General features: G+C 47.5%; 7 protein-coding genes across 7 annotated transcripts; all 7 read right to left on the bottom strand.

The window, feature by feature from the left end:
- Positions 1-6343: 6343 nt before the first annotated feature.
- Positions 6344-7683, bottom strand: LOC139650568 (trace amine-associated receptor 13c-like). Its single transcript, XM_071527266.1, has 2 exons — positions 7511-7683; positions 6344-7145 (listed from the first exon to the last, which is right to left on the bottom strand). Exons 1-2 carry the CDS (start codon positions 7681-7683, stop codon positions 6344-6346), a joined length of 975 nt encoding a protein of 324 aa, XP_071383367.1.
- Positions 7684-16646: 8963 nt separating this feature from the next.
- Positions 16647-18179, bottom strand: LOC139650569 (trace amine-associated receptor 13c-like). The gene is made up of 2 exons (XM_071527267.1): positions 18007-18179; positions 16647-17448 (listed from the first exon to the last, which is right to left on the bottom strand). The coding sequence occupies exons 1-2, from the start codon at positions 18177-18179 to the stop codon at positions 16647-16649; spliced, it is 975 nt and encodes a 324-aa protein (XP_071383368.1).
- A 2031-nt stretch (positions 18180-20210) lies between these two features.
- On the bottom strand, positions 20211-20975 carry LOC139650564 (putative per-hexamer repeat protein 5). The gene is made up of 2 exons (XM_071527263.1): positions 20896-20975; positions 20211-20733 (listed from the first exon to the last, which is right to left on the bottom strand). The coding sequence occupies exons 1-2, from the start codon at positions 20973-20975 to the stop codon at positions 20211-20213; spliced, it is 603 nt and encodes a 200-aa protein (XP_071383364.1).
- Positions 20976-26401: 5426 nt separating this feature from the next.
- Positions 26402-27917, bottom strand: LOC139650571 (trace amine-associated receptor 13c-like). The gene is made up of 2 exons (XM_071527270.1): positions 27745-27917; positions 26402-27203 (listed from the first exon to the last, which is right to left on the bottom strand). The coding sequence occupies exons 1-2, from the start codon at positions 27915-27917 to the stop codon at positions 26402-26404; spliced, it is 975 nt and encodes a 324-aa protein (XP_071383371.1).
- Positions 27918-36126: 8209 nt separating this feature from the next.
- On the bottom strand, positions 36127-37466 carry LOC139650565 (trace amine-associated receptor 13c-like). The gene is made up of 2 exons (XM_071527264.1): positions 37294-37466; positions 36127-36928 (listed from the first exon to the last, which is right to left on the bottom strand). Exons 1-2 carry the CDS (start codon positions 37464-37466, stop codon positions 36127-36129), a joined length of 975 nt encoding a protein of 324 aa, XP_071383365.1.
- Positions 37467-46404: 8938 nt separating this feature from the next.
- Positions 46405-47937, bottom strand: LOC139650570 (trace amine-associated receptor 13c-like). Its single transcript, XM_071527268.1, has 2 exons — positions 47765-47937; positions 46405-47206 (listed from the first exon to the last, which is right to left on the bottom strand). Exons 1-2 carry the CDS (start codon positions 47935-47937, stop codon positions 46405-46407), a joined length of 975 nt encoding a protein of 324 aa, XP_071383369.1.
- Positions 47938-54709: 6772 nt separating this feature from the next.
- Positions 54710-60233, bottom strand: LOC139650566 (uncharacterized; the record flags this gene model as incomplete). Its single annotated transcript, XM_071527265.1, has 2 exons — positions 54710-57824; positions 60105-60233. Coding segments are annotated over 2 exons (2593 nt in total), but the record flags the coding sequence as incomplete, so codon positions are not given.
- Positions 60234-60980: the final 747 nt, after the last annotated feature.

Genomic DNA, 60980 nt, shown 5'->3' on the forward strand with positions numbered 1-60980 from the left:
ACCCTATGAAGGGACTCGCCTAGCCATTTCCACAGGGAAACGTGGAGTCTCCAAAAGGATGGGAGTCCCTTCCAGCAGTCACCCTATGAAGGGACTCGCCTAGCCATTTCCACGGGGAACCGTGGAGTCTCCAAAAGGAGGCGAGGTCCCCTTGGCTCCCTACGCCATTGGCTTTCTCAACAGTACAGTGCCGCAGAGTCTTCGTTCCCCAGCGCCTCAGAGTCTCCGTTCCCCAGCGCCTCAGAGTCTCCGTTCCCCAGCGCCTCAGAGTCTCCGTTCCCCAGCGCTTCAGAGTCGTAGCTCCACAGCGCCTCAGATTCTCCGCTGCCCAGCATCACATAGTCTCTATTGCCCAGGGCCACCACTGAGTTCCAGCCGGTTCCAGCTGGGCTGCAGCAATCCTCTGTTCTTCCTGAGCTGCGGCAGTCCCCTGTTCCAGCACCGCAAAAGCTCCCTGTCCCCGACCTTCGGTGGTCTCCTGTTCCTACGCCACGAAAGCTCCCTATCTCCGAGCTGCAGCGGTCTCCTGTTCCTGCGCCGCGAAAGCTTCCTGTCCACGCTGAGCTGCAGCAATCTCCTGTCCCTGCTGAGTGGCAGCAATCTCCTGTTCCCGCTGAGCTGCAGCAATCTCCTGTCCCTGCTGAGCTGCAGCAATCTCCTGTCCCTGCTGAGTGGCAGCAACCTCCTTTTCCCGCTGAGTGGCAGCAATCTCCTGTTCCCACTGAGCTGCAACAACATCCTGTCCCCGCTGAGCTGCAGCAATCTACTGTTCCCACTGAGCTGCAGCTATTCCCTTTTCCTGCTGAGCTGCAGCAATCTCCTGTTCCTGCTGAGCTGCAGCTATTCCCTGTTCCTGCTGAGCTGCAGCTATTCCCTTTTCCTGCTGAGCTGCAGCTATTCCCTGTTCTGCTGAGCTACAGCTATTCCTTGTTCCTGCTGAGCTGCAGCTATTCCCTTTTCCTGCTGAGCTGCAGCAATTTCCTGTTCCTGCTGAGCTGCAGAGGTATCCTGTCCCTGCAAAAGCCATTGTTTCCTGAGCTGGAATAGCCTTCTGTTCCTGAGCTGTTAAAACCTTCTCTTCCTGAGCTGCAGCCGTCTCCTGTCCCTGCGCTGCATTTAACTCCTGTTCCTGAGCAGCAAAATCCGTCTCTTCCTGAGCTGCAGCAGTTCCCTGTTCCTGAGCTGCGGCAGTTCTCTGTTCCTGTTCATTACTAGTTGTCCCTTGTTCCTGTGCTGCAGCGTTCCGCTGAGCCTGAGTTGCAGCAAACTCCAGTTCCTGTTCTGCTGCAGTCTCCTTTGGCTGTGTTTCAGCAACCCCCTGTTTCCCTGGCCTCACTGGCTTACCTGCTAGACTCCCAGCTGACACAGCCTTCTCTGCAGCCAGGTCCCGCATTCCAGTCGCCGGCCTCTGGTCCCGCACTCATGCCGCCAGTCTTCGGTTTTGAATTCCAGTCTACAGTCTACACCAGTGTCTCCAGTGTCTGTGGTGACTCCAGTAACACCAGTGCTGGTCCTGCTCTCCAGCTGCTGGCCTCCAGTCCCGCACACCCGCCGCCGGACTCCTGTTCAGACTCCAGACGCCGGTTGCTTATCCAGCAGCCTGCCCCGACCTGCAGCCAGATCTTCTGTTGTCGGCTGCATTCCCTGATCTCCAGCTGCGTCGCTGGCCTCCAGGGCGGTCCCACCTACATCGCCGGCCTCCAGAGCTGCTCTGCCACTCTGGTTGTCCTCCAGAGCTGCTCCGCCAGTCTGGTCATCCTCTTGCCCATCCTCCAGAGCTGCTCCGCCAGTCTGGTCAACCTCTTGCCCATCCTCCAGAGCTGCTCCGCCAGTCTGGTCATCCTCTTGCCCATCCTTCAGAGCTGCTCCGCCAGTGTGGTCATCCTCTTGCCCATCCTCCAGAGCTGCTCCGCCAGTCTGGTCATCCTCTTGCCCATCCTCCAGAGCTGCTCCGCCACTCTGGTCGTCCTCCTGCCCGTCCTCCAGAGCTGCTGCGCCTATGTTGCCAGTACCCAGGCCATCCGCCTGAGGCTTCCTGCTCAGCCTCTGTCCAGCCTCCAGGCCGTCCGCCTGAGGTTTCCTGCTCGGCCTCTGTCCTGCCTCCAGGCCGTCCGCCTGAGGTTTCCTGCTCGGCCTCTGTCCTGCCTCCAGGCCGTCCGCCTGAGGTTCCCCGCTCTGCCCCTGTCCAGCCCCTGGGCCACTTGCCTCTGAGTCCCTCCTCCGGGCCCCCTGCACCCACCCTGCTCGGTGTTCCTGATCAGCTTGATGGGACGTCAGGAGCCGTCCCTTGAGGGGGGGTACTGCCATGGTCCCAGCCTAGCCCTTGTGTTTTCCTTGTGTTTCCCTTTCCCTGTGTGCCCAGTGCTCCCCTGTCTGTCTCTCTCTCTGTCTTGTATGTGTGTGGGCGTGGTCTACCCTCGTTCTCCTGGCTCCCAGCTCGTCCTACACACCTGCCTTCCATTGTTGTTTTGGTTTGCGCCTCAGAGGATCTCCTTCACCCATGACAAATTGCTGGATAACAGGTCAGAAAATCGATGATTTGAGTGTAATCCAAAGTCCAAACGTATGCTGTGGTCAAATGTAATTAATGGTGATGTGCTTGGAAAAAACAGGTGTACATAGCACTATCAAAATCACAAAGTAAAAGCACAGTCTTGACGGAGCAGCCAGGACAGCGTCTAGACACAGCCACGCCATCTTACATTGTCGACTATGTCAGCAGCTTAATTCATGGTGGTAAAGTAGCTTAGGTGTGTGTCTGTTACCTATGACATTGATGTGCCAGGGACTGTCTTAAAGCTACATTATGTAACTTTTTTCAGGGTAAAATACTACCTTATTCTGTCACGGTTCTGTCATGTCTTGCCTTTGTGTTTTCCTTGTTTCTGTGTTTCCTGTCTGCCTTGTGTCTCCGCCTCCTGGTCTATCTCTCTTCACCTGTTCCCTCCTCCTGCTCCCACACACCTGTACCTCATCACTAATCACCCATCCCCACAGTATATCTACCCCGGTTCACTATCCACTCTTTGTCAGTTCGTCTGTTTTGCCTACCCGTTCTGTTTTGCTTCCTGTTTGTTACCTGCTCTGTTCCTGTTCCCGTGTCCCCTGCCTTGTCACCAGTTTTTGGACTTCTTGCTTTGTTGCCAGCCAGGTTGGGTTTTTGTCTTCCTTGTTTGCCAGCCTGTTGTGTTTTTTGGTTTTTGGTTTTCCTGTGTTTGTACTTTGCTTTAGTTATTTATTAAAGTCCCTGTTTTCGTTAATCCCTGCCTGCCTGTCTGCATTTGGGTCCTCACCACACCTAACCCTGACATATTCATTCTAAGGCCCGTTACTGACTCTACGTAAGCAACGCATGCAGCAACGCAAAGGGCAATGCAATGGTCATTTCTGAATGGCTGAAGCATGCTACTTTACAGCAAACATATGGTGGGTAATAATTAGAATATATTTATTGGCACAGAGCTGTCTGGTTTGTGGCTCATGTCAAATGTAGCGTTAACTGAACAAATGAAAGGTGTTGTTGGAGTGTTAGCTTGATAACCATTTGTTAGCTACTGAACGTTCACATCCTCGCTAACGCTGTGCGCCCAGCTGAAAGAGCAAAGCATTACCCTGCAGTTTTTACAAGATAACACTAATGATTGCTCTAATAGCATTTACATCACTATGTCATTATAGTATAACGCTTGTGGGTTTGTGTCTTACAGAAGCTGAAACATGTTCAGGTGATTGTATTCACATAGCAACCTACACTAAGCTAATCTGCTACTGTTGTGTCGTTACTGCACTGGCTAAACTTTCAACACATCCTCATTGCAACTTATACTAACTTGTGATTACTTTGCTGCAAATTAGCAACCTATCAACCATGACCTATGCTGCATTTAGGCTTTGTCAGTAAAATAAAATGAAAGACTCAGAATATAAATTACAGTCGAGAGACTGACACTAACAGTTTTTCTCTATAGGGTCAACATATGGCCAAGGTGCACCAGCTTCTTTCCCCTCATCTCAACCTCAACCCTGTCATCTTCATCAGAAGTGGAAAGGAAGATGAAAAAGAAGAACAAAATGAGGAAGCAATGCAAGAAAAACAAAGAAATAAAGAATTCAATGCTATTTGTTCCTTGAACGTTTATAATTTACCTTGAAATAAGAAGTATGTTAAATAAAGGTTTTAAGTTAAGGATGTAAGATTTGGTTTTTAATATGATACAAGGCGTACAATGAACACTTAAGATTACAGCCGGCGTATCCCGTAGTTACCCTGTAACTACATGTAAACCTCCCGAATTGTTACCCCCTTATTCCATAACTTCACATCTTGTTCCCCCTGTACCTACATATATGTATTGGTATGTACTGTACTGGTACACTATTACTACAAAAGATTACACCGTAACTCCGGCGTAATTACGCTGTACATTGCGGGTTGTAATCTAAAGCGTTACCATGAATTTTATGCGGTTTGCCTCCATCCCCCATAGCTCTCTACAGCTGAGTTTCTTCTTTTCTACACTCTCCCACTTCATCCACTGACCCTGCTTTGCCTGAGACACTGCCTTGGTACACCTTGCTGACTCCTCCTGTTGATGTATTTGATCTACAACCATCTTTCTCCTCTCTGATGAAGTTGCCTTACTCCATAACGGTTGCCCTATTCCCAGGCCTAAGCCCCCTCGCCTTTGTTGCACCTGCCCTACAATATCCCTATGTCTTAGAGCTGACCGTGCCTGTTGCACTGCCTCTCTTGGGTTCCATTTCCGCCCTGCTAACACAGGAGGTGCTGCTCTCCTGACTATTGGATCCTTAGATTCTGTTAGTGTCAATTCCAATCTTACCTTTGCACATTTAAACTCCTCTGCTAGGCTGGATATAGGTAGTTCCAGAATTCCTTTCCCATACAAACCTATACTACTAAGACAGCGTGGAACTCCAAGCCATTTCCTGACATATGAGCTGACCAGTCTCTCCAACTTCTCTACCCTTGACAGTGGTATCTCATATACTGTCAGGGGCCACATTAGCCGAGGCAATAGGCCAAACTGCAAACACCACAACTTTAGCTTGCCTGGTAACCTTGATCTCTCTATGTCCTGAATACCTCCAACTAGCTGCTGTCGCATCTCCTGAACCTGGTGCCTATGATTTGTATCATACCACCTTCCTTGGCTTTTGACAGGCTTCTCTAGAACTGTTGGTATTGCTTCCTCATCTATGTAAAACCGTTTACCTGTTAGCTTCCCCTTAACAATGGATATGCTCCTTGACTTACTCAGTTTAACTTTCAGCCTAGCCCAATTCAGGTTATCATTCAACATATTCAGCAACCTTTTTGTACAGAAAATTATCTTTGGCATGGGCTCATAAAAAACACAACATACAAATAAATAAATGAATAATGGTGCTTGAATTCCTTCATGGTGCTTATGACACTGAGTGGAGAAGGAGGGGAAACCATACAGAATAAACATTATATAGCAAAGAAAGCAACAAAACAAGACTGGAGTTATCCTTTCTTCCACACTGTAGTCAAGTTTGGTTAGCCAGAGCCAAAATGTTCGGAACATGAGATTGAAAGTTTATCTGTCTTATCTGAAACTGGGACAAAAATCACACGGGAGGTTTGTTTTGGGGGGGAAATCAATGTTTGGTCCTGCATAGGAAACCAGGCTACTGGTTTCAAATGAAAGTTTTCAGTCCTAAACACTGTAGACCTACATCCATTTTGGAAGTAAAACATTTGCTACCTGAAATTCATCAGGCAGTATTTGAAAACCACTCTATCTCCCCAAAAAATGAACTATTTTATAAGCAAATTTCTTCAGATGAGTCGGAACTTCGACACATAATATGCTTCACAGTGTTATGAGAAATGGTGTGAATCTCATTTTGGAACAAAACCCCTCAAATATTTCCCTTTAAACAGAAACAGGTATTCTGGGGTTGGGGCTGGGGGTTGATTGTTAATGTTTGCAGTTTGTTTGTAATGTAAAGCCATTGCACTTGATCTGAAACACACATACGGTGTTGAATTCACAGCTTGCATAAAAACCGGGTGCTTGCCTAAAAAAACATTTGACAGTGCTTGGTAACTGTGGGAGAATAGAAGCAACACAGAAGAAAATGTATATACAAAAATCAAATAGAGAGAGAAATTAGCCTCTCTGACCAACAGCTGAATAGGAGGTAGCCTATATAAATTGAAATTACATAAGCTGAAACTGAAAAAACACAGGTTTGATTATTCAAATCACATGCAGAGTTTACAAGGCGGCAGCATGGTTTCTTTTTACTTTTGTCCAGACTTTTGCTGTTTTGAATTAGTTGACTTCTCCTCTCTCTACAGTATGTTGGCCTTACAGGAGTCAGGCTGCAGTATCTGAAGTGTAACAATCAGTTTAATAGTTTTTCTAAACCAGGGGTAGAAAAAGGCGTAGATCACAGGATTTAGACAGGAGTTACAATACAATAGCCAGATGTCAAAGGCCGCGGACGAAGCGCTGGTCACTGTGTCCTGGCCTGTGAGGGAGGAAGTGAAATACGGAAAGAAACATATTAGAAACACAGCTACGACAATGCCGAGAGTCCTGGCCGCTTTCCTCTCCGATTTCTTAGCGGTTACAGTCTCTGAACGCCGGAGCGCAACCCGCATGGCCCGAGCCTGAGACACCGCTACCACAAACACTCTCACATACAGAACTACGATGACAGTAACGGGGCCGAAAAATGTCACGGCCAAGTCGACGGCTCCTGCAATGTGGTCAACAATGACCACGCACTCTCCGTGGCAGGAGTTGTACCTGTCCGGCCACCTCAGGTGGCCCTTCAGGAGGAGACAGTTGTAGAAAATGGAGCAGAGCCAGCACAGGCAAATGCAGATTTGGACTCTGGTGCGGGTGAGTCTGGCCAAGTAATGCAGCGGGTCGCAGATCGCCACATGGCGGTCGACCGATATGAGCAGCATGTTTCCCACCGAGGCAGAGTTGACAATGAAGATGGCGGCATAGTAGAGAGCGCACATGAGGTCACCCAGGAACCAGCAGCCGCCCATGAGCAGGATTTCAGCCGGCATCAGGAGGCCCATGAGGAAGTCGGACACGGCGAGGGAGAGGAGGAGGAGGTTGGTCGGGGTGTGGAGCTGCCTGTGGAGTAGAACAGTAGCAGAACAGTCATTCATATTTGTAGTATCAGTAGTAGGTTTTATCACCAGATGTAGCAGATATCAAGCATCTACAAGAATACAAAAGCATTATTTAGCAACTTGGTTCCAAGATGTGACAGTGTCTTCTGTTTTCGCCCAGGGAATCCAAAACTTTTTAAATTCAGGGAGCCCAAAAATAGATGCATAATAGACCGCAGACCCCATTTGACAGGATTTTGTCCTAAAGAATCCCCTCTGACCTCTGGTAGTCCCAGTTTGGGATCCGCTGTTTTAGTCCACGAGCCATTTCTTTAAGCAAGTCTGACAGTTTGATGAAGAATTGCATGTGAAGAAATCTTTGGCCACCTGTAGTGGGAGATGGAGATGATGACCAGCAGGTTGAGAGCCACGGTGAGCAGAGAGACAGAGGACAGCAGGATGTAGAGGAGCGTGGCCTCGAAGTGACGACGCACCAGCTTCCTGCAGGAGGAGTTGAGGAGCTGTGGAAAGCAGAGTTCACCTCCTTCCAGGGTCTCCATCAGCAGAGAGAGAGAGGAGAGGAGAAGCTGCTGAGGTCTGGCAGCTTTCTGACCAAAGCTCTCTATCATACAACTGATTTATTTGTCTCTTCCCTCCCCCTCTTGCTCTCTCTCTCTCTGCCTCTCTTCATCTCTTTTTCTCTCTACAGCAGACACCGATGTCCCTCGTTCCCTTGCCTCGCTTTTTGCATCATCCTCTTCATCTGCATCTTCATCATTCGCTCTCTTCTCTCTCTTCTTCCTCACCTCTCCCTCCCTCGTGTCCTCAGCAGTTTATGGTTATTTTCCGTTTTGAACTCTAAAGACAGGTCTCCAACAACTTCAGTTGTTTTGGAGAATGCTGCAATATACTTCTTCCAGGGATCTCCGGGACTGTTGTATGGCCTAACAAATGATTTTCTACTGGCATGGGAGTTCGTAGATAATGACTGAATTATAATTTTTGGGTGAACTATTCCTTTAAAGATCAGAATGTCATTACTAGGGAAATCCCTTGCAGAAGAAACGCAGACTCAAATATCTAACCTCTCTCTGGGGCCAGCAAACCTGACAGTCTGCCCTCCGGAAATGTCACCAGTGGGGCTATTTACCTGTACATTGAAATGTTGTAACCAATTTTGGACCAGGTTGGTACTGAACATGTGGGAATGTAAAACTGCAGAGACTTTAAATATGGACTTACCTGTGATTTGTGAGGGACTTGCCTCTTGAATGGACTTGAGTCGTGGGGGGGTGGGGCTTAATGTTTATTCCTCCTGATTGAATCGTCAGGATGAGTGGAGCGTGATTCCCAGTATGCTGCTGTCATTGACTGGCTGTACATTTAAAACTGCCGCTCTAGAGGTGGCATGGAGGCTGACAGAGGAGTAGGAATCCAGGCATCACAGGGCTACTGTCAGAACGACAGAGACGGGGAGCGGAACGCTGCGTGCTGACTGGTAAAAGCTGATGGAGAGGAGGGGCTGATGTCCAGCGATCCGCCAGAGAAAGTGGGGAGGAGCCACAAAAGGATTGCATACAGCAGTTGCTATTTCCTGAATTGAGGAATGTTGAAATAGCATACCTCAGTAGCTTATGTGTGAGGGAGTAGATCAGGGCCGTTGGTGATTCCGTTGTTGTTTGTGTGTCCTGCTACTCCAGGGCCTAGTGCATCGCGTGGGTGGGCATTCTATGGAGGAGGGAGTCATCAGCCACCATCCGCCGGCTGTGTCCGTTGAAAAGACCAACATTTACACCATTATTTAGCTGCTTCCCTGCCCGCTTGTCTGTCTCTCCTGCGCTCTCAATCCCCAGCGCACTCAAGCCTCAACCCTCTCATGTCCCGGCAGTGGAAGAAAGCTCCAGGAGGTTTCAGCCCCTCTCCCTGCCTGCGTACCTTGCCTGTTTAACAGCCTTGTGTGCTGGGCCTGCTAGTCACCAGCCACCCTCTTTGTCAGCTAGCTTTGGGCCTACTAGCCACCAGCCTGTCTCCCAATCTGCCAGCTTTGGGCCTGCTAGCCAACAGCCTGTCTCCCAGTCTGCTAGCTTTGGGCCTACTAGCCACCAGCCTGTCTCCCAGTCTGATAGCTTTGGGCCTTCTAGCCACCAGCCTGTCTCCCAGTTTGCTAGCTTTGGGCCTACTAGCCACCAGCCTGTCTCCCAGTTTGCTAGCTTTGGGCCTCCTAGCCTTCAGCCTGCCTCCCAGTTTGCTAGCTTTGAGCCTGCTAGCCACCAGCCTGTCTCCCAGTTTGCTAGCTTTGGACCTGCTATCTTTCAGTCTGCACCTCGGACTGCTCGCTACCAGCCTGCACTCCAGTGGGTTAGGCTCGGGTTCATGAGCCTACAGCCCTCCTGTCCTGAGCCGGTTATGCGTTTCCTGCCTGTCTTGTTCCCGCCTGTCCTGGTCCGGCAATTCCTAAACCCCAGGAGTCTACTGTGGAGCAGCTGAGGAGCCACCTTGACGTCCAGCGGTCACCCTATGAAGGGACTCGCCTAGCCATTTCCACGGGGAAAAGGAGGCAAGGTCCACATGGCTCCCTAAGCCATTGGCTTTCTCAACAGTCCAGCGCCTCAGAGTCTCTGTTCCCCACCACCTCAGAGTCTCCATTCCCCAGTGCTTCAAATTTTTCGCTCCCCAGCGCCTCAGAGTCTCCGCTGCCCAGCGTCACAGAGTCTCTGCTGCCCAGCACCACCACTGAGTTCCAGCCTGTTCTGGCTGGGCTGCAGCAATCCCCTGTTCTTCCTGAGATGCAGCGGTCCCCTGTTCCAGCACCACGAAAGCTCCCTGCCCCTGATATTCGGTGGTCTCTTGTTCCTGTGCCACGAAAGCTCCCTGTCCCTGAGCTGCGGCAGTCTCCTGTTCCTGTGCCGCGAAAGCTTCCTGTCCCCGAGCTGCAGCGGTCTCCTGTTCCTGTTGAGCTGCAGCAATCTCCTGTCCCCACTGAGCTGCAGCAATCTCCTCTTCCTGCTGAGCTGCAGCAGTCACCCGTTTCTGCGGAGCTGCAGCAGTCTCCTGTTTTTGCTGAGCTGCAGCAGTCTCCTGTTCCTGAGCAGAAAAAGCCTTCCGTTCCTGAGCTGTTAAGCCTTCTGTTCCCAGGCTGCAGCTGTCTCCCATTCCTGAGCTGCAAAAGCCTTCTGTTCCTGAGCTGGAAAAGCCTTCTGTTCCTGAGCTGCAGCGGTTCCCTGTTCCTGAGCAGGAGCAGGAAGCCTCAGGCCATCCGCCTAAGGCTTCCTGCTTGGCCTCTGTCCTGCCTCCAGGCCGTCCACTTGAGGTTTCTTGCTCGGACTCTGCCCTGCCCCCAGGCCGTCCGCCTGAGGTATCCTGCTCCGCCCCTGTCCAGCCCCTTGGCAGTCCACCCGAGGTTCCCCGCTCTGCCCCTGTCCAGCCCCTGGGCCACTTGCCTCTGAGTCCCTCCTCCGGGCCCCCTCCACCTACCCTCCTCGGTGTTCCTGATCGGCTTGATGGGATGTCAGGAGCCGTACCTTGAGGGGGATATTGTCATGGTCCCAGCCTAGCCCTTGTGTTTTCCTTGTGTTTTCCTTTCCCTGTGTTCCCAGTGCTCTCCTGTCTGTCTCTCTCTCTGTCTTGTTTGTGTGTGGGCGTGGTCTACCCTCGTTCTCCTGGCTCCCAGCTCGTCCTACACACCTGCCTGCAATCAGCTTGTCTCCAGTCTGCTCACCTGCTTCCCATCATCTCATCAGCCCACAGTATATCATCCCCGGCTTGCCATCCACTCACCGCCAGATTGTTCCACCTAACTTGTGTGTCCAGGATTTCTCTGTGTCTCTCGCAGCCTGCCCACGCCACTCCAGCCGACCTGTCAGCTCATCTGCTTGTCTACCAGCCAGCCTGTCAGTTAATCTGCTTGCCTGCCTGCTCATCTGCACCACTCCACCTCGCTGCCTTCGTCTCATTCCCTCCAAACCAACCACCCACCTTCCAATAAACCTTTTTCCTTTTCCATCCACCTGTCTGCATTTGGGTCCAAGAAAACAAACCTTAACAATTACTTTGTATTTAATTGTCCAATTCAATAAGTGAGCACCCATATTAATGTCCACTTTAGTCTCTGTTCTGTATGTATTCTGCACAGTGTCACACATGCAGAATTTATAGATAAAATGGCACATATTATGGCCTTTTTCATTATTATTATGATATCAAACATTAATATGGGTGCTCACTTATTGAATTTGATGATTCACTACAAAGTTATTGGTTTAAAACAGTATTTTTACTTATTTAAAATCTCATTTCATGGTTATTTTTTGTTATTTGGAGCTGTGAAGACAGGACCCCAGCAACATCAGTTGTTTTGAAGACCAAACGTACTTCAGCTGGGAAGGACTGTATGGACTAACAAACATTACCAGATTTTCTACTGGCATGGGGGCGAGTAGATAATGACTGAATTGTAATTTTTGGGTGAACTGTTCCTTTAAGGCCGGAAGAGGTGGAGTGGAGGCATGGCCCTGCTCCTGAAGCTCAGCTAGTTAGCTCCAAATAAGTCCTGCAGAGAGGGAAGCGTAGTTCCAACAGTACGCTCATCCGATCCCACCACCCTGTGCAGAGCTCTACGGTCCTGAGAGGAGCTGTTAACATAGCAGGCAGTATTGCTGTGTGCATTGTCCATTTCAAATCCTCTGTGATGTGAAACCCCAGATACCAAAAGCTGCTCATTAATAGTCAATGCTGTATACCTCCTCTGCTGCTTCCTCCCAGAGTCCACAATCAGCTCTTTGGTTTTGCTAACATTCAGGAAGAGGTAGTTGGGCTGACACCATAGTGACTGGTCTGCCACCTCTTCCAGGTAGGCCTTCTCATCATTGCTAGTGATCAGGCCGACCATCACTGTGTAGTCAGCAAACTAGATTGCATTTCATGACCACCTGCTTAAGCTGCTTCAGTGTCCTCCTGTACCACATCATGTACCGATACGACACGTGCGCACTCCTCTAGCATGGAAACTCACTCCAGCTGCGCCAGGTGGCGAACTAATGTTAGCATTGTTAGCCTTGAAGTGTGCATAGAATGAGTTCAGGCTCAATGAACCTTTGTAGTCCGTAATAGTCTTCAGTCCTTGCCACAAGCGCCGTGTCACGTTGCTGGAATTAAGACTCCACTCTGTCCTTGTAGTGTCTCTTTAGCATCTTATACTGCATGTCAAATTCTATATTATGCCGCCTTGTATTCCTCCATGCACCAGTCCCAAGTTGTAGGCAGCAGTGCATGCATTCAAAGCCTCGCGGATTTATCTATCAACCCACGTCTTCTGATTAGGAAAAGACCTGACAGTTACCGTAGGAATTATATCCCCAGTACTTCCGTGAACTCGCAGATGTTGTTGGAACTGGATTGGAACATGTCCCAGTCAACGTCACACAGTGCGTCTTGCAGCGTTGCCTCTGATTGGGCAGTCCAGCTTTTCAGACCATCTTTTGTTTGTATTCCGGTATGAGGAAGATGGCGGCATAATGTGACTTGCTGAATGGTGGGAGAGAACTTTTTGGAGGGTGGCCTTATTAAAATCCCCGGCGACGATGAGGGTGGCGTCTGGGTGCTTGGTCTGTTGCCAGCATAGCAATCCTGCAAATCTGATAGTGCTGTGTCGGTGTCCGCTTGTGGTGGAATGTACACAGCGGTAATGATGACCAAACTGAACTCGCTGGGAAGGTGGATGGGACAACGTTTAATAGTTAGAAGTTCCAGGTTCGGTGAGCAGGAGCGTGAAGCGTGAGTCTTAATGTCCCTGGGGTTGCACCAGCTGTTGTTGGTCATGAAACAGACTCCACCACCCTTGGATTTGCCAGACTCCTCTGTTCTGTCCATGCGGAAGATAGAGAGAGATTGGGCTGGTTGTATCGTTTGATCCGGCACCAGGGGGGTCAGCCATGTTTCAGTCAGACAGAGGATGTTGCAGTCCCTTATGCGCCTGGAATCTTATCCTTGCCATAATATCATCCAACTTGTTCTCCAAGGACTGGACATTTGCAAGCAGGATGCTGGGCAGAGGTGGCCGATGGGCCTGAGCATACAGCCTATTCCGAACTCCAGTTCCGATGTTTCCACTTTCGCTGCCTCTGAGGCGCGCTTCCATTGTTGTTTTGGTTTGCGCCTCAGAGGATCTCCTTCACCCATGACAAATTGTTGGATAACAGGTCAGAAAATCGATGATTTGAGTGTAATCCAAAGTCCAAAAGTATGCTGTGGTCAAATGTAATTAATGGTGATGTGCTTGGAAAAAACAGGTGTACATAGCACTATCAAAATCACAAAGTAAAAGCACAGTCTTGACGGAGCAGCCAGGACAGCGTCTTGACACAGCCGTGCCATCTTACATTGTCGACTATGTCAGCAGCTTAATTGATGGTGGTAAAGTAGCTTAGGTGTGTGTCTGTTACCTATGACATTGATGTGCCAGGGACTGTCTTAAAGCTACATTATGTAACTTTTTTCAGGGTAAAATACTACCTTATTCATTCTAAGGCCCGTTACTGACTCTACGTAAGCAACGCATGCAGCAACGCAAAGGGCAATGCAATGGTCATTTCTGAATGGCTGAAGCATGCTACTTTACAGCAAACATATGGTGGGTAATAATTAGAATATATTTACTGGCACAGAGCTGTCTGGTTTGTGGCTCATGTCAAATGTAACGTTAACTGAACAAATGAAAGGTGTTGTTGGTTAGCTTGATAATCATTTGTTAGCTACTGAACGTTCACATCCTCGTTAACGCTGTGCGCCCAGCTGAAAGAGCAAAGCATTACCCTGCAGTTTTAACAAGATAACACTAATGATTGCTCTAATAGAATTTACAACACTATGTCATTACATACAATGTAATATAGTATAACACTTGTTTGTTTGTGTCTTACAGAAGCTGACACATGTTCAGGTGATTTTATTCAAATAGCAACCTACACTAAGCTAATCTGCTACTGTTGTGTCGTTACTACACTGGCTAAACTTTCAACACATCCTCATTGGAACTTATATTAACTTTGGATTACTTTGCTGCAAATTAGCAACATATCAAACATGTCCTATGCTGCATTTAGGCTTTATCAGTAAAATAAAATAAAAGACTCAGACTATAAATTACGGTCAAGAGACTGACACTAACAGTTTTTCTCTATAGGGTCAACATATGGCCAAGGTGCACCAGCTTCTTTCCCCTCGTCTCAACCTCAACCCTGTCATCTTCATCAGAAGTGGAAAGGAAGATGAAAAAGAAGAACAAAATGAGGAAGCAATGCAAGAAAAACAAAGAAATAAAGAATTCAATGCTATTTGTTCCTTGAGCGTTTATAATTTACCTTGAAATAAGAAGTATGTTAAATAAAGGTTTTAAGTTAAGGATGTAAGATTTGGTTTTTAATATGATACAAGGCGTACAATGAACACTTAAGATTACAGCCGGCGTATCCCGTAGTTACCCTGTAACTACATGTAAACCTCCCGAATTGTTACCCCCTTATTCCATAACTTCACATCTTGTTCCCCCTGTACCTACATATATGTATTGGTATGTACTGTACTGGTACACTATTACTACAAAAGATTACACCGTAACTCCGGCGTAATTACGCTGTACATTGCGGGTTGTAATCTAAAGCGTTACCATGAATTTTATGCGGTTTGCCTCCATCCCCCATAGCTCTCTACAGCTGAGTTTCTTCTTTTCTACACTCTCCCACTTCATCCACTGACCCTGCTTTGCCTGAGACACTGCCTTGGTACACCTTGCTGACTCCTCCTGTTGATGTATTTGATCTACAACCATCTTTCTCCTCTCTGATGAAGTTGCCTTACTCCATAACGGTTGCCCTATTCCCAGGCCTAAGCCCCCTCGCCTTTGTTGCACCTGCCCTACAATATCCCTATGTCTTAGAGCTGACCGTGCCTGTTGCACTGCCTCTCTTGGGTTCCATTTCCGCCCTGCTAACACAGGAGGTGCTGCTCTCCTGACTATTGGATCCTTAGATTCTGTTAGTGTCAATTCCAATCTTACCTTTGCACATTTAAACTCCTCTGCTAGGCTGGATATAGGTAGTTCCAGAATTCCTTTCCCATACAAACCTATACTACTAAGACAGCGTGGAACTCCAAGCCATTTCCTGACATATGAGCTGACCAGTCTCTCCAACTTCTCTACCCTTGACAGTGGTATCTCATATACTGTCAGGGGCCACATTAGCCGAGGCAATAGGCCAAACTGCAAACACCACAACTTTAGCTTGCCTGCTAACCTTGATCTCTCTATGTCCTGAATACCTCCAACTAGCTGCTGTCGCATCTCCTGAACCTGGTGCCTATGATTTGTATCATACCACCTTCCTTGGCTTTTGACAGGCTTCTCTAGAACTGTTGGTATTGCTTCCTCATCTATGTAAAACCGTTTACCTGTTAGCTTCCCCTTAACAATGGATATGCTCCTTGACTTACTCAGTTTAACTTTCAGCCTAGCCCAATTCAGGTTATCATTCAACATATTCAGCAACCTTTTTGTACAGAAAATTATCTTTGGCATGGGCTCATAAAAAACACAACATACAAATAAATAAATGAATAATGGTGCTTGAATTCCTTCATGGTGCTTATGACACTGAGTGGAGAAGGAGGGGAAACCATACAGAATAAACATTATATAGCAAAGAAAGCAACAAAACAAGACTGGAGTTATCCTTTCTTCCACACTGTAGTCAAGTTTGGTTAGCCAGAGCCAAAATGTTCGGAACATGAGATTGAAAGTTTATTTGTCTTTATCTGAAACTGGGACAAAAATCACACGGGAGGTTTGTTTTGGGGGGTAAATCAATGTTTGGTCCTGCATAGGAAACCAGGCTACTGGTTTCAAATGAAAGTTTTCAGTCCTAAACGCTGTAGACCTACATCCATTTTGGAAGTAAAACATTTGCTACCTGAAATTCATCAGGCAGTATTTGAAAACCACTCTATCTCCCCAAAAAATGAACTATTTTAAAAGCAAATGTCTTCAGATGAGTCGGAACTTCGACACATAATATGCTTCACAGTGTTATGAGAAATGGTGTGAATCTCATTTTGGAACAAAACCCCTCAAATATTTCCCTTTAAACAGAAATAGGTATTCTGGGGTTGGGGCTGGGGGTTGATTGTTAATGTTTGCAGTTTGTTTGTAATGTAAAGCCATTGCACTTGATCTGAAACACACATATGGTGTTGAATTCACAGCTTGCATAAAAACCGGGTGCTTGCCTAAAAAAACATTTGACAGTGCTTGGTAACTGTGGGAGAATAGAAGCAACACAGAAGAAAATGTATATACAAAAATCAAACAGAGAGAGAAATTAGCCTCTCTGACCAACAGCTGAATAGGAGGTAGCCTTCATAAATTGTAAGGCAGGGCTGAAACTGAAAAAACACAGGTTTGATTATTCAACTCACATACATACTTTTGTCCAGACTTTTGCTGTTTTGAATTAGTTGACTTCTCCTCTCTCTACAGTATGTTGGCCTTACAGGAGTCAGGCTGCAGTATCTGAAGTGTAACAATCAGTTTAATAGTTTTTCTAAACCAGGGGTAGAAAAAGGCGTAGATCACAGGATTTAGACAGGAGTTACAATACAATAGCCAGATGTCAAAGGCCGCGGACGAAGCGCTGGTCACTGTGTCCTGGCCTGTGAGGGAGGAAGTGAAATACGGAAAGAAACATATTAGAAACACAGCTACGACAATGCCGAGGGTCCTGGCCGCTTTCCTCTCTGATTTCTTGGCGGTTACAGTCTCTGAACGCCCTAGCGCAACCCGCATGGCCCGAGCCTGAGACACCGCCACCACAAACACTCTCATATACAAAACTACGATGACAGTAACGGGGCCGAAAAATGTCACGGCCAAGTCGACGGCTCCTGCAATGTGGTCAACAATGACCACGCACTCTCCGTGGCAGGAGTTGTACCTGTCCGGCCACCTCAGCTGGTCCTTCAGAAGGACACAGCTATAGAAAACAGAGCAGAGCCAGCACAGGCAAATGCAGATTTGGACTCTGGTGCGGGTGAGTCTGGCCGAGTAACGCAGCGGGTCGCAGATCGCCACATGGCGGTCGACCGATATGAGCAGCATGTTTCCCACCGAGGCAGAGTTGACAATGAAGATGACAGTGTAGTACAGAGCGCACATGAGGTCACCCAGGAACCAGCAGCCGCCCATGAGCATGATTTCGCCTGGCATTAGGAGGCCCATGAGGAAGTCGGACACGGCGAGGGAGAGGAGGAGGAGGTTGGTCGGGGTGTGGAGCTGCCTGGGGAGAAACAGGAGCAGAACATTCACTCATATTTGTGGTATCAGTAGTAGGTTTTATCACCAGATGTAGCAGATATCAAGCATTTACAATAATACAAAAGCATTATTTAGCAACTTGGTTCCAAGATGTGACAGTATCTTCTGTTTTCGCCCAGGGAATCCCAAACTTTTTAAATTGAAGGACCCCCAAAATAGACCGCAGACCCCATTTGACAGGATTTTGTCCTAAAGAATCCTCTCTGAGAAAATGGTTGTTGTTAGGTGGGGAGATAACAAAAGTGGGTGCAGTCAAACTGTGATCAAACCAGGACCATTATGAATTATTATCAAAACAGTCACCATTATGTTTTTAACTTATATATTACCTTGTTGTTCTAACTTCAGGGGAATGTCATAATAGTAAAATTAATCTATTCCTGCTTTCTGCAACCTTCTCAAGGACCCTTGGTGGTCCCCGAACCCCAGTTTGGGATCCGCTGTTTTAGTCCACGAGCCATTTCTTTCAGCAGGTCTGACAGTTTGATGAAGAATTGCATGTCAAGAAATCTTTGGCCACCTGTAGTGGGAGATGGAGATGATGACCAGCAGGTTGAGAGCCACGGTGAGCAGAGAGACAGAGGACAGCAGGATGTAGAGGAGCGTGGCCTCGAAGCGAAGACGCACCGGCTTCCTGCAGGAGGAGTTGAGGAGCTGTGGAAAGCAGAGTTCACCTCCTTCCAGGGTCTCCATCAGCAGAGAGAGAGAGGAGAAGAGAAGCTGCTGAGGTCTGGCAGCTTTCTGACCAAAGCTCTCTGTCATACAACTGATTTATTTGTCTCTTCCCTCCCCCTCTTGCTCTCTCTCTCTGCCTCTCTTCATCTCTTTTTCTCTCTACAGCAGACACCGATGTCCCTCGTTCCCTTGCCTCGCTTTTTGCATCATCCTCTTCATCTCCATCTTCATCATTCGTTCTCTTCTCTCTCTTCTTCCTCACCTCTCCCTCCCTCGTGTCCTCAGCAGTTTTTGGTTATTTCCGTTTTGAAATCTGAAGACAGGTCTCCAGCAACTTCAGTTGTTTTGGAGAATGCTGCAATATACTTCTTCCAGGGATCTCCGGGACTGTTGTATGGCCTAACAAATGATTTTCTACTGGCATGGGAGTTAGTAGATAATGACTGAATTATAATTTTTGGGTGAACTATTCCTTTAAAGATCAGAATGTCATTACTAGGGAAATCCCTTGCAGAAGAAACGTAGACTCAAATATCTAACCTCTCTCTGGGACCAGCAAACCAGTCAGAACCATTTCCAGAGGGCAGGCAAGGGCCTGCCCTCCGGAAATGTCACCAGTGGGGCTATTTAACTGTACATTGAAATGTTGTAACCAATTTTGGACCAGGTTGGTACTGAACATGTGGGAATGTAAAACTGCAGAGACTTTAAATATGGACTTACCTGTGATTTGTGAGGGACTTGCCTCTTGAATGGACTTGAGTCGTGGGGGGGTGGGGCTTAATGTTTATTCCTCCTGATTGAATTGTCAGGATAAGTGGAGCGTGATTCCCAGTATGCTGCTGTCATTGACTGGCTGTACATTTAAAACTGCCACTCTAGAGGTGGCATGGAGGCTGACAGAGGAGTAGGAATCCAGGAATCACAGGGCTACTGTCAGAACGACAGAGACAGGGAGCGGAACTCTGCATGCTGACTGGTAAAAGCTGATGGAGAGGAGGGGCTGATGTCCAGTGATCCGCCAGAGAACGTGGGGAGGAGCCACAAAAGGATTGCATACGGCGCTCGCTATTTCCTGAATTGAGGAAAGTTGAAATAGCCTACCTCAGTAGCTTATGTGTCAGGGCCCCGAGTAGATCAGGGTTGTTGGTCATTCCGTTGTTGTTTGCGTGTCCTGCCACTCCAGAGCCTAGTGCGTCGCGTGGGTGGGCATTCTCCGGAGGAGGGAGTCATCAGCCACCATCTGCTGGGTTCGTCCTTTGAAAAGACCAACATTTACACCATTATTTAGCTGCTTCCCTGCCCGCTTGTCTGTGTCTCCTGCGCTCTCAATCCCCAGCACACTCAAGCCCCAACCCTCTCATGTCCCGGCAGTGAAAGATCGCTCCGGGAGGATTCAGCCCCTTTCCTTGCCTGCATACCTTGCCTGTTTAACAGCCTTGTGTGCTTGGCCTGCTAGTCACCAGCCAGCCTCCTTGTCAGCTAGCTTTGGGCCTACTAGCCACAAGCCTGTCTCCCAGTCTGCTAGCTTTGGGCCTACTAGCCACCAGCCTGGCTCCCAGTCTGCTAGCTTTGGGCCTCCTAGCCTTCAGCCTGCCTCCCAGTTTGCTAGCTTTGAGCCTGCTAGCCACCAGCCTGTCTCCCAGTTTGCTAGCTTTGGACCTGCTAGCCTTCAGCCTGCATCTCGGACTGCTCGCTACCAGCCTGCACTCCAGTGGGTTAGGCTCGGGTTCATGAGCCTACAGGCCTCCTGTCCTGAGCCGGTTAGCCCGCTTTCTGCCCGTCTTGTTCCCGCCTGTCCTGGTCTGGCAATTCCTGAACCCCAGGAGTCTACTGTGGAGCAGCTGAGGAGCCACCATGATGTCCAGCGGTCACCCTATGAAGGGACTCGCCTAGCCATTTCCACAGGGAAACGTGGAGTCTCCAAAAGGATGGGAGTCCCTTCCAGCAGTCACCCTATGAAGGGACTCACCTAGCCATTTCCACGGGGAACCGTGGAGTCTCCAAAAGGAGGCGAGGTCCCCTTGGCTCCCTACGCCATTGGCTTTCTCAACAGTACAGTGCCGCAGAGTCTTCGTTCCCCAGCGCCTCAGAGTCTCCGTTCCCCAGCGCCTCAGAGTCTCCGTTCCCCAGCGCCTCAGAGTCTCCGTTCCCCAGCGCTTCAGAGTCGTAGCTCCACAGCGCCTCAGATTCTCCGCTGCCCAGCATCACATAGTCTCTATTGCCCAGGGCCACCACTGAGTTCCAGCCGGTTCCAGCTGGGCTGCAGCAATCCTCTGTTCTTCCTGAGCTGCGGCAGTCCCCTGTTCCAGCACCGCAAAAGCTCCCTGTCCCCGACCTTCGGTGGTCTCCTGTTCCTACGCCACGAAAGCTCCCTATCTCCGAGCTGCAGCGGTCTCCTGTTCCTGCGCCGCGAAAGCTTCCTGTCCAGGCTGAGCTGCAGCATTCTCCTGTTACTGCTGAGCTGCAGCAATCTCCTGTTCCTGCTGAGCTGCAGCTATTCCCTGATCCGTCTGTTCCTGAGCTGAAGCGGTTCCCTGTTCCTGAGCTGCAGCAGTTCCCTGTTCCTGAGCTGCAGCAGTTCCCTGTTCCTGTTCATTACTAGTTGTCCCTTGTTCCTGTGCTGCAGCGTTCCGCAGAGCCTGAGTTGCAGCAAACTCCAGTTCATATTCTGCTGCAGTCTCCTTTGGCTGTGTTTCAGCAACCCCCTGTTGCCCTGGCCTCACCGGTTTACCTGCTAGGCTCCCAGCTGACACAGCCTTCTCTGCAGCCAGGTCCCGCATTCCAGTCGCTGGCCTCTGGTCCTGCACTCATACTGCCAGTTACTGGTTTTGAATTCCAGTCTACGGTCTACACCAGTGTCTCCAGTGTCTGTGGTGACTCTAGTAACACCAGTGCCGGTCCTGCTCTCCAGCTGCTGGCCTCCGGTCCCGCACAACCGCCGCCGGACTCCTGTTCAGACTCCAGACACCGGTTGCTTATCCAGCAGCCTGCCCCGACCTGCAGCCAGATCTTCTGTTGTCGGCTGCATTCCCGTCGCTGGCCTCCAGGGCAGTCCCACCTACATCGCCGGCCTCCAGAGCTGCTCTGCCACTCTGGTTGTCTTTCAGAGCTGCTCCGCCAGTCTGGTCATCCTCTTGCCCATCCTCCAGAGCTGCTCCGCCAGTCTGGTTGTCCTCCTGCCCATCCTCCAGGCCGTCCGCCTGAGGTTCCCCGCTCTGCCCCTGTCCAGTCCCTCCTCCGGGCCCCCTGCACCTACCCTGCTCGGTGTTCCTGATCAGCTTGATGGGACGTCAGGAGCCGGCCCTTGAGGGGGGGTACTGCCATGGTCCCAGCCTAGCCCTTGTGTTTTCCTTGTGTTTCCCTTTCCCTGTGTGCCCAGTGCTCCCCTGTCTGTCTCTCTCTCTGTCTTGTATGTGTGGGGCGTGGTCTACCCTCGTTCTCCTGGCTCCCAGCTCGTCCTACACACCTGCCTGCAATCAGCTTGTCTCCAGTCTGCTCACCTGCTTCCCATCATCTCATCAGCCCACAGTATATCATCCCCGGCTTGCCATCCACTCACCGCCAGATTGTTCCGCCTAACTTGTGTGTCCAGGATTTCTCTGTGTCTCTCGCAGCCTGCCCACGCCACTACAGCCAGCCTGTCAGCTCATCTGCTTGTCTACTAGCCAGCCTGTCAGTTCATCTGCTTGCCTGCCTGCTCATCTGCTCGTCTGCCCGTCAGCCAGCTCGGTCCGGATCATCTGCACCACTCCACCTCCCTGCCTTCGTCTCATTCCCCCTAAACCAACCACCCACCTTCCAATAAACCTTTTTCCTTTTCCATCCACGTTTTGTCTGTGTCTGCTGATGTCTGATACCGGTAATCGTTAAGGCAGGTTGGTGAAGCGTTGGGTGGACCTCTTGAGGCATGTGGGGACCACTGGCTGGGCTACGGAGAGGTTGAATATTGTGGTGAACACTGGAACTAGATGGTCAGTGCAGGTTTTAAGAACCCGCCAAGTGATGCCATCTGGGCCGGCTGCCTAGTGTTAACCTGCTTCAGTGCCCTCCTGTACCACATCATGTACCGATATGACAAGTGAGCACTCCTCTAGCATGGAAACTCACTCCAGCTGCGCCAGCTGGCGAACTAATGTTAGCATTGTTAGCCTTGAAGCGCGCATAGAATGAGTTCAGTCTCAATGAGCCTTTGTAGTCCATAATAGTCTCCAGTCCTTGCCACAAGCGCCGTGTCACGTTGCTGGAATTAAGACTCCACTCTGTCCTTGTAGCGTCTCTTTAGCATTTTTCACTGCATGTCAAATTCTATATTAGGCCGCCTTGTATTCCTCCATGGACCAGTCCCGAGTTGTAGGCAGCAGTGCATGCATTCAAAACCTCGCGGATTTATCTATCAACCCACGTCTTCTGATTAGGAAAAGACCTGACAGTTACCGTAGGAATTATATCCCCAGTACTTCCGTGAACTCGCAGATGTTGTTGGAACTGGATTGGAACATGTCCCAGTCAACGTCACACAGTGCGTCTTGCAGCGTTGCCTCTGATTGGGCAGTCCAGCTTTTCAGACCATCTTTTGTTTGTATTCCGGTATGAGGAAGATGGCGGCATAATGTGACTTGCTGAATGGTGGGAGAGAACTTTTTGGAGGGTGGCCTTATTAAAATCCCCGGCGACGATGAGGGTGGCGTCTGGGTGCTTGGTCTGTTGCCAGCATAGCATATCCTGCAAATCTGATAGTGCTGTGTCGGTGTCCGCTTGTGGTGGAATGTACACAGCGGTAATGATGACCAAACTGAACTCGCTGGGAAGGTGGATGGGACGACGTTTAATAGTTAGAAGTTCCAGGTTCGGTGAGCAGGAGCGTGAAGCGTGAGTCTTAATGTCCCTGGGGTTGCACCAGCTGTTGTTGGTCATGAAACAGACTCCACCACCCTTGGATTTGCCAGACTCCTCTGTTCTGTCCATGCGGAAGATAGAGAGAGATTGGGCTGGTTGTATCGTTTGATCCGGGACCAGGGGGGTCAGCCATGTTTCGGTCACACAGAGGATGTTGCAGTCCCTTATGCGCCTGGAATCTTATCCTTGCCATAATATCATCCAACTTGTTCTCCAAGGACTGGACATTTGCAAGCAGGATGCTGGGCAGAGGTGGCCGATGGGCCTGAGCATACAGCCTATTCCGAACTCCAGTTCCGATGTTTCCACTTTCGCTGCCTCTGAGGCGCGCTTCCATTGTTGTTTTGGTTTGCGCCTCAGAGGATCTCCTTCACCCATGACAAATTGTTGGATAACAGGTCAGAAAATCGATGATTTGAGTGTAATCCAAAGTCCAAAAGTATGCTGTGGTCAAATGTAATTAATGGTGATGTGCTTGGAAAAAACAGGTGTACATAGCACTATCAAAATCACAAAGTAAAAGCACAGTCTTGACGGAGCAGCCAGGACAGCGTCTTGACACAGCCGTGCCATCTTACATTGTCGACTATGTCAGCAGCTTAATTGATGGTGGTAAAGTAGCTTAGGTGTGTGTCTGTTACCTATGACATTGATGTGCCAGGGACTGTCTTAAAGCTACATTATGTAACTTTTTTCAGGGTAAAATACTACCTTATTCATTCTAAGGCCCGTTACTGACTCTACGTAAGCAACGCATGCAGCAACGCAAAGGGCAATGCAATGGTCATTTCTGAATGGCTGAAGCATGCTACTTTACAGCAAACATATGGTGGGTAATAATTAGAATATATTTACTGGCACAGAGCTGTCTGGTTTGTGGCTCATGTCAAATGTAACGTTAACTGAACAAATGAAAGGTGTTGTTGGTTAGCTTGATAATCATTTGTTAGCTACTGAACGTTCACATCCTCGCTAACGCTGTGCGCCCAGCTGAAAGAGCAAAGCATTACCCTGCAGTTTTAACAAGATAACACTAATGATTGCTCTAATAGAATTTACAACACTATGTCATTACATACAATGTAATATAGTATAACACTTGTTTGTTTGTGTCTTACAGAAGCTGACACATGTTCAGGTGATTTTATTCAAATAGCAACCTACACTAAGCTAATCTGCTACTGTTGTGTCGTTACTACACTGGCTAAACTTTCAACACATCCTCATTGGAACTTATATTAACTTTGGATTACTTTGCTGCAAATTAGCAACATATCAAACATGTCCTATGCTGCATTTAGGCTTTATCAGTAAAATAAAATAAAAGACTCAGACTATAAATTACGTCAAGAGACTGACACTAACAGTTTTTCTCTATAGGGTCAACATATGGCCAAGGTGCACCAGCTTCTTTCCCCTCGTCTCAACCTCAACCCTGTCATCTTCATCAGAAGTGGAAAGGAAGATGAAAAAGAAGAACAAAATGAGGAAGCAATGCAAGAAAAACAAAGAAATAAAGAATTCAATGCTATTTGTTCCTTGAACGTTTATAATTTACCTTGAAATAAGAAGTATGTTAAATAAAGGTTTTAAGTTAAGGATGTAAGATTTGGTTTTTAATATGATACAAGGCGTACAATGAACACTTAAGATTACAGCCGGCGTATCCCGTAGTTACCCTGTAACTACATGTAAACCTCCCGAATTGTTACCCCCTTATTCCATAACTTCACATCTTGTTCCCCCTGTACCTACATATATGTATTGGTATGTACTGTACTGGTACACTATTACTACAAAAGATTACACCGTAACTCCGGAGTAATTACGCTGTACATTGCGGGTTGTAATCTAAAGCGTTACCATGAATTTTATGCGGTTTGCCTCCATCCCCCATAGCTCTCTACTGCTGAGTTTCTTCTTTTCTACACTCTCCCACTTCATCCACTGACCCTGCTTTGCCTGAGACACTGCCTTGGTACACCTTGCTGACTCCTCCTGTTGATGTATTTGATCTACAACCATCTTTCTCCTCTCTGATGAAGTTGCCTTACTCCATAACGGTTGCCCTATTCCCAGGCCTAAGCCCCCTCGCCTTTGTTGCACCTGCCCTACAATATCCCTATGTCTTAGAGCTGACCGTGCCTGTTGCACTGCCTCTCTTGGGTTCCATTTCCGCCCTGCTAACACAGGAGGTGCTGCTCTCCTGACTATTGGATCCTTAGATTCTGTTAGTGTCAATTCCAATCTTACCTTTGCACATTTAAACTCCTCTGCTAGGCTGGATATAGGTAGTTCCAGAATTCCTTTCCCATACAAACCTATACTACTAAGACAGCGTGGAACTCCAAGCCATTTCCTGACATATGAGCTGACCAGTCTCTCCAACTTCTCTACCCTTGACAGTGGTATCTCATATACTGTCAGGGGCCACATTAGCCGAGGCAACAGGCCAAACTGCAAACACTACAACTTTAGCTTGCCTGGTAACCTTGATCTCTCTATGTCCTGAATACCTCCAACTAGCTGCTGTCGCATCTCCTGAACCTGGTGCCTTTGATTTGTATCATACCACCTTCCTTGGCTTTTGACAGGCTTCTCTAGAACTGTTGGTATTGCTTCCTCATCTATGTAAAACCGTTTGCCTGCTAGCTTCCCCTTAACATTGGATATGCTCCTTGACTTATTTGGTTTTAACTATCATCCTAGCCCAATTCAGGTTATCATTCAATTTATTCAGCATCCTTCCTGTACAGAAAATTATTTTTGGTATGGGCTCATACAAAACACAACATACAAATAAATAAATGAATAATGGTGCTTGTAGTCCTTCATGGTGCTTATGACATTGAGTGGGAGAAGGAGGGGAAACCATACAAAATAAAACATTATATAGCAAAGAAAGCAACGAAACAAGACTGGAGTTATCCTTTCTTCCACACTGTAGTCAAGTTTGGTTAGCCAGAGCCAAAATGTTCAGAAGACGAGATTGAAAGTTTATCTGTGTTTATCTGAAACTGGGACAAAAAGTAGTTTGTTTTGTAATGTTAGGACATTGCACTTGATCTGAATCACACAATTCACAGCTTACATGAAAACTGGATGCTTGCCTAAAAAAACATTTGACAGTGCTTGGTGACTGTGGGAGAATAGAAACAACACGGAAGAAAATGCATATCCAGAAATCTATTTGAGGTCAAAAATAGCCTTTCTGACCAACAGCTGAATAGGAAACTGAAAACACACAGGTTTGATTTCTACAAACAACATACAGAGTATACAATGAAAGAACAACAGCGTAGTTTCTTTTTACTTTGTCCATTCGTTAATTTCTCCTCTCTCTACAGTATGTTTGCCTTACAGGAGTCAGGCTGCAGTATCTGAAGTGTAACAATCAATTTAATAGTTTTTCTAAACCAGGGGTAGAAAAAGGCGTAGATCACAGGATTTAGACAGGAGTTACAATGCAAGAGCCAGATGACAAAGGCCGCGGACGAAGCGCTGGTCACTGTGTCCTGGCCTGTGAAGGAGGGCGTGTAATACGGAAAGAAACATATTAGAAACACAGCTACAACAACGCCGAGAGTCCTGGCCGCTTTCCTCTCTGATTTCTTAGCGGTTACAGTCTCTGAACGCCGGAGCACAACCCGCATGGCCCGAGCCTGAGACACCGCCACCACAAACACTCTCATATACAAAACTACGATGACAGTAACGGGGCAGATAAAAGTCACGGCCAAGTCGACGGCTCCTGCAATGTGGTCAACAATGACCACGCGCTCTCCGTGGCAGGAGTTGTACCTGTCCGGCCACCTCAGCTGGTCCTTCAGGAGGAGACAGTTGTAGAAAACAGAGCAGAGCCAGCACAGACAAATGCAGATTTGGACTCTGGTGCGGGTGAGTCTGGCCGAGTAACGCAGCGGGTCGCAGATCGCCACATGGCGGTCGACCGATATGAGCAGCATGTTTCCCACCGAGGTGGAGGTGATGGCGAAGACAACGGCGTAGTACAGAACACACATGAGGTCACCCAGGAACCAGCAGCCGCCCATGAGCAGGATTTCAGCCGGCATCAGGAGGCCCAAGAGGAAGTCGGACACGGCGAGGGAGAGGAGGAGGAGGTTGGTCGGGGTGTGGAGCTGCCTGGGGAGAAACAGGAGCAGAACATTCACTCATATTTGTGGTATCAGTAGTAGGTTTTATCACCAGATGTAGCAGATATCAAGCATTTACAAGAATACAAAAGCATTGTTTAGCAACTTGGTTCCAAGATGTGACAGTATCTTCTGTTTTTGCCCAGGGAATCCCAAACTTTTTAAATTGAAGGATCCCCAAAATAGATGCACAATAGACCGCAGACCCCATTTGACAGGATTTTGACCTAAGGAATCCCCTCTGAGAAAATGGTTGTTGTTAGGTGGGGAGATAACAAAAGTGGGTGCAGTCAAACTGTGATCAAACCAGGATCACTATAAATTATGATCAAAACAGTCACCATTATGTTTTTAACTTATATATTCCCTTGTTCTAACTTCAGGGGAATGTCATAAAAGTGAAATTAATCTATTCCTGCTTCCTGCGACCCTCTCAAGAACCCCTGGTTGCTGTTTTAGTCCACGAGCCATTTCTTTCAGCAAGTCTGACAGCTTGATGAAGAATTGCATATGAAGAAATCTTTGGCCACCTGTAGTGGGAGATGGAGATGATGACCAGCAGGTTGAGAGCCACGGTGAGCAGAGAGACAGAGGACAGCAGGATGTAGAGGAGCGTGGCCTCGAAGTGACGACGCACCAGCTTCCTGCAGGAGGAGTTGAGGAGCTGTGGAAAGCAGAGTTCACCTCCTTCCAGGGTCTCCATCAGCAGAGAGAGAGAGGAGAGGAGAAGCTGCTGAGGTCTGGCAGCTTTCTGACCAAAGCTCTCTGTCATACAACTGATTTATTTGTCTCTTCCCTCTCCCTCTTGCTCTCTCTCTTTGCCTCTCTTCATCTCTTTTTCTCTCTACAGCAGACACCGATGTCCCTCGTTCCCTTGCCGCGCTTTTTGCATCATCCTCTTCATTTGCATCTTCATCATTCTCTCTCTTCTTCCTCACCTCTCCCTCCCTCGTGTCCTCAGCATTTTATGTTTATTTTCCGTTATTCTTTGAACTCTAAAGACAGGTCTCCAGCAACTTCAGTTGTTTTGGAGAATGCTGCAATATACTTCTTCCAGGGATCTCCGAGACTGTTGTATGGCCTAACAAACGATTTTCTACTGGCATGGGAGTTAGTCGATAATGACTGAATAATAATTTTTGGGTGAACTATTCCTTTAAAGATCAGAATGTCAATACTAGGTAAATCCCTTGCAGAAGAAATGCAGACTCAAATATCTAACCTCTCTCTGGGGCCAGCAAACCTGACAGTCAGAACCAGAGCTCCAGCGGGAGGGCAGGCCCTTGCCCGAGGAGTGACAGGACCCTGTGAGGCGGTAGCATCGTAGCAACTCTGGTGTGCTACCGCACAGGTGTCTAGATTGAAGGGGTGGTCGGGACGACTACTGTTAACGGGGGGGGGGGATATCACCAGTTGGGCTATTTAACTGTACATTGAAATGTTGTAACCAATTTTGGACCGGGATGGTACTGAACATGTGGGAATGTAAAACTGCAGAGACTTCAAATATGGACTTACCTGTGATTTGTGAGGGACTTGCCTCTTGAATGGACTTGAGTCGTGGGGGGGGTTGGGGCTTATTGTTTATTCCTCCTGATTGAATCGTCAGGATGAGTGGAGCATGATTCCCAGTATGCTGCTGTCATTGGCTGGCTGTACGTTTAAAACTGTCGCTCTAGAGGTGGCATAGAGGCTGACAGAGGAGTAGGAATCCAGGCATCACAGGGCTACTGTCAGAACGACAGAGACGGGGAGCGGAACGCTGCGTGCTGACTGGTAAAAGCTGATGGAGAGGAGGGGCTGATGGAGAGGAGGGGCTGATGGAGAGGAGGGGCTGATGTCCAGCGATCCGCCAGAGAAAGTGGGGAGGAGCCACAAAAGGATTGCATACAGCGCTCGCTATTTCCTGAATTGAGGTAAGTTGAAATAGCATACCTCAGTAGCTTATGTGTGAGGGCCCCGAGTAGATCAGGGTTGTTGGTGATTGCGTCGCGTGGGTGGGCATTCTATGGAGGAGGGAATCTTCAGCCACCATCCGCCGGGTTTGTCCTTTGAAAAGACCAACATTTACACCATTATTTAGTTGCTTCCCTGCCCGCTTCTCTGTCTCTCCTGCGCTCTCAATCCCCAGCACACTCAAGCCCCAACCCTCTCATGTCCCGGCAGTGGAAGATAGCTCCGGAAGGATTCAGCCCCTTTCCTTGCCTGCCTACCTTGCCTGCCAAACAGCCTTGTGTGCTTGGCCTGCTAGTCACCAGCCAGCCTCTTTGTCAGCTAGCTTTGGGCCTACTAGCCACAAGCCTGTCTCCCAGTCTGCTAGCTTTGGGCCTACTAGCCACCAGCCTGGCTCCCAGTCTGCTAGCTTTGGGCCTCTTAGCCTTCAGCCTGCCTCCCAGTTTGCTAGCTTTGAGCCTGCTAGCCACCAGCCTGTCTCCCAGTTTGCTAGCTTTGGACCTGCTAGCCTTCAGCCTGCATCTCGGACTGCTCGCTACCAGCCTGCACTCCAGTGGGTTAGGCTCGGGTTCATGAGCCTACAGGCCTCCTGTCCTGAGCCGGTTAGCCCGCTTTCTGCCCGTCTTGTTCCCGCCTGTCCTGGTCTGGCAATTCCTGAACCCCAGGAGTCTACTGTGGAGCAGCTGAGGAGCCACCATGATGTCCAGCGGTCACCCTATGAAGGGACTCGCCTAGCCATTTCCACAGGGAAACGTGGAGTCTCCAAAAGGATGGGAGTCCCTTCCAGCAGTCACCCTATGAAGGGACTCGCCTAGCCATTTCCACGGGGAACCGTGGAGTCTCCAAAAGGAGGCGAGGTCCCCTTGGCTCCCTACGCCATTGGCTTTCTCAACAGTACAGTGCCGCAGAGTCTTCGTTCCCCAGCGCCTCAGAGTCTCCGTTCCCCAGCGCCTCAGAGTCTCCGTTCCCCAGCGCCTCAGAGTCTCCGTTCCCCAGTGCTTCAGAGTCGTAGCTCCACAGCGCCTCAGATTCTCCGCTGCCCAGCATCACATAGTCTCTATTGCCCAGGGCCACCACTGAGTTCCAGCCGGTTCCAGCTGGGCTGCAGCAATCCTCTGTTCTTCCTGAGCTGCGGCAGTCCCCTGTTCCAGCACCGCAAAAGCTCCCTGTCCCCGACCTTCGGTGGTCTCCTGTTCCTACGCCACGAAAGCTCCCTATCTCCGAGCTGCAGCGGTCTCCTGTTCCTGCGCCGCGAAAGCTTCCTGTCCACGCTGAGCTGCAGCAATCTCCTGTCCCTGCTGAGTGGCAGCAATCTCCTGTTCCCGCTGAGCTGCAGCAATCTCCTGTCCCTGCTGAGCTGCAGCAATCTCCTGTCCCTGCTGAGTGGCAGCAACCTCCTTTTCCCGCTGAGTGGCAGCAATCTCCTGTTCCCACTGAGCTGCAACAACATCCTGTCCCCGCTGAGCTGCAGCAATCTACTGTTCCCACTGAGCTGCAGCTATTCCCTTTTCCTGCTGAGCTGCAGCAATCTCCTGTTCCTGCTGAGCTGCAGCTATTCCCTGTTCCTGCTGAGCTGCAGCTATTCCCTTTTCCTGCTGAGCTGCAGCTATTCCCTGTTCTGCTGAGCTACAGCTATTCCTTGTTCCTGCTGAGCTGCAGCTATTCCCTTTTCCTGCTGAGCTGCAGCAATTTCCTGTTCCTGCTGAGCTGCAGAGGTATCCTGTCCCTGCAAAAGCCATTGTTTCCTGAGCTGGAATAGCCTTCTGTTCCTGAGCTGTTAAAACCTTCTCTTCCTGAGCTGCAGCCGTCTCCTGTCCCTGCGCTGCATTTAACTCCTGTTCCTGAGCAGCAAAATCCGTCTCTTCCTGAGCTGCAGCAGTTCCCTGTTCCTGAGCTGCGGCAGTTCTCTGTTCCTGTTCATTACTAGTTGTCCCTTGTTCCTGTGCTGCAGCGTTCCGCTGAGCCTGAGTTGCAGCAAACTCCAGTTCCTGTTCTGCTGCAGTCTCCTTTGGCTGTGTTTCAGCAACCCCCTGTTTCCCTGGCCTCACCGGCTTACCTGCTAGACTCCCAGCTGACACAGCCTTCTCTGCAGCCAGGTCCCGCATTCCAGTTGCCGGCCTCTGGTCCCGCACTCATGCCGCCAGTCTTCGGTTTTGAATTCCAGTCTACGGTCTACACCAGTGTCTCCAGTGTCTGTGGTGACTCCAGTAACACCAGTGCTGGTCCTGCTCTCCAGCTGCTGGCCTCCAGTCCCGCACACCCGCCGCCGGACTCCTGTTCAGACTCCAGACGCCGGTTGCTTATCCAGCAGCCTGCCCCGACCTGCAGCCAGATCTTCTGTTGTCGGCTGCATTCCCTGATCTCCAGCTGCGTTGCTGGCCTCCAGGGCGGTCCCACCTACATCGCCGGCCTCCAGAGCTGCTCTGCCACTCTGGTTGTCCTCCAGAGCTGCTCCGCCAGTCTGGTCATCCTCTTGCCCATCCTCCAGAGCTGCTCCGCCAGTCTGGTCAACCTCTTGCCCATCCTCCAGAGCTGCTCCGCCAGTCTGGTCATCCTCTTGCCCATCCTTCAGAGCTGCTCCGCCAGTGTGGTCATCCTCTTGCCCATCCTCCAGAGCTGCTCCGCCAGTCTGGTCATCCTCTTGCCCATCCTCCAGAGCTGCTCCGCCACTCTGGTCGTCCTCCTGCCCGTCCTCCAGAGCTGCTGCGCCTATGTTGCCAGTACCCAGGCCATCCGCCTGAGGCTTCCTGCTCAGCCTCTGTCCAGCCTCCAGGCCGTCCGCCTGAGGTTCCCCGCTCTGCCCCTGTCCAGCCCCTGGGCCACTTGCCTCTGAGTCCCTCCTCCGGGCCCCCTGCACCCACCCTGCTCGGTGTTCCTGATCAGCTTGATGGGACGTCAGGAGCCGTCCCTTGAGGGGGGGTACTGCCATGGTCCCAGCCTAGCCCTTGTGTTTTCCTTGTGTTTCCCTTTCCCTGTGTGCCCAGTGCTCCCCTGTCTGTCTCTCTCTCTGTCTTGTATGTGTGTGGGCGTGGTCTACCCTCGTTCTCCTGGCTCCCAGCTCGTCCTACACACCTGCCTTCCATTGTTGTTTTGGTTTGCGCCTCAGAGGATCTCCTTCACCCATGACAAATTGCTGGATAACAGGTCAGAAAATCGATGATTTGAGTGTAATCCAAAGTCCAAACGTATGCTGTGGTCAAATGTAATTAATGGTGATGTGCTTGGAAAAAACAGGTGTACATAGCACTATCAAAATCACAAAGTAAAAGCACAGTCTTGACGGAGCAGCCAGGACAGCGTCTAGACACAGCCACGCCATCTTACATTGTCGACTATGTCAGCAGCTTAATTCATGGTGGTAAAGTAGCTTAGGTGTGTGTCTGTTACCTATGACATTGATGTGCCAGGGACTGTCTTAAAGCTACATTATGTAACTTTTTTCAGGGTAAAATACTACCTTATTCTGTCACGGTTCTGTCATGTCTTGCCTTTGTGTTTTCCTTGTTTCTGTGTTTCCTGTCTGCCTTGTGTCTCCGCCTCCTGGTCTATCTCTCTTCACCTGTTCCCTCCTCCTGCTCCCACACACCTGTACCTCATCACTAATCACCCATCCCCACAGTATATCTACCCCGGTTCACTATCCACTCTTTGTCAGTTCGTCTGTTTTGCCTACCCGTTCTGTTTTGCTTCCTGTTTGTTACCTGCTCTGTTCCTGTTCCCGTGTCCCCTGCCTTGTCACCAGTTTTTGGACTTCTTGCTTTGTTGCCAGCCAGGTTGGGTTTTTGTCTTCCTTGTTTGCCAGCCTGTTGTGTTTTTTGGTTTTTGGTTTTCCTGTGTTTGTACTTTGCTTTAGTTATTTATTAAAGTCCCTGTTTTCGTTAATCCCTGCCTGCCTGTCTGCATTTGGGTCCTCACCACACCTAACCCTGACATATTCATTCTAAGGCCCGTTACTGACTCTACGTAAGCAACGCATGCAGCAACGCAAAGGGCAATGCAATGGTCATTTCTGAATGGCTGAAGCATGCTACTTTACAGCAAACATATGGTGGGTAATAATTAGAATATATTTATTGGCACAGAGCTGTCTGGTTTGTGGCTCATGTCAAATGTAGCGTTAACTGAACAAATGAAAGGTGTTGTTGGAGTGTTAGCTTGATAACCATTTGTTAGCTACTGAACGTTCACATCCTCGCTAACGCTGTGCGCCCAGCTGAAAGAGCAAAGCATTACCCTGCAGTTTTTACAAGATAACACTAATGATTGCTCTAATAGCATTTACATCACTATGTCATTATAGTATAACGCTTGTGGGTTTGTGTCTTACAGAAGCTGAAACATGTTCAGGTGATTGTATTCACATAGCAACCTACACTAAGCTAATCTGCTACTGTTGTGTCGTTACTGCACTGGCTAAACTTTCAACACATCCTCATTGCAACTTATACTAACTTGTGATTACTTTGCTGCAAATTAGCAACCTATCAACCATGACCTATGCTGCATTTAGGCTTTGTCAGTAAAATAAAATGAAAGACTCAGAATATAAATTACAGTCAAGAGACTGACACTAACAGTTTTTCTCTATAGGGTCAACATATGGCCAAGGTGCACCAGCTTCTTTCCCCTCATCTCAACCTCAACCCTGTCATCTTCATCAGAAGTGGAAAGGAAGATGAAAAAGAAGAACAAAATGAGGAAGCAATGCAAGAAAAACAAAGAAATAAAGAATTCAATGCTATTTGTTCCTTGAACGTTTATAATTTACCTTGAAATAAGAAGTATGTTAAATAAAGGTTTTAAGTTAAGGATGTAAGATTTGGTTTTTAATATGATACAAGGCGTACAATGAACACTTAAGATTACAGCCGGCGTATCCCGTAGTTACCCTGTAACTAAATGTAAACCTCCCGAATTGTTACCCCCTTATTCCATAACTTCACATCTTGTTCCCCCAATATGTATTGGTATGTACTGTACTGGTACACTATTACTACAAAAGATTACACCGTAACTCCGGCGTAATTACGCTGTACATTGCGGGTTGTAATCTAAAGCGTTACCATGAATTTTATGCGGTTTGCCTCCATCCCCCATAGCTCTCTACTGCTGAGTTTCTTCTTTTCTACACTCTCCCACTTCATCCACTGACCCTGCTTTGCCTGAGACACTGCCTTGGTACACCTTGCTGACTCCTCCTGTTGATGTATTTGATCTACAACCATCTTTCTCCTCTCTGATGAAGTTGCCTTACTCCATAACGGTTGCCCTATTCCCAGGCCTAAGCCCCCTCGCCTTTGTTGCACCTGCCCTACAATATCCCTATGTCTTAGAGCTGACCGTGCCTGTTGCACTGCCTCTCTTGGGTTCCATTTCCGCCCTGCTAACACAGGAGGTGCTGCTCTCCTGACTATTGGATCCTTAGATTCTGTTAGTGTCAATTCCAATCTTACCTTTGCACATTTAAACTCCTCTGCTAGGCTGGATATAGGTAGTTCCAGAATTCCTTTCCCTTACAAACCTATACTACTAAGACAGCGTGGAACTCCAAGCCATTTCCTGACATATGAGCTGACCAGTCTCTCCAACTTCTCTACCCTTGACAGTGGTATCTCATATACTGTCAGGGGCCACATTAGCCGAGGCAATAGGCCAAACTGCAAACACCACAACTTTAGCTTGCCTGGTAACCTTGATCTCTCTATGTCCTGAATACCTCCAACTAGCTGCTGTCGCATCTCCTGAACCTGGTGCCTATGATTTGTATCATACCACCTTCCTTGGCTTTTGACAGGCTTCTCTAGAACTGTTGGTATTGCTTCCTCATCTATGTAAAACCGTTTACCTGTTAGCTTCCCCTTAACAATGGATATGCTCCTTGACTTACTCAGTTTAACTTTCAGCCTAGCCCAATTCAGGTTATCATTCAACATATTCAGCAACCTTTTTGTACAGAAAATTATCTTTGGCATGGGCTCATAAAAAACACAACATACAAATAAATAAATGAATAATGGTGCTTGAATTCCTTCATGATGCTTATGACACTGAGTGGAGAAGGAGGGGAAACCATACAGAATAAACATTATATAGCAAAGAAAGCAACAAAACAAGACTGGAGTTATCCTTTCTTCCACACTGTAGTCAAGTTTGGTTAGCCAGAGCCAAAATGTTCGGAACATGAAATTGAAAGTTTATTTGTCTTTATCTGAAACTGGGACAAAAATCACACGGGAGGTTTGTTTTGGGGGGGAAATCAATGTTTGGTCCTGCATAGGAAACCAGGCTACTGGTTTCAAATGAAAGTTTTCAGTCCTAAACACTGTAGACCTACATCCATTTTGGAAGTAAAACATTTGCTACCTGAAATTCATCAGGCAGTATTTGAAAACCACTCTATCTCCCCAAAAAATGAACTATTTTATAAGCAAATGTCTTCAGATGAGTCGGAACTTCGACACATAATATGCTTCACAGTGTTATGAGAAATGGTGTGAATCTCATTTTGGAACAAAACCCCTCAAATATTTCCCTTTAAACAGAAACAGGTATTCTGGGGTTGGGGCTTGGGGTTGATTGTTAATGTTTGCAGTTTGTTTGTAATGTAAAGCCATTGCACTTGATCTGAAACACACATATGGTGTTGAATTCACAGCTTACATAAAAACCGGGTGCTTGCCTAAAAAAACATTTGACAGTGCTTGGTAACTGTGGGAGAATAGAAGCAACACAGAAGAAAATGTATATACAAAAATCAAACAGAGAGAGAAATTAGCCTCTCTGACCAACAGCTGAATAGGAGGTAGCCTTCATAAATTGTAAGGCAGGGCTGAAACTGAAAAAACACAGGTTTGATTATTCAACTCACATACAGAGTATACAATGAAAGGCGGCAGCATGGTTTCTTTTTACTTTTGTCCAGACTTTTGCTGTTTTGAATTAGTTGACTTCTCCTCTCTCTACAGTATGTTGGCCTTACAGGAGTCAGGCTGCAGTATCTGAAGTGTAACAATCAGTTTAATAGTTTTTCTAAACCAGGGGTAGAAAAAGGCGTAGATCACAGGATTTAGACAGGAGTTACAATACAATAGCCAGATGTCAAAGGCCGCGGACGAAGCGCTGGTCACTGTGTCCTGGCCTGTGAGGGAGGAAGTGAAATACGGAAAGAAACATATTAGAAACACAGCTACGACAATGCCGAGAGTCCTGGCCGCTTTCCTCTCTGATTTCTTAGCGGTTACAGTCTCTGAACGCCGGAGCGCAACCCGCATGGCCCGAGCCTGAGACACCGCTACCACAAACACTCTCACATACAGAACTACGATGACAGTAACGGGGCCGAAAAATGTCACGGCCAAGTCGACGGCTCCTGCAATGTGGTCAACAATGACCACGCACTCTCCGTGGCAGGAGTTGTACCTGTCCGGCCACCTCAGGTGGCCCTTCAGGAGGAGACAGTTGTAGAAAATGGAGCAGAGCCAGCACAGGCAAATGCAGATTTGGACTCTGGTGCGGGTGAGTCTGGCCAAGTAATGCAGCGGGTCGCAGATCGCCACATGGCGGTCGACCGATATGAGCAGCATGTTTCCCACCGAGGCAGAGTTGACAATGAAGATGGCGGCATAGTAGAGAGCGCACATGAGGTCACCCAGGAACCAGCAGCCGCCCATGAGCAGGATTTCAGCCGGCATCAGGAGGCCCATGAGGAAGTCGGACACGGCGAGGGAGAGGAGGAGGAGGTTGGTCGGGGTGTGGAGCTGCCTGTGGAGTAGAACAGTAGCAGAACAGTCATTCATATTTGTAGTATCAGTAGTAGGTTTTATCACCAGATGTAGCAGATATCAAGCATTTACAAGAATACAAAAGCATTATTTAGCAACTTGGTTCCAAGATGTGACAGTGTCTTCTGTTTTCGCCCAGGGAATCCAAAACTTTTTAAATTCAAGGAGCCCAAAAATAGATGCATAATAGACCGCAGACCCCATTTGACAGGATTTTGTCCTAAAGAATCCCCTCTGACCTCTGGTAGTCCCAGTTTGGGATCCGCTGTTTTAGTCCACGAGCCATTTCTTTAAGCAAGTCTGACAGTTTGATGAAGAATTGCATGTGAAGAAATCTTTGGCCACCTGTAGTGGGAGATGGAGATGATGACCAGCAGGTTGAGAGCCACGGTGAGCAGAGAGACAGAGGACAGCAGGATGTAGAGGAGCGTGGCCTCGAAGTGACGACGCACCAGCTTCCTGCAGGAGGAGTTGAGGAGCTGTGGAAAGCAGAGTTCACCTCCTTCCAGGGTCTCCATCAGCAGAGAGAGAGAGGAGAGGAGAAGCTGCTGAGGTCTGGCAGCTTTCTGACCAAAGCTCTCTATCATACAACTGATTTATTTGTCTCTTCCCTCCCCCTCTTGCTCTCTCTCTCTCTGCCTCTCTTCATCTCTTTTTCTCTCTACAGCAGACACCGATGTCCCTCGTTCCCTTGCCTCGCTTTTTGCATCATCCTCTTCATCTGCATCTTCATCATTCGCTCTCTTCTCTCTCTTCTTCCTCACCTCTCCCTCCCTCGTGTCCTCAGCAGTTTATGGTTATTTTCCGTTTTGAACTCTAAAGACAGGTCTCCAACAACTTCAGTTGTTTTGGAGAATGCTGCAATATACTTCTTCCAGGGATCTCCGGGACTGTTGTATGGCCTAACAAATGATTTTCTACTGGCATGGGAGTTCGTAGATAATGACTGAATTATAATTTTTGGGTGAACTATTCCTTTAAAGATCAGAATGTCATTACTAGGGAAATCCCTTGCAGAAGAAACACAGACTCAAATATCTAACCTCTCTCTGGGGCCAGCAAACCTGACAGTCAGAACCATTTCCGGAGGGCAGGCCCTTGCCTGCCCTCCGGAAATGTCACCAGTGGGGCTATTTACCTGTACATTGAAATGTTGTAACCAATTTTGGACCAGGTTGGTACTGAACATGTGGGAATGTAAAACTGCAGAGACTTTAAATATGGACTTACCTGTGATTTGTGAGGGACTTGCCTCTTGAATGGACTTGAGTCGTGGGGGGGTGGGGCTTAATGTTTATTCCTCCTGATTGAATCGTCAGGATGAGTGGAGCGTGATTCCCAGTATGCTGCTGTCATTGACTGGCTGTACATTTAAAACTGCCGCTCTAGAGGTGGCATGGAGGCTGACAGAGGAGTAGGAATCCAGGCATCACAGGGCTACTGTCAGAACGACGGAGACGGGGAGCGGAACGCTGCGTGCTGACTGGTAAAAGCTGATGGAGAGGAGGGGCTGATGGAGAGGAGGGGCTGATGTCCAGCGATCCGCCAGAGAAAGTGGGGAGGAGCCACAAAAGGATTGCATACAGCAGTTGCTATTTCCTGAATTGAGGAATGTTGAAATAGCATACCTCAGTAGCTTATGTGTGAGGGAGTAGATCAGGGCCGTTGTTGATTCCGTTGTTGTTTGTGTGTCCTGCTACTCCAGGGCCTAGTGCATCGCGTGGGTGGGCATTCTATGGAGGAGGGAGTCATCAGCCACCATCCGCCGGCTGTGTCCGTTGAAAAGACCAACATTTACACCATTATTTAGCTGCTTCCCTGCCCGCTTGTCTGTCTCTCCTGCGCTCTCAATCCCCAGCGCACTCAAGCCTCAACCCTCTCATGTCCCGGCAGTGGAAGAAAGCTCCAGGAGGTTTCAGCCCCTCTCCCTGCCTGCGTACCTTGCCTGTTTAACAGCCTTGTGTGCTGGGCCTGCTAGTCACCAGCCACCCTCTTTGTCAGCTAGCTTTGGGCCTACTAGCCACCAGCCTGTCTCCCAATCTGCCAGCTTTGGGCCTGCTAGCCAACAGCCTGTCTCCCAGTCTGCTAGCTTTGGGCCTACTAGCCACCAGCCTGTCTCCCAGTCTGATAGCTTTGGGCCTTCTAGCCACCAGCCTGTCTCCCAATCTTCCAGCTTTGGGCCTACTAGCCACCAGCCTGTCTCCCAGTTTGCTAGCTTTGGGCCTCCTAGCCTTCAGCCTGCCTCCCAGTTTGCTAGCTTTGAGCCTGCTAGCCACCAGCCTGTCTCCCAGTTTGCTAGCTTTGGACCTGCTAGCCTTCAGCCTGCATCTCGGACTGCTCGCTACCAGCCTGCACTCCAGTGGGTTAGGCTCGGGTTCATGAGCCTACAGCCCTCCTGTCCTGAGCCGGTTATGCGTTTCCTGCCTGTCTTGTTCCCGCCTGTCCTCGTCCGGCAATTCCTGAACCCCAGGAGTCTACTGTGGAGCAGCTGAGGAGCCACCTTGACGTCCAGCGGTCACCCTATGAAGGGACTCGCCTAGCCATTTCCACGGGGAAAAGGAGGCGAGGTCCACATGGCTCCCTCAGCCATTGGCTTTCTCAACAGTCCAGCGCCTCAGAGTCTCTGTTCCCCACCACCTCAGAGTCTCCATTCCCCAGTGCTTCAAATTTTTCGCTCCCCAGCGCCTCAGAGTCTCCGCTGCCCAGCGTCACAGAGTCTCTGCTGCCCAGCACCACCACTGAGTTCCAGCCTGTTCTGGCTGGGCTGCAGCAATCCCCTGTTCTTCCTGAGATGCAGCGGTCCCCTGTTCCAGCACCACGAAAGCTCCCTGCCCCTGATATTCGGTGGTCTCTTGTTCCTGTGCCACGAAAGCTCCCTGTCCCTGAGCTGCGGCAGTCTCCTGTTCCTGTGCCGCGAAAGCTTCCTGTCCCCGAGCTGCAGCGGCCTCCTGTTCCTGTTGAGCTGCAGCAATCTCCTGTCCCCACTGAGCTGCAGCAATCTCCTCTTCCTGCTGAGCTGCAGCAGTCACCCGTTTCTGCGGAGCTGCAGCAGTCTCCTGTTTTTGCTGAGCTGCAGCAGTCTCCTGTTCCTGAGCAGAAAAAGCCTTCCGTTCCTGAGCTGTTAAAGCCTTCTGTTCCCAGGCTGCAGCTGTCTCCCATTCCTGAGCTGCAAAAGCCTTCTGTTCCTGAGCTGGAAAAGCCTTCTGTTCCTGAGCTGCAGCGGTTCCCTGTTCCTGAGCAGGAGCAGGAAGCCTCAGGCCATCCGCCTAAGGCTTCCTGCTTGGCCTCTGTCCTGCCTCCAGGCCGTCCACTTGAGGTTTCTTGCTCGGACTCTGCCCTGCCCCCAGGCCGTCCGCCTGAGGTATCCTGCTCCGCCCCTGTCCAGCCCCTTGGCAGTCCACCTGAGGTTCCCCGCTCTGCCCCTGTCCAGCCCCTGGGCCACTTGCCTCTGAGTCCCTCCTCCGGGCCCCCTCCACCTACCCTCCTCGGTGTTCCTGATCGGCTTGATGGGATGTCAGGAGCCGTCCCTTGAGGGGGATATTGTCATGGTCCCAGCCTAGCCCTTGTGTTTTCCTTGTGTTTTCCTTTCCCTGTGTTCCCAGTGCGCCCCTGTCTGTCTCTCTCTCTGTCTTGTTTGTGTGTGGGCGTGGTCTCCCCTGGTTCTCTTGTCTCCCAGCTTGTCCTACACACCTGCCTGCAATCAGCTTTTCTCCAGTCTGCTCACCTGCTTCCCATCATCTCATCAGCCCACAGTATATCATCCCTGGCTTGCCATCCACTCACCGCCAGATTGTTCCGCCTAACTTGTGTGTCCAGGATTTCTCTGTCTCGCAGCCTGCCCACGCCACTCCAGCCGACCTGTCAGCTCATCTGCTTGTCTACCAGCCAGCCTGTCAATTAATCTGCTTGCCTGCCTGCTCATCTGCACCACTCCACCTCGCTGCCTTCGTCTCATTCCCTCCAAACCAACCACCCACCTTCCAATAAACCTTTTTCCTTTTCCATCCACCTGTCTGCATTTGGGTCCAAGAAAACAAACCTTAACAATTACTTTGTATTTAATTGTCCAATTCAATAAGTGAGCACCCATATTAATGTCCACTTTAGTCTCTGTTCTGTATGTATTCTGCACAGTGTAACACATGCAGCATTTATAGATAAAATGGCACATATTATGGCCTTTTTCATTATTATTATGATATCAAACATTAATATGGGTGCTCACTTATTGAATTTGATGATTCACTACAAAGTTATTGGTTTAAAACAGTATTTTTACTTATTTACTAACAAACATTACCAGATTTTCTACTGGCATGGGGGCGAGTAGATAATGACTGAATTGTAATTTTTGGGTGAACTGTTCCTTTAAGGCCGGAAGAGGTGGAGTGGAGGCATGGCCCTGCTCCTGAAGCTCAGCTAGTTAGCTCCAAATAAGTCCTGCAGAGAGGGAAGCGTAGTTCCAACAGTACGCTCATCCGATCCCACCACCCTGTGCAGAGCTCTACGGTCCTGAGAGGAGCTGTTAACATAGCAGGCAGTATTGCTGTGTGCATTGTCCATTTCAAATCCTCTGTGATGTGAAACCCCAGATACCAAAAGCTGCTCATTAATAGTCAATGCTGTATACCTCCTCTGCTGTTTCCTCCCAGAGTCCACAATCAGCTCTTTGGTTTTGCTAACATTCAGGAAGAGGTAGTTGGGCTGACACCATAGTGACTGGTCTGCCACCTCTTCCAGGTAGGCCTTCTCATCATTGCTAGTGATCAGGCCGACCATCACTGTGTAGTCAGCAAACTTGATTGCATTTCATGACCACCTGCTTAAGCTGCTTCAGTGTCCTCCTGTACCACATCATGTACCGATACGACTCGTGCGCACTCCTCTAGCATGGAAACTCACTCCAGCTGCGCCAGGTGGCGAACTAATGTTAGCATTGTTAGCCTTGAAGTGTGCATAGAATGAGTTCAGGCTCAATGAACCTTTGTAGTCCGTAATAGTCTTCAGTCCTTGCCACAAGCGCCGTGTCACGTTGCTGGAATTAAGACTCCACTCTGTCCTTGTAGTGTCTCTTTAGCATCTTATACTGCATGTCAAATTCTATATTAGGCCGCCTTGTATTCCTCCATGCACCAGTCCCAAGTTGTAGGCAGCAGTGCATGCATTCAAAGCCTCGCGGATTTATCTATCAACCCACGTCTTCTGATTAGGAAAAGACCTGACAGTTACCGTAGGAATTATATCCCCAGTACTTCCGTGAACTCGCAGATGTTGTTGGAACTGGATTGGAACATGTCCCAGTCAACGTCACACAGTGCGTCTTGCAGCGTTGCCTCTGATTGGGCAGTCCAGCTTTTCAGACCATCTTTTGTTTGTGTTCCGGTATGAGGAAGATGGCGGCATAATGTGACTTGCTGAATGGTGGGAGAGAACTTTTTGGAGGGTGGCCTTATTAAAATCCCCGGCGACGATGAGGGTGGCGTCTGGGTGCTTGGTCTGTTGCCAGCATAGCATATCCTGCAAATCTGATAGTGCTGTGTCGGTGTCCGCTTGTGGTGGAATGTACACAGCGGTAATGATGACCAAACTGAACTCGCTGGGAAGGTGGATGGGACAACGTTTAATAGTTAGAAGTTCCAGGTTCGGTGAGCAGGAGCGTGAAGCGTGAGTCTTCATGTCCCTGGGGTTGCACCAGCTGTTGTTGGTCATGAAACAGACTCCACCACCCTTGGATTTGCCAGACTCCTCTGTTCTGTCCATGCGGAAGATAGAGAGAGATTGGGCTGGTTGTATCGTTTGATCCGGCACCAGGGGGGTCAGCCATGTTTCGGTCAGACAGAGGATGTTGCAGTCCCTTATGCGCCTGGAATCTTATCCTTGCCATAATATCATCCAACTTGTTCTCCAAGGACTGGACATTTGCAAGCAGGATGCTGGGCAGAGGTGGCCGATGGGCCTGAGCATACAGCCTATTCCGAACTACAGCCAGTTCCGATGTTTCCACTTTCGCTGCCTCTGAGGCGCGCTTCCATTGTTGTTTTGGTTTGCGCCTCAGAGGATCTCCTTCACCCATGACAAATTGTTGGATAACAGGTCAGAAAATCGATGATTTGAGTGTAATCCAAAGTCCAAAAGTATACTGTGGTCAAATGTAATTAATGGTGATGTGCTTGGAAAAAACAGGTGTACATAGCACTATCAAAATCACAAAGTAAAAGCACAGTCTTGACGGAGCAGCCAGGACAGCGTCTTGACACAGCCGTGCCATCTTACATTGTCGACTATGTCAGCAGCTTAATTGATGGTGGTAAAGTAGCTTAGGTGTGTGTCTGTTACCTATGACATTGATGTGCCAGGGACTGTCTTAAAGCTACATTATGTAACTTTTTTCAGGGTAAAATACTACCTTATTCATTCTAAGGCCCGTTACTGACTCTACGTAAGCAACGCATGCAGCAACGCAAAGGGCAATGCAATGGTCATTTCTGAATGGCTGAAGCATGCTACTTTTCAGCAAACATATGGTGGGTAATAATTAGAATATATTTACTGGCACAGAGCTGTCTGGTTTGTGGCTCATGTCAAATGTAACGTTAACTGAACAAATGAAAGGTGTTGTTGGTTAGCTTGATAATCATTTGTTAGCTACTGAACGTTCACATCCTCGCTAACGCTGTGCGCCCAGCTGAAAGAGCAAAGCATTACCCTGCAGTTTTAACAAGATAACACTAATGATTGCTCTAATAGAATTTACAACACTATGTCATTACATACAATGTAATATAGTATAACACTTGTTTGTTTGTGTCTTACAGAAGCTGACACATGTTCAGGTGATTTTATTCAAATAGCAACCTACACTAAGCTAATCTGCTACTGTTGTGTCGTTACTACACTGGCTAAACTTTCAACACATCCTCATTGGAACTTATATTAACTTTGGATTACTTTGCTGCAAATTAGCAACATATCAAACATGTCCTATGCTGCATTTAGGCTTTATCAGTAAAATAAAATAAAAGACTCAGACTATAAATTACGGTCAAGAGACTGACACTAACAGTTTTTCTCTATAGGGTCAACATATGGCCAAGGTGCACCAGCTTCTTTCCCCTCGTCTCAACCTCAACCCTGTCATCTTCATCAGAAGTGGAAAGGAAGATGAAAAAGAAGAACAAAATGAGGAAGCAATGCAAGAAAAACAAAGAAATAAAGAATTCAATGCTATTTGTTCCTTGAACGTTTATAATTTACCTTGAAATAAGAAGTATGTTAAATAAAGGTTTTAAGTTAAGGATGTAAGATTTGGTTTTTAATATGATACAAGGCGTACAATGAACACTTAAGATTACAGCCGGCGTATCCCGTAGTTACCCTGTAACTACATGTAAACCTCCCGAATTGTTACCCCCTTATTCCATAACTTCACATCTTGTTCCCCCTGTACCTACATATATGTATTGGTATGTACTGTACTGGTACACTATTACTACAAAAGATTACACCGTAACTCCGGAGTAATTACGCTGTACATTGCGGGTTGTAATCTAAAGCATTACCATGAATTTTATGCGGTTTGCCTCCATCCCCCATAGCTCTCTACAGCTGAGTTTCTTCTTTTCTACACTCTCCCACTTCATCCACTGACCCTGCTTTGCCTGAGACACTGCCTTGGTACACCTTGCTGACTCCTCCTGTTGATGTATTTGATCTACAACCATCTTTCTCCTCTCTGATGAAGTTGCCTTACTCCATAACGGTTGCCCTATTCCCAGGCCTAAGCCCCCTCGCCTTTGTTGCACCTGCCCTACAATATCCCTATGTCTTAGAGCTGACCGTGCCTGTTGCACTGCCTCTCTTGGGTTCCATTTCCGCCCTGCTAACACAGGAGGTGCTGCTCTCCTGACTATTGGATCCTTAGATTCTGTTAGTGTCAATTCCAATCTTACCTTTGCACATTTAAACTCCTCTGCTAGGCTGGATATAGGTAGTTCCAGAATTCCTTTCCCATACAAACCTATACTACTAAGACAGCGTGGAACTCCAAGCCATTTCCTGACATATGAGCTGACCAGTCTCTCCAACTTCTCTACCCTTGACAGTGGTATCTCATATACTGTCAGGGGCCACATTAGCCGAGGCAATAGGCCAAACTGCAAACACCACAACTTTAGCTTGCCTGCTAACCTTGATCTCTCTATGTCCTGAATACCTCCAACTAGCTGCTGTCGCATCTCCTGAACCTGGTGCCTATGATTTGTATCATACCACCTTCCTTGGCTTTTGACAGGCTTCTCTAGAACTGTTGGTATTGCTTCCTCATCTATGTAAAACCGTTTACCTGTTAGCTTCCCCTTAACAATGGATATGCTCCTTGACTTACTCAGTTTAACTTTCAGCCTAGCCCAATTCAGGTTATCATTCAACATATTCAGCAACCTTTTTGTACAGAAAATTATCTTTGGCATGGGCTCATAAAAAACACAACATACAAATAAATAAATGAATAATGGTGCTTGAATTCCTTCATGGTGCTTATGACACTGAGTGGAGAAGGAGGGGAAACCATACAGAATAAACATTATATAGCAAAGAAAGCAACAAAACAAGACTGGAGTTATCCTTTCTTCCACACTGTAGTCAAGTTTGGTTAGCCAGAGCCAAAATGTTCGGAACATGAAATTGAAAGTTTATTTGTCTTTATCTGAAACTGGGACAAAAATCACACGGGAGGTTTGTTTTGGGGGGGAAATCAATGTTTGGTCCTGCATAGGAAACCAGGCTACTGGTTTCAAATGAAAGTTTTCAGTCCTAAACGCTGTAGACCTACATCCATTTTGGAAGTAAAACATTTGCTACCTGAAATTCATCAGGCAGTATTTTAAAACCACTCTATCTCCCCAAAAAATGAACTATTTTATAAGCAAATGTCTTCAGATGAGTCGGAACTTCGACACATAAGATGCTTCACAGTGTTATGAGAAATGGTGTGAATCTCATTTTGGAACAAAACCCCTCAAATATTTCCCTTTAAACAGAAACAGGTATTCTGGGGTTGGGGCTGGGGGTTGATTGTTAATGTTTGCAGTTTGTTTGTAATGTAAAGCCATTGCACTTGATCTGAAACACACATATGGTGTTGAATTCACAGCTTGCATAAAAACCGGGTGCTTGCCTAAAAAAAACATTTGACAGTGCTTGGTAACTGTGGGAGAATAGAAGCAACACAGAAGAAAATGTATATACAAAAATCAAACAGAGAGAGAAATTAGCCTCTCTGACCAACAGCTGAATAGGAGGTAGCCTTCATAAATTGTAAGGCAGGGCTGAAACTGAAAAAACACAGGTTTGATTATTCAAATCACATACAGAGTATACAATGAAAGGCGGCAGCATGGTTTCTTTTTACTTTTGTCCAGACTTTTGCTGTTTTGAATTAGTTGACTTCTCCTCTCTCTACAGTATGTTGGCCTTACAGGAGTCAGGCTGCAGTATCTGAAGTGTAACAATCAGTTTAATAGTTTTTCTAAACCAGGGGTAGAAAAAGGCGTAGATCACAGGATTTAGACAGGAGTTACAATACAATAGCCAGATGTCAAAGGCCGCGGACGAAGCGCTGGTCACTGTGTCCTGGCCTGTGAGGGAGGAAGTGAAATACGGAAAGAAACATATTAGAAACACAGCTACGACAATGCCGAGAGTCCTGGCCGCTTTCCTCTCCGATTTCTTGGCGGTTACAGTCTCTGAACGCCGGAGCGCAACCCGCATGGCCCGAGCCTGAGACACCGCCACCACAAACACTCTCACATACAGAACTACGATGACAGTAACGGGGCCGAAAAATGTCACGGCCAAGTCGACGGCTCCTGCAATGTGGTCAACAATGACCACGCACTCTCCGTGGCAGGAGTTGTACCTGTCCGGCCACCTCAGCTGGTCCTTCAGGAGGACACAGCTATAGAAAACAGAGCAGAGCCAGCACAGGCAAATGCAGATTTGGACTCTGGTGCGGGTGAGTCTGGCCGAGTAACGCAGCGGGTCGCAGATCGCCACATGGCGGTCGACCGATATGAGCAGCATGTTTCCCACCGAGGCAGAGTTGACAATGAAGATGACAGCGTAGTACAGAGCGCACATGAGGTCACCCAGGAACCAGCAGCCGCCCATGAGCATGATTTCGCCTGGCATTAGGAGGCCCATGAGGAAGTCGGACACGGCGAGGGAGAGGAGGAGGAGGTTGGTCGGGGTGTGGAGCTGCCTGGGGAGAAACAGGAGCAGAACATTCACTCATATTTGTGGTATCAGTAGTAGGTTTTATCACCAGATGTAGCAGATATCAAGCATTTACAATAATACAAAAGCATTATTTAGCAACTTGGTTCCAAGATGTGACAGTATCTTCTGTTTTCGCCCAGGGAATCCCAAACTTTTTAAATTGAAGGATCCCCAAAATAGACCGCAGACCCCATTTGACAGGATTTTGTCCTAAAGAATCCTCTCTGAGAAAATGGTTGTTGTTAGGTGGGGAGATAACAAAAGTGGGTGCAGTCAAACTGTGATCAAACCAGGACCATTATGAATTATTTTCAAAACAGTCACCATTATATTTTTAACTTATATATTACCTTGTTGTTCTAACTTCAGGGGAATGTCATAATAGTAAAATTAATCTATTCCTGCTTTCTGCAACCTTCTCAAGGACCCTTGGTGGTCCCCGAACCCCAGTTTGGGATCCGCTGTTTTAGTCCACGAGCCATTTCTTTCAGCAGGTCTGACAGTTTGATGAAGAATTGCATGTGAAGAAATCTTTGGCCACCTGTAGTGGGAGATGGAGATGATGACCAGCAGGTTGAGAGCCACGGTGAGCAGAGAGACAGAGGACAGCAGGATGTAGAGGAGCGTGGCCTCGAAGCGAAGACGCACCGGCTTCCTGCAGGAGGAGTTGAGGAGCTGTGGAAAGCAGAGTTCACCTCCTTCCAGGGTCTCCATCAGCAGAGAGAGAGAGGAGAGGAGAAGCTGCTGAGGTCTGGCAGCTATCTGACCAAAGCTCTCTCATACAACTGATTTATTTGTCTCTTCCCTCCCCCTCTTGCTCTCTCTCTCTGCCTCTCTTCATCTCTTTTTCTCTCTACAGCAGACACCGATGTCCCTCGTTCCCTTGCCTCACCTTTTGCATCATCCTCTTCATCTGCATCTTCATCATTCTCTCTCTTCTTCCTCACCTCTCCCTCCCTCATCTTCTCAGCATTGTCGAATATGTTAGCAGCTTAATTGATGGTGGTAAAATGGCTTAGGTGTGTGTCTGTTACCTATGACACTGATGTGCCAGGGACTGTCTTAAAGCAACATTATGTAACTTTTTCATGGTAAAATACTGCCTTAATAATTCTAAGGCCCGTTACAGACTCTATGTAAGCAACACATGCAGCAACGCAAAGGGCCGTTCCTCATGTGGAGGCCAAAATTTACAAGGCGATGTTATCGTCTGCTGCAATGTCATGCGTTTCAGGTAGGGGCACTAAATGAAAATTACTGCTAAACGAGCAACTACAAATGAAGAAGTACTTAGTCCTGTGTAAACAAATGAAAATGGCGGTGGTTGATAATATAATGTGTTAGGTCAGTGCTCCAGATAATATAATACTGCTATGCTCCAGACTGGTGGCTTTGCTCCCCCTTGTGGATAAATGCAGTATTACCTCAGACAGGCTGTAGGAAGCTGCTGGATGTGCGTGTGCTATGTAAGCAGACCGCTTGCATAGGTCAAAAACTTGCATTAGCGTATGCGTGCCTTGTGTTAACCAGTGCAATTACCATAAGAGTAAGTTGCTAGCTTGGTGGCTGGGTAAAGCTTAGTTTATACCTGACGCAGTCACGAGGTTGCGAGGTTCGCGCACCACAAATGACATAATTGCGAACCTGGCGACAGACACGTGTGCGGTCGCTTCGCTTGGTCGCGCACCTCCCAGAATTTGTAACTTGTCACGATCCGTGCGAGTGTCGCTCAGTTCAAAATAGATGAATTTGAGGGAAGACTCGCTGAGCTGGTACGCTCATACCAGCATTTGTACAACTCATCACTACGAGATTATAAAGACCATCAAATGGCCCAAAACTTGTGGAAGGAGATAGCGGATGTACTGGGCAAGGATCCAAGTTTCTGCCGTAAAACGTGGAAGAACATGTGGGACCGTTTTGTAAAGGCCAAAAAGAGAGCACACGGAAAGAGTGGTGACCCTAGTGTCACCGATCCTGAAGGGTCAAGAGACTGACACTAATTTTGAGAGTGAGGTAAGCAAAATAAAATATGCTACACAAACTCACTAAAATCGCCCTCAAAACAACAAACATATCTATAAAGTGTTTCCTGCTTTGTTGTGTATGTTAGCTCATGCTATCACTGTTTGTCCTTTACATCTGCTTCTTCAGTGATTTGTTGGAAAAATGCAAAACTATGAAACCTCTGCTGTAGACATACAGTTTATTAGACAGAAAATAGCATGCTTGTTTGTGAAATGGCTCTATTCAGTGGGTACATCATTTATGTTTACATCAGTGTACCTTATTATAATCAAACGTTATATTTTAATAGAGTGAAGACCCAAGACTGTGCAGTCAAAATGAACCCATATATCTGGAGACCATCTGCCCCTCTGCTGCCTCCAGTTTGTTCGGCATCTTCACCCCATCACAGAACAGTGCATTTTCACCTGTTGAAACATCAGTGCCTGGACCATCCTCACCAGAGACGTCTTCCACCAGCGCTTCACCTCTGTCCTTTCCTCCATCCCCTCATCCTGCCCACTTTTCAGTTCCTGTCTCACCCCAGACACCCACACCTCCCCCTGGGCCCTCCTCCCATCCGTCTGCCTCACCTTCTCCCTGCAATCAATCACGTAAAAGGAAACGCAATGTGGAAGACGTTGTTCTCCAGAGACTGGAACGGCTGGAACAGGAACGAAAGGCGGAACTGAGGAAAACTCCTCTGTTCGGAGCATCTGGCCTTCTTAGAGATGGTGGGTGGGGAGCAGGAGAGGCTCCACCTACTGACTCCAGAGTCCTTCTTGAAAACTGGGATACTTGGAGGGACGTGATTGAGGAATGGCCTTCCTAATCTGAACACAAGTGGTGTGTTATTGTTGGACTTGTGTGCTAATCATGGATTGTCCAAACACCATGTTTGAACACAAGAAGGCCCCCAAGTGTACATGGTACCAGAGCTCCTTGGGCCAAAGGTCGATGATCAACTTTGTAGTGGTTCATCAGACCTGAGGTCAAATGTTCTGAACACTCAGGTGAAGACAGGGACTGAGCTGTCAGCTGATCACTGTCTGGTGGTGAGTTGGATCAGATGGCAGGGGAGGCTGCTGGACAGACCTGGTAGACCCAAAGGTGTCCAGGATGATTTCAATTCTCACCTCCAAGCAAACCTTTCCTGTTCCTGGGTGGAAGTTGGGAAATGGAGAAGGAAGGGACGCTGTTCAAAACCTCTATGGAAGCAGCTGCAAGGAGCTGTGGCCAGAACGTGGTCAGTGCTTGTCATGGCAGCAACACAAGAACCTGCTGGTTGACACCGACTGTGAGGGAGGCTGTCAAGCTGAAGAAGGAGGCCTTCCAGGCCTGGTTGGCACAGGGGACTCGGGACTCAGCAGAGAGGAACCAGCAGGCCAGAAAGGCTACAGCTGCAGTGGTTGCAAAAGCGAAAGATGGGGGGAAGGGGCTATGGAAAATGACTTTCAGGCCTCACAGAGATTCTAGAAAGCCATTTGGCAAATCATTAGAGGAAGGCAGGACATCACCTAGGCTGTTCTCAGCCGGGGCAGGGAAACACTGACCTCAACTGAGGAGATTGTTGGAAGGTGGCAGGAGCTCTCCCAAACCCAATAGACACACCCTCTGGACAGGAGGAGGAGCTGGAAGATTCAGGAGGGTCAGAGTTCATCTCCTTGGCAGAGGTCACTGAGGTAGTCAGAAAGCTCCTTCGATCAAATTTATCCGTTTTACCCGTTCCATTATTATTCATAATTGTGTTATTCTCACTTTCATCCCTTAAATAGAGAAATACAAACAAATCATGGCACATTTTGACTCGTTAAGGAACGCAACTTCTTGCTCTTCATTAGTGACGATTCCATATTATATGGGACGGGTCATGGGCGATAGCCTTCCAGTAGTTGACAAGTTAGTTAACTTAGCATACGTTAGCCAGCCAGCCTAACCAGCCTTAGTTAGCCTCTGTCTCCTAATATTGCTTGGTAAACTCACCTTTCTTAGAAAAGAATGAGGCTGACATGATGCTGTCTGACCCGTGGCACCGACCCTGACTTCACTTCTGCCCTCCATCAGTTTCTGAACGTGCAGCAGAGGACCGAACCAATTTTTTGGAGGGGGCCATGGATTGGAAAATGAAAACTACTTTAATCACATATTGCATAATTTGTGGGTTTATTATTTTTTATTCTGAAGTATCAAATGCCTTTGCAGGATCTATAGAATACATTAATTCATACATCCTTCTGGAATTGTTGTGGGCCCTCTCCAGCTGTGGGCCCCTAAAATCGCCACCACCTTTCACTAGCGACGGCGCTGGTGATCGATTACCTTTACCGGCTGAATTAGAAGTATCCAGTTATTTTCTCTGCTGTTTGGAATTGAATGGGACCCACTGAGCAAAAGACGGGATTTCAACGTCGCGTCTATGCTTTAACTCTCATATAGCCCGGGATCATTACGGCTATGTATAGACCCATTTTAGACCAAGCAGTAAATACATTATTACAATGAATAAACATCTGTAAATACCAAAAATATGCACCAGAGAAGTCCATTTAGACATGTTTTAAACGTCTAATCAACGTAAAATTGCTCAGTGGGGAGTGAATGAGAGGTTTGGAAAAACGGATTTAACGTCTTTAATCATGCAGCATGTAAAAACAGTCAGAATTAACATTAAAGGGATGGAAAAGGTGAAAAATGAGCAAAAACTCAGATCATAGTGGAATAGTCCTTTCATCATCTGATAACTGTTGTCCCATACACACACACACACACACACACACACACACACACACACACACAGACACACACTCTGCCTGAATCATCAATGCTTATGGGACTGGATTTGCTTCCAAGCACTGAACAAAACAAACATCCAGTTCTGTTAGTTTCTCTGTTCACACCTCCATGTAATAGTGTCAGATGATGACAACTCGAATCTCAGAGGTATCACTCCAATCAGAGGTGTTAAGAAAAACACACAAGTTCCTACATCAACACATGATGCAACCCTGGCTTAATATGCTTAATTAATATGAACTTGTTTCAAAATGTAAAAGTCTCCAGTTGGTTTTTTTTGCTGATTGGAGGTTTGGCAACACTGATTTAAAAATATCTAACATTAAATGGATGGATGGAAAATGTAAAAACAAATGAGCAAAAACACAAGTCACACTGGAATTGTCCTCTAAAAAGGCTTCTCAGTGAAAAGGTGGAGTTCTTCAAAAGTGTAGATAAAGTTGCAAGTTACGGAAAAATGCAATAAATAAAATAATTAGTATAAAATAACTATTTTTTTACAACTCCAAAAATTTCCATAACTTTTCTATAACTTCATACCAAATTTTCATGACTGTACTACCGCGGTTTGATGTAAAGCGACCGTTACAAATGCTGTGACATTGAGACATTGTGACATTTTTTGTTGTTCAGACTCACAGCAGCCGCTTTGCAGGCCAGTTGCATTTCAGCCTTCTCATTAATGACACATTTTTCCAAGTGATAAGTTTAAGTATCAAAATTTAAAATTTCATGACTTCTCCAAAAGTTTAATGATATTCTACCATTTTCCAATTTTCCAGAACATAACATTTTTATATTCCATAACTTTTTCATGACCGTGGGAACCCTGTACATGGGTTCTGCACCAATAGGGTCTGGTTTGAACCTGTGTATCTCATACTGTACCTTCCAGTTCCCACCTCTGTGTTTGCCCAGTACTACCATGTTAGCAAACCAGTTAGGATGTTCAGAAATTTCAGAGGAGCGTCTGGTGCAGCTATCACTACCACTGAGTTACTCCCAGGTTTGTTGATGTGCTTATTACTATCAAAACATGTCAAAATGAACACTAGTGGCGCGCTTCTATGTGTTGGGTTTGGAGTCGAGTCATCCTTTTTTGGGGGGCAAAGTTGTCCAGCATCACGATTGGCTGTCACTCAACCAATCTGAGCTCATTTTCCCACTGCACGTCTCTCTCGAATGACTGAAAAACAAAACAGAAATACGACTGAGCCTAGTTTCAAAATGTCTTCGGCCCCCCCAGTTTGAACAGTTTTTTTTTTTTGTCATACCGTCCATCCAGTTAACTTAATGTTAGCAGCTGAGGCTAAACGCTGCTTCGCTTCAACCAAAAACAAATAGTCGGCTAGTATTGATGGTATTGACTGGAGTTTTTTTGTGAGGGTCTGTTTTCAGCTCATTCTGTGTTACAGCGACAAACTAAACTTTATGTCCTTACTCAAATTTGCTATCTATAAATGAAAGCATCATCAGCATAGTGTCGCTCTAGAATCATGTATCTTGCTCTATGTTTGCCTCAGAGCTTCATAGTATTGTGCGCATCTTCCTATTTTTAAGCAAGCCACTTATAGTGGTGCGCTTTGTTGTGTGTGTTATGCTGCAATAAACAATAAAATAGCAGTAAGCTAGTTTTCACTTGCTCTTAAAGATCACTTGTCTATCTGGAAGTCCCTGATAATACTGACACATCCTATTCATGTCTATATTACACATCCTTTTCCATCAGCCATGGTCACTCAAGAAGAAACAAGTTATTCCTTAGCTGTGATGACAACAGACGGTGTTCATTCATTCATGTTTTCTTTGTTGTTGTTGCCAAGTTGCAGCTACAAACAGGAAGCCAAAGTTGATGTCATCTCTGCCGCCCGCTGGTCGACCTCTGTCTGTTCTACTGCATTACTTATTACTTACTATATTAAATCATTTCACAGTCTCAATGTGCCAGAATATTACATCAGTGAGAATAATGAACACTGTGTCTTAATTAAGGCTGGGTATTGGCAAGGACCTCATGATACGATACGTATCACGATACATTGCGATACTGTACATAATTTACTGAAAATTTAAAAATAGAGCTGAAAATACAACTTGCTGTGTACCACCTGGGTAGTCTAATATGTGCATCACATTATATTGATGACTCAGCGGACAAACTGAGTCAAAACTATTTAATTCAAAGGGACTTGAGGGAAATTTAAGGACATTTTAAATCTGTTTAAAACATGAATAATTTTGTTTTAATGTATCGATACGAGGGGCTGGAAAATCGATACAGTATCATGGAAAAAAAATATTGCAATACTCAGCTGTATCGATTTTTTTGCACAGCCCTTGTCTTAATGACAGGCAGAGATAAGCCTTTTTTCTTACACATTTACACTGTTTGCAATTTTCCTCCAGTAATCCTCTCCAGCCTTGGCAGCAGCAGTGCTGTTACTTTTCACTGCTACGTTTTTGTTTTGCCCATGTTTATCCATTAGAACAGTTTGTTCACCTTGAGAGAAGGACACAAATGTTAATCTATTGCTTTCACATTCCCACTTTGACAGTCTAGTCTACTACATGTTGAAACTGTCAGCAGCATGTTTACATAATCCCAGCTAACGCAAAGACAGAACACAAACCAAACCAAAGGCTCATTTTCTGATCGAAACTTTTAATCAAGATTCTTTTAGACAGGAGGATTTCCTACAGAGCATGTACACACACACACACACACACACACACACACACACGTATATGAGCACACTTACACATGCGCATGCCCACCGGACTGGGACGAATCTATATTTGCATCTAATTCTTAATGTTTGTTTTAACCTGCTGGGAGTAGCAGGTGGGCGGGGTTTAATCACGTCAGGACACTTCAGATTAGTGTCAGGTCAGCTGCCAATCACAGAGAAGTGTTTGAATACTCAGCTGTGATTGGTTAAACTTTCATCACCGTGTCGTCCTATGTGGAAACCCCACCCAGCTGGTACTTCAAGGAGGTTAAAACGAATGCTAAGATCTATCTGCAAATAGTATGTCTCTCACTCACACACACACACACACACTTATCCGGCCAATACTGTATATGAACTAAAGATGTAATGGCCACAGTGGTGACATGGGTAGAAAGGGGTTAAATTATAAATCAACACAACATTTTCATTATAAAGTTAAAAATGTTTAACTTTTGTTTTAAATTATAAAACAATATTAATAACTGCTGTAAAATTCAAGATTCCTTTCCTTGTATTTTTCCCATTTATTCCTCAAAACATTTAAATTCATCAATCAAATAGAAAAGCAAAATCCAGTGTGTGTGTGTGTGTGTGTGTGCACACACTCAGTCAAGCTGTACAGTGTGTGTGTGTGTGTTCCAGATGCTGCCCGCACCCTCGGGCCGGCCGGCTGAGTGTTCATCAACGGGCAGCTGAGTGTTTGAATGCGTGTCAGTGGAAGAGTGAGAGTTCCATTGATCCTCAGTGGGCGGGGGGGAAGACACGATGTGATTGTCTGTGTGGGTGCTGGGGCAAAAGCTGGAGTCTCTCTGAGAGGATTTCGAATGGGAGTCAATGGTGAGCTGAGATTCACATTGAGAGTCAATGGGGAGACTAGATTTTGGATGGGCATCAATGGGAAACTGAGGTTTAGAACACGAGTCAGTGGGGTGCTGAGGTTTTGAATGGGAGTCAATGGTTGGTCTGGACTTAGAACCAGACTCTCTGTGCGTTGTTTGGAAGGCAACACTGCGATCAATGGGAGAGGACGATAAGGCTGTGCTGTTACAGTGTGTGTCAATGGTGGAAGAGTGGAAGTCAATAGGTGGCGGGGGACTCGTACAATGTGAATCAATGGGTGATGGGCGACTACGAGCTGATCTGCCTTCCGACGGTCTCTCTGAAGCTGCGCTGGATGAATGGGCGTCAATGGGAAATTTGTGACTTTTAGGATGCAAGTCAATGGGTGATAACCTGCCACCAGGAGCTGGTTTTCCCGTTGAACTAACTCTGGAGGACACAATGTTGGCAACTTCACTGGAAGAGTGGAAGTGAATGGGTGAGGAAGGGCGAGGATGCGTGGCATCAACAGGTGAAACGCAGACAGGAGGTGAAAACCGATGACAGCCGACTCCTGAGAAAACATGGCTGCCGGCTGGTGCGTCTTTGGCAGAAACACCGCCGGAGGGACGCAGGTCGCCGGGAGCCGGCCGACAGGAAGCTGGAGTCGCCTTCCTGCCGACACTGGAGGTAGAATCGCTGTGAGCTGGCCTCTCCCTGGATCTACCAGCTCTGGATGAATGGAAATCAACGGAAGATACAGAATTCATAGGATACAACTCAATGAGTGATACTGTAGGGCTGGAAGCGGGTGTTTCCTTAGCGCTAACAGTAGGTGGCGCAACGCTGCTGGAATGCAACTCTGTAGCAGGACTAGACGGTAAGTCGAGGTGCGCTGAACCATCAGCACCACTCAATCTATTTTTAGAACCTGAACCAGAAGAGTGGGAGTCAATGGGAGCCGCGTGACCGGTGGGATGGAAGCCAATGGTTGACCCTCTGCCTTTAGACCCAGCTAGGGCATTTGAATGGGAGTCAATGGGTGCTAAATGGTGGGAAGAATGCAAGTCGACGGTTGGCACGCCGCTAGCTGAGTCTCTCTCTCCTCTTGATGCCGCAGCGTTAGCAAAATGTCTCTTCAGTGTTGATATGGGAGGGATAGGCTGGTCGTCATTGGGCAGCTCAGCAGCACAGCGGGAGTCAATGGGAGAGACGGCAGCAGTTAAATGGAGGTCAACGGGAGGAGAGTGCAGGTCAACGGGAGAGACGGGAGACGGACTCGCGGCGTCTTTGTGTTTTAGCGGCGGCGGGGTGTTTCTGCTGGATAAGCTAACGGGGCTGGCGTGTTTCAGTGGCGGGGGAGCGTCCCTCGCCTCCTCGCAGGCTCGCCACCCCTTCAGCCGCCGCAGAGGAGGAGGTGCGGGGAAGGAGGGAGGACGGGCCGGTGGCGGGGTGTCGCCCGTTCCGCCTTCGTCCTCGGGCAAAGCATGCTGGGAGTGCGGGTTCGGGCCGGGGTCGAGATCTCCGGAGGCCACGACTCTTTTCTCCTCGGCCAACCAGACCTCAGGCTGACCCCGAAAATGCTTTTTTCTGCGGTCCGGTGAGCGGTTGGCATGAAAGTTCAAGGAAACGTCACGTTTAGGCTCAGCGATGCCCTCCAGGTCGTTAAGGATGGTTGCTAGGAGACGGGTGTCGGAGTTCGCGACCCCCAAGCCTTTCTCTCCGACCTCTCCGTCCAGTAAAATGTTACGATCCCTCGCTCTCATTGGCTGTGAGCGGCGGTCTGCAATTCCAGCTTCTCTGCAAGTTGTGACATCTACGAAACTTTGATTAATGGCGGCGGTTGTCGTGGTAACAAGCTTTTCGAATGGTCTGCGTTCACTGTTAAGAGGCGGGGCTTTGTTGAAGTTGATCGCTCCACCAATATCATCTTCTTCATCACCGTCACGTCCAGGCAGGCGACCGCCATCTTCATCGTTTTCCACATCCACATCATCGTCGCTGTCGTCGATAGCGACGGGATCCGCGGCCTTGGATTGGCCGTCCAGCTCGGTCTCCGACCTATCGGATCCTCGCTCCAGGATGTCGACGGGAAGCTCGCTGATGTCGGCGTCCAAGTCCCCGCCCACGCCGCCCGGATCCACCAGCGGGAGCGGGGGAAGGTCAGAGAAGTCGATGGGCTGCTGGCTGCTGAGGGGGCTGACGTCGTCATGGCTACTGTCGCTGTCGATGGTGATGACCACCGGGGGGCTGAGAGAGAGAGAGAGAGGGAGAGGGAGAGAGAGAGAGAGAGAGGGAGAGAGAGAGAGAGAGAGGGAGAGAGACAGACAGAGAGAGGATACTGTGATCAAAGCAGTGTCTTATCAGTTTACAATATTAACAGACACTGAAGAGTCAGATATACACTATCAGCATCAGGTATTTTTGAGTTCATCCGGTGGGATTTGAAAGGGTTTCATGAGACCAAAAGTGGTAGAACTTTCTCAACCCAGTGGAGTTTTGGATCGGAGATTGGAGTTAAAAGGTTTTCTCAGGACAACAGCACGATATAGCGCTGCAACTAACGATTATTTTCATTGTCGATTAATCTGTGGTGAAAAATGTGGATCAGTGTTTCCCAAAGCCCAAGATGACGTCCTCAAATGTCTTGTTTTGTCCACAACCCAAAGATATTCAGTTTACTGTCATAGAGGAGGAAAGAAACCAGAAAATATTCACATTTAAGAAGCTGGAATCAGAGAATTTTGACTTATTTTTCTTAAAAAATGACTCAAAACGATTAATCCATTATCAAAATAGTTGGCGATTCATTTAATAGTTGACAACTAATCGATTAATCGTTGCAGCTCTAGCACAATATGCATCTATGTGTACAGTCTTACAGTGTTGGTATATGGCAACTATTTCAGCACTGTGTACTTTGTGCTCTGGTGGCCGTTTTCAAAACAGAGAAACACTGGACTTCTCCACAGGGAATCTGATATGTGAGAGCTAATGTACAGCATCGCAAAATAAACCTGACAGGGTTTATTACACGGCTACTTACCAAAGACATTTATCATCTTATTATTAATTTGAAATGTTTTTATTACAAGCTAAAGTAGTTTACAAGCTTCCCCTAAAAAAATAGAACTGTAACCATAGAAACGTCTGTAGCTAGCATACATTACAGATTCCAGAATAGCACATATCCAGAAGCTGTCCGCCTCCTTCACACTCTAAACTTAGCAGCACAGGTCGCTCAGTAGGTTTAAATAACTGTGCAACTGTTTTTTTTTTTATGCACTTACGCACTTGAAGCACTTTATCTAGCGGGTCGTTTGATGTTGCTGCTAATTCCCCTACAGGTGCTACTGTTTTTACCCATGGTGTTCTTATGTGTTGGAGTTTATTCTACCCATTTGTTTTATGCTTTTATGGTTATTTTATGGCTTGGATGTTACATATCTGTTTTATACTTCCTTTTTTGAATGTATTATGTGTTTTTTAAGTGAGTGGTTCTATGTGTTTGTCTGTGTTTAAGTGAGCTCACTAAGACAAATTCCCATCACCTCTGTTGATATGGCAATAAAGTATTGAACCTTGAATCTATACTGTAGCAGAACTGTAACAATAGCAACATAAACAAATCCAGTCTCTACACAGCAATCTGTGGACCCCAGGAAGAGTAGCTGTTACCTTGGTAACAACTAATGGGGATCAAAATAAGCAATAAACAATAATCTAAAGTTTGGTTCTCTGAAAAAATAAAAGTAATTTGTAAAACTCTTCATGTTTCTAACCTCGGTGCTCATGTGTATCAGCTGGGTGGCTGTTTCACCCGGATCCTCCCCAGTGACAAATCTATAGCAAACATCTCTTATTCTGTAAATTAATAGGCTACTGTTTGTCTTGCAGACATTTTGACCTGGGTTCTTATTCAATCTAATACTGACAACTCCATAAGCAATGGCTTAGTTACATAAATGTGTGCAAGACAAACAGTGTTAGCTTACTGAATAAGAGGTGTTTGCTATAGATTTGTTTGCGTAGTTGTTGTCTGTTAGACAGTAAAGGCTACAACAGCTGGACTAAGACATAATAGGTCAAAATGTCTGAAACATGGCTCCCACCCAGCTGTCTGTAGAAGCAGAGTAGGGGTTTCTGGCACAACTTCACCTACTTCCAAGGTGCATGGAGAAGGGAAAAAGGTCTAAAAAGGTCACAACTCCAGCAACACTTGTAGTATATAGAACAACTTTATTGTTAGATTGTTAGGTCTAACAATAAAGTTGTTCTATATACTACAAGTGTTGCTGGAGTTTTTACCTTTTTTTCCCACCCAGCTGTCTGTTGTGGTTTAGTGTAGTGTTTATCTGCAGTAATGTCTTTCTGCCACAAGGTGGAGACAGTCACTGCAGAGTGATATGATCAGATGTGAAATAGCAGACCTCAAAATGCCTTCATTGACAAATCAGAAGCAAGTGCCAGCAAACCTGTGTGGTAAACAGTAATGTAATATCCTATAAAGAGTAACCGGCTCGCTCGTACCTGCTGTGCTGAGTCTTCCGGTGGCGTTTCCTGCGGCGTTTGTGTGCGGGGGGCTGCGGGGCGGCGGCGGCGGTGCCTTCGTAGATGATCTCCACACTGGGGCTCCGGCCTTCTCTGCACCGCCTGCTGCTGGAGGAGAGCGACACACAGCATCGCACCCAAGAGTCAGAGAGCTTTCCTTAACGCAACAGAACAGGACAGGATGGAACAGGGCCGGTGGAGCTGGGCGGCTCCACTAAAACAGATTTTAACTAGAACTAGAAATATCCGCCTCACGGTCGTATGCCTCCTCCAATAAACTTTGTTTTATCATTGCAAGGACAGCCTTTATTTATTGAACATATACAATTAATGTGATTATTAGGTCAACTTAAAGGATTTTGGTGTCTGCAAAAGTAAGTGACAGCACTTCCACCGTTTTTGTAGAATGACCCAAGATCGTTTTCCCAGCTACAGTGGTAAGCAAAACATTATGATGTCACAGTGAACTTTTGGATATAAAATGTCATCACTTTTATCCTATTAGACATTTGTGTGATATTTTGTCATAATTCGCGTATGAATTCTTGAGTTATGGCCAAAAACGTCTTTTGTGAGGTCACAGTGACCTTGACCTTTGACCACCAAAATCTAATCAGTTCATCCTTGAGTCTAGAGCTGCAACGATTAATCGATTAATTGATTAGTTGTCAACTATTAAATTAATCGCCAACTATTTTGATAATCGATTAATCGGTTTGAGTAATTTTTTAAGAAAAATAAGTCAAAATTCTCTGATTCCAGCTTCTTAAATGTGAATATTTTCTGGTTTCTTTCCTCCTCTATGACAGTAAACTGAATATCTTTGGGTTGTGGACAGAACAAGACATTTGAGGA

The sequence above is a fragment of the Centroberyx affinis genome, unplaced genomic scaffold (genome assembly GCF_046629955.1).
Source record: "Centroberyx affinis isolate AG114_WGS23_722 - 3 ecotype Tasmania unplaced genomic scaffold, CSIRO-AGI_Caff_v1 ptg001512l_1, whole genome shotgun sequence".
NCBI classification, from domain to species: Eukaryota; Metazoa; Chordata; class Actinopteri; order Beryciformes; family Berycidae; genus Centroberyx; species Centroberyx affinis.

Bases quoted from the DNA above. Each gene is read 5' to 3' on its own strand.
- LOC139650568 (XM_071527266.1), bottom strand. From the start codon at position 7,683: ATGGAGACCCTGGAAGGAGGTGAACTCTGCTTTCCACAGCTCCTCAAC. The intron at 7,146-7,510 runs GTGGCCAAAGAT...TCTACTCCACAG, and splicing joins ATCTCCATCTCCCACTACAG to GCAGCTCCACACCCCGACCA.
- LOC139650569 (XM_071527267.1), bottom strand. From the start codon at position 18,179: ATGGAGACCCTGGAAGGAGGTGAACTCTGCTTTCCACAGCTCCTCAAC. The intron at 17,449-18,006 runs GTGGCCAAAGAT...GTTTCTCCCCAG, and splicing joins ATCTCCATCTCCCACTACAG to GCAGCTCCACACCCCGACCA.
- LOC139650564 (XM_071527263.1), bottom strand. From the start codon at position 20,975: ATGAGTGCAGGACCAGAGGCCAGCGACTGGAATGCGGGACCTGGCTGC. The intron at 20,734-20,895 runs GTAAACCGGTGA...GAACTGCTGCAG, and splicing joins GTCAGCTGGGAGCCTAGCAG to CTCAGGAACAGGGAACTGCT.
- LOC139650571 (XM_071527270.1), bottom strand. From the start codon at position 27,917: ATGGAGACCCTGGAAGGAGGTGAACTCTGCTTTCCACAGCTCCTCAAC. The intron at 27,204-27,744 runs GTGGCCAAAGAT...GTTTCTCCCCAG, and splicing joins ATCTCCATCTCCCACTACAG to GCAGCTCCACACCCCGACCA.
- LOC139650565 (XM_071527264.1), bottom strand. From the start codon at position 37,466: ATGGAGACCCTGGAAGGAGGTGAACTCTGCTTTCCACAGCTCCTCAAC. The intron at 36,929-37,293 runs GTGGCCAAAGAT...TCTACTCCACAG, and splicing joins ATCTCCATCTCCCACTACAG to GCAGCTCCACACCCCGACCA.
- LOC139650570 (XM_071527268.1), bottom strand. From the start codon at position 47,937: ATGGAGACCCTGGAAGGAGGTGAACTCTGCTTTCCACAGCTCCTCAAC. The intron at 47,207-47,764 runs GTGGCCAAAGAT...GTTTCTCCCCAG, and splicing joins ATCTCCATCTCCCACTACAG to GCAGCTCCACACCCCGACCA.